Source organism: Arvicanthis niloticus, chromosome 2, assembly GCF_011762505.2.
Source record: "Arvicanthis niloticus isolate mArvNil1 chromosome 2, mArvNil1.pat.X, whole genome shotgun sequence".
Taxonomy (NCBI): domain Eukaryota; kingdom Metazoa; phylum Chordata; class Mammalia; order Rodentia; family Muridae; genus Arvicanthis; species Arvicanthis niloticus.
Window position 1 is genome coordinate 63,626,950 of NC_047659.1, and position 72,089 is coordinate 63,699,038.

Here is a 72,089-nt window from a genome sequence, read left to right on the forward strand (position 1 = left end):
CAGCTCCAACACTTGGAATAGCAGGACATCAAACTTGTCTGAGTAGCAGAGTAAAGCTGGTCCTGATGGCTGGGAGTATATGAGCTGGCCCCAAGGGCATAAGAGCAGGAAAACTTGCTCCGCCCCTTTCTGGTCAGATCATTGGATGAATCAAGTCCTGTGGCAGGACTTGATAGCCTGTGTTGATGGTGTCAGTAAAAGAGAACTGGTGGCCTAGCAGCTCAGTTATTTCTCAGGCCCAGATCCAGGGCTTTGAGTTGGATCACCCCAACATCTACCCTATTGTTGAACTGCTGGAATTTATGAAGGAGCCAGTATTATAGATCCAAATCTATAGGATATCGATGACACAGGATAAAAGCAGGATATCCATTATGAGTCTCAGTGAGGTTCCAGTACTGGTAGTGTGGCAGAAGGCAGAGGCCCAAATCAAACCAACAATTTATTGCAATTAACATTTGTAAGCAAAGTCGTGTTGTCCAAAGGGTATACTGTGGAATACACTATGACACACTATGACTCTCACAACAAGATTTTTTTGTGTGTCAGTTTCTAAGATTCATTCCTAGGGATAGAATAAGTACTGGTACATTTTAGTTCAGTTCAAAGATCAGTATCTCTGTCTTTTACATGACTTCAGAATGAGAAAACTTCCTTGGGGACACAACCTAAACAAACCTCCAGCTTGTTATCTATAAAGAAATGAGAGTCATACATGGTCCTCGAGGGCTTATGAGATACATACTTCATTCCAAAATATACAAAACCAGATATTCAGACTTTTGATAAATTAGTTTCAACTGCAGTGAATAGAATTAATTGGTGAGTTGTGTATAAATAAATACACCAAAATATTTGTTCCTAAAATAAAATATTCAAAAACAATAAATAATTAATTCCTGGGAGGGCAAAAGTGAAAGAGACTCATCTATTAATAGTATCCTCAGTAGCCTTTCTACACACAATATTTTCAGTAGAAGCTATTTGTTCATTTTTATTTCACTGACCAACTTAAATTGTTAAAAATATTTGTGCCCCTTTCTCTGTAATTGTTGTCATAAGAAAAGAAAATCAAAAGATACTTAATATTTCCCCAAGACTTTCAGTTTCAAATTCCATATAACATTTTTCTTCCTTTTCTTCTTTTCTTTTCAGTTTCTTCAAGAATTAAGAAGACATCAGATCTTCGAAATTACCTGTTAAATGTATTTGAAACATGTATGTCATTTGACAGTCTCTGCCTCCTGAAGTATCATTAGGCATTACAGATTTGGGACACATGCATTACATGAGATGCTGTCTAATTAGCTGTGTGTAATGATTACTATCTGTTTCTGAACACACCGGACATTCTCAACTACAGCAGCATCCAAGGTAGGTTACCCAGAATTCTGATTTGTAAGCTAGTTTATCATATTTTCATTCTCTCCCTGCAAGGACTTTATAATTAAAGAAATTAAATCTCCTAACTATATATATGTATAAAAAGATATAATTTGTGGAATCTAGGTTTTACACATAGGATGCAAAGAGAATTATGTAGCTAGAACAGTTACAGCATGTTCTTCCTATGTGATCTGTGCATGCATGTGATCTGTGCGTGATAGTCCATGTAATTTATTAGCTTATACAAAGTCATACCGATTCTTTAAAAAATAAACTAGTAATTTTCAGGATTTCTAAAGGGGAAATTCCACCCTATATCAATAGAGGTATACACAGAATACAACTGAGAAGCTTAACATACTCATTGAAAGTAGATTGGTGACAGAGGTATGGCCTTCACTGCCATGAGGACAGATCAGAATGGGAGGAAAAACTATTTGAACCCTTTTGTCAAAAAACCCTTCAATTCTGAAGTTAGTATCAAAGATTAATGCTTTAAAAATTCTATTTATAAGAGGAATGTCTATAATTTCAACACTGAAAGGAAATAAATACTAAAATTCAACGTCAAGAACACTTTTAATTTTGTTTAAAACATTTTCGTATATTGAGAAGTGTTTCTCTTAGAGCAGATGAAGCCCCGGCTATACAATAGAATTTCTGCATTTCTTAAACTAAAAGTTAATTTTTTTAAGAATCAAGACATCTAACTATGATAACTATGAAGTACTTGTATATATTTATACCATGTCATCCTAAGAACGGTGAGATGCTGAGGCAGAAAATATCAGGGTTACAGTTTAGCAGACCTGGGCTGTTCAAAATCAGCCTCTGCCATTGTCTGAAGAGTTCAGATTACTTGAAATTAACTTGCCTAGTACATAGCTCCTCAACTTTAACATATGTATAAATTGATAAAATACAAGGTACCCAAGGATTTCTAATGTAGAGCAGTTCTAGAGCCTTGCAGACTAGAGACCTGAACTCATTACCATCTGGCTTCCTTTTGGAGCTTAGCAGAGGACTATGGAGTTTCCTGTGACTACAGCTGGGGACTTTAAGCTACTAGCTCACTTCTCTGCAATGCTGACCTTCAAAGAGAACTAATATGTGTTGGAGACACAAGTGCTGAGTAATTGCTAAACAGTCAAAGACAGATATCCTGGATTTGAATATAGGGTCCTCCACATTTTATCATATGGACCTTTAGGTGAGTCTCCTTTTCTTAAAAATGCACATTCAGTAGTGTTAAACATTTTGACACTGTTGTGAGGAATACACGAAATACTACACACAAATCACTTAGTACAGTGCCAAATGTACTGCCAGTAATCAGTGTAAGGATGTCCCACAGGAAGCATGCACATGGCAAGTAAAGCCTCAGCATGTTGCACAAGACATATGGAAAAACAGAGCACAGTAAAAGTTTCGTGTCCAAATATCTGAGCATGGGAGTTTAAGTAAGTGACCAGGTTTTCTCAGTGTTGAATGAAGTTATCCATTTAGATCCTTGCCTCTTCATTTACAGTCTTTTATGGAAGATCAATCTCTCCTTGCACCTGTGCAAATACCAAAGGGTATGCTATTAATCTTTGAACCAGGACAGTGAATGAAACTCATTTATTCCTTTACTCTTCCATCAAGCACTAAAGACATTAGTTTTGACATATGGCTCAGTTGTTCAGTTTGTCTTTGTCTACTTGATGTAAGGAAAAATGAGGAATCTTAGTGTTTTAAAAAAAGAATTAAAATGTATGCAAATTACTTCAAAAATCTACAGGAAATGGGAATGTTAACTGAATGATGGAAATCAAGGTTTTGATTTTATGTGTAGTTTTAATCATAAAATATGACTTTGTCATCGAGATTTAAGTGACTATAAAAATACATTAGTGCAGTTTTTGTTATCCCAAGCATTAACTCCTCTAGAGAAGATCTGGTAATTAGAAATGTGCTCCATTATATTCTCAGGGGTTCCTGGTCTTAAGAGGATTCTCTTATACTTTTGGCTATTTAGAAGTCCATAATCATTGGCTCAGTGCTGTGATGTTATTTTGTCAATGATACATTCATGGAATCACATAGAATATGGTCTCCTTTCCAAAGTCTTAATAATATATCACATTCACATGAAATAGGGACAAATTGTTTTACTCTTGTTTTAGGAACACAGGAAAAAAAATGTATTAAATCTGAAGTTCAGGAAAATGTAAGGTTTAATAATGACAAAGAAGTTTTAAATACTGTTCTAAAGTCTGAGTGATACATGCATCTTCATTAAGTAAATAAGAGAGATTTTATATCAAGTGTCTACAGGTTGTTTACTGAAAGTAGAATTAATGGTCACCTATGTAAATTGTTGACTGATGATATTAGCTAAAATGAGAAAATAAATTTGGTTGATATAGTAAAATTCACACCCAGGGCATATATCAAAAGCTTGCAACCTAACATCTATATGTTTGAGGAAATATAACATTTTTCTTTTGGGGTCTGGGTTACTTTTTGTTGAGGATTTTTTATTGTTTTCAGTTTTGTTCTTTGTTTTGGAGATTGATAAGGAGGGGAGTGAAAGACAGAACATAATTGGGTAGATAGGAAGAGGAGAAGGATCTTGGAAGATTTGGAGGAAGAGAAAAAAAACATGATAATAATATATGATATAAAATATTTTAATAAAAATGATGACATCCAGGATAATGCTAGATACTCTCGGGAACAGTCATAACAATCTCTCTGTGCTAATCTTCAACATCATTCGTGAGTTGGTAATTATGATTTTATAGGCACATCATTATATTATTTAATCATATTAAGATATTTCCTGGGCTGACTTAATATCCCAATGTGAAATTTCCACTATTTCATAACTCATATTTTATGCAACTTGAATGTTCATGTATTTAGGTATAGAACTCCAAGAAAAATATAGAGATTAGGTTTTTCTCAATCTTAGAATTAGTATTGGAATCTGAAGAAATTTAGGAAATGATTTATATAAAAGTAAAAATGCCCACAGTATATAAATATTATGGGATAGAAATATTATGAGATAAATAACCTAAATATGTTCATTTGTTTTCTAATTTTTCTCAATGTAGGTCATGATGTGATGTTTCAACATATACACACGGTATGTAGTCATCAAATAAGTGTAATTATTTGCCTCTCCTTATCACCTATACTGTGAAGCAAAGATCACTACTGTCTCTATACCTAACAGTATTTAGGAATAATTCTACCTTTATAGTGACTTTAATTTTAATACTCACTTATGGGAGAAAGCATAATATTTTTGTGCCACCCATTATAGTAAAGATGTAAAGAAAAGGAAACTCATAAGATATAACATCTGTAAAATCCAATATATATACAATTTAATTGTAAATTTTTCAATTTTAATTTAATTCTTGAAATAAACATGTAAAACACAAAGTCTTTGAATTACTTTTTCACTATAGTGATAAATTATCATTACTACTTTTACCTCTCTCATATTTACATTATTATGAATAGGGTAAAGGAATTGTTTTATGGTTCTAATGTATCTTATTTTATATGTAATTTTAGGTGTTTCTACTTTCTAAAATTACTTCTCTTAATGATGACACTGCTCCATCAGTCTGGAGTAAACTGAAAATTGCAATTGCTCCTTTGCCCTGAGGAAATGAAAGAAGATTCCTTTCTTCTTGATGTCTTGTGTCTTATAAGAATTATTTAAAGTTAAAAACTGAAAGACTAGAAAAGTTAAATAAGTTTGAGATTTCCAGAAAATTTTAAAAAATGGTGTCTTATCTTTGAAACAATAATGTAAGAAAGTTGCATAATTTCAGAAATATTTAATTATTTTATAATTCCATTTTTTCCTAAAGGTAAAATAATTCTTTCTGGATTTAAAAACAAATAAACTACACTGCACACATGGAACATAAAAGGAATGTGACTGAATTCATCTTGATAGGTCTTACACAAAATCCCCAAATGCAGAAAGTAGTGTTCATGACATTTTTGGTTCTGTACATGATAACAATTTCAGGCAACCTGCTCACTGTGGTCACTGTCATCAGCAGCCAGGCTCTGAGTTCCCCAATGTATTTCTTCCTGTGCCACCTCTCCTTGATAGATACTATTTACACTTCTTCTTCAGCTCCAAAGCTGATTGTGGACTCCATTCAAGAGAACAAAGTCATCTCCTTCAATGGATGCATGGCTCAAGTCTATGCAGAGCACATTTTTGGAGCTACTGAGATCATCCTCTTGACAGTGATGGCCTATGACCGCTATGTGGCCATCTGCAAACCTCTGCACTATATGACCATCATGAACCACAAGCTGTGTATTCTCCTGGTGGGGGTGGCCTGGACTGGAGGATTTCTCCATGCAACCATTCAGATCCTCTTTACAGTGTGGCTCCCCTTCTGTGGCCCCAACATCATAGACCATTTTATGTGTGACTTGTACCCATTGTTGGAACTCGTCTGCATGGACACACACACCCTTGGTCTCTTTGTTGCTGCCAACAGTGGGTTCATCTGCCTATTTAACTTCCTGCTCTTGATGGGATCCTATGTGATCATCTTGCGCTCTCTAAAGAACTATAGCTTAGAGGGCAGGCGCAAAGCCCTCTCCACCTGTGTGTCTCACATCACAGTAGTTGTCTTATCCTTTATTCCTTGCATATTTGTATATCTACGCCCAGTGACTACTCTGCCAATTGATAAAGCTGTTGCTGTCTTTTATACTATGGTGGCCCCTCTACTAAATCCCTTAATCTATACTCTCAGGAATTCTGAGGTAAAAAATGCAATCAGAAAGCTCTGGAGGAAAAAAAAATGTAAATTCAACTAATAATTAAACAAGGGTCTTTGAACATTACATACATAGGTAATACATTAAATCTCTTTCGACTTTTTATCTACAGATGGGAATGTCAATTATAATGTATGGTTGTATATGATTTGGAGATACTACAGCAGAGGTAAAATGGGGATTGTAGTCATTTTCTCTTTTTCTCATACTTTTCTCATCCTAAACAAATGCCTGTTTCTTTTTCAAATTTATTTGTTTATTTTATGATTATGTCTGTGTTATGTCATTTATGAATGCATGTGTGAGCACAAAGTAGGAGCAGTCATGCATGGGAAACAGAGTCTTTAGATGCAGCTAGAACTGATGTTACATGAAGTTTTGAACCACACATGAATTATCAGCAGCAAATCCTTATCTTCTAATCTTTTACAAAAGGATCAACTACTCTTAATTGCTGAAGTATTTCTTTATCCAAAATCCATTGTTTTTTTTAGCAAATATATATAAACTGTAAAAAAACCTCAATGTTTTAAAAATTCTAGAATATTAGGTTGATATTTAAATAATCTTATGTAATATTCAGATGTTGCTTATTATACATAACTGAAAATGATATGTTTAGCTATATTCTTTTTTTGTACTGTAGACTTCATATAAATTCTTTGTGGATTTCATTATTTATTAAACATCAGTTGTATATCAAAAAAATTATGACTGGCATTGTTTCCATACTTGGCCATTTAGGAGCCAATTAGAATAAACCACCTCAATTCTTTGATTTGAAAGTGAAGTTTACACACAGTGAATTATTTCATTAGGGAATGAATGATAGGAGAGTAAAATATGCCCTAAATATATAAGATGGATATCTAAGTAAGGTACCTATTTTAAGAAAAAGTTCTTCCCTGAACTATTGCATTCCAATATATGGAAAATATATAGTTGTTGTCAATCAAGTGGTAAAGATACTTAATATATATTCTTTGTCCAGGCCTAGTTTATAGTTCTTGGTCAGAAGCTTGTAAATAAGAAATTATTCTGTTAGTGCAAGATGTGTGCCTTCCACTAGGATATTGGTGAACTAAGATTGGTGAAAATAAGGTATGTCCTAGATTGACAGACAGTCTAGGATACAAGGGTACCAATAATGAGAGAACACGCCCAGCCCAGTGCAGGTAGATAGGGGACATGACATTGGAATGAATGGAAAGACAAGAGGTAAGTTTTGTCTGAGTGAAAGAGGCAAGTACAGATAAATATGATCAAAATGCATTCTATGTATGTTAGAAATTCTCAAAGAATTAAAAAAAAACATGAGTTTATGGACAGCGCAAATTAGATCAGGTGCACGACAAAAATAAATCCTATTTATTAAAGCATAAGAAGTTAAATATTCAGGAATTCATTTAATTAAAGAGAGAAAAGCTAGTAATATATGAATACTGGAGTCTATCAAGTATTTATAGATATCTTGAAGGCAATATGCACATATGAAAAGATATCCCATGTCTATGATTAGAAGTTAACAATATTAAAATATCCATAATATGCAAAGTTAAGTCTCATTCTAGATGAATGTGAGTTACTAAGAAATTTGATGCCACGGGGATCACAGGGTGCCCTAAGTCCAGTGTGTAGATAGGTGTATGATTTCTCAGTTGACTCACATTATGGAATATAGGGTTTATACAAGTGTTAGCCTTTTCTGGAAAGTCATTATTGCCTGATATCTAGAAAAATTATACCATAAAATTTATTGCAGTGATTTTATTTAGCGATTTCTTATTTTAATTTTATTTTTAAACAGCTAAATGGCAATTGTTCTATAAATTTACGGTGTAACAATTTGATGTATATATCTGCCAGGAGCCAAACTCAGGAAAGTACCTGCTGTCCTAGAAAGTCTAGTCAGTACAAGGTTAAGAAAGGACGTTCACAGGTCTCAGGTCCCAAGAACTTAAAGAACGTCTGGCATTTCCTTGGAGCTGGTTACAACAGTAGGATGGTCTAGGGCAATAAGGTTATGACAGTGGGATGGTCTAGAACAATAAGGATATGACAGTGGGGTGGTCTTAGACAATGAGGATTCCATAGTAGGATAGCCCTAAGCAATGACCCTCGCCCAAACTTCCCAGTTTGCTGTGTCTTTATAACCTACCACCAAAATTAAAGTTTCAGAGCTTGATCAGAACCCCAGACTTGTTCTCATTCTTTGTGTCTCTTGTCCTTTCATTCTTTCGCCCCCTTCCCTAAGGTCTCGTCAAATCCCCGCGGGCCGGGGCATATATCCATTGTATTAAGATGATAACAGGCAAATGAACACATATATCACTGGTCCTGATGTACACTAGATTCCCCAGACCTTGTTCACTCTCACACACCTGTGGGTATCTTACTAGGTCAGATCTGGTCCCCACACTGGCTCTACAGCTTTTGCTTCAGGCTGATGCTCAGCTATGGGTCTGCTGTGTGCCTTTGTATTTTTCTTTTTTTGTCTTTTTCTTGATGTACAGGTTTTTGTATCAGCACAGTACCAGATATTAGTATTAGATATTCCCTCTTTGTCAGTTGTCTTGTGCTGAGCACACAGGAATTAGTACTTTAAAAGTTTTGCATGAATCTGCAGTTAAGTCACCTATTATCTGGATTTTATTTATTAGGAAACTTTATTATTATTTCAACTTTGTTAACTTAATATATATATGAAAAATGTATATATCTAATTTTAATTTTATTTTTAAACAGATAAATGGCGTTTGGTCTATAAATTCAAAGTGTATATGTACATTGTATGTATATATAATATATATTAGCATTTTAAAAAGATTTTTAGGTTTGTTTTTGATTTTGTGTTTGTTTGTTTGTTTTGTGGGGGTGGTTTTTTTTAAAAAAAATTAAAATATATCATTTTATTATCCTGAGAATAAGTTCTTTTTTATTTCAATAATTTTTTTACTAGGTAAAATATAAAATAAAACAAAACCATCACATTGAATTTGGAGAAGACAAACCAACAGATGTAAAGAGAAGGCACAAGAATCAGAGACCCAGCCATTTACATATTCAGGAGTTCCACTAAAGTATTAAAGTGAAAGCTATAATGTATTTGCAGAGGACTTGGTACAGACCTGTGTAGGTCCTGTGCTTGCTGCTTCAGTCTCTGTGAGTTCATATGTACTTTGCTCAGTTGATTTAGAAAGCCTTATTCTTCTGGTGTCCTCCATCCACTCTGGCTACCACACTCTTTCACCTCCCCTCCTGTTTGAACTGCCATGATCAGAGGTGCAGGGATTGTTTAATACATGGAAATCAATAAATGTAATCTACTATATAGAGAATCTGAAAGAAAATAAGCACATGATTACAGAACAATAAGACAATGAAGGATATCAAGAAGATACACATTGAAAAGGAAGAAGTCAATGTATCTTTATTCATAGAAGATATGATACATAAGTGATCCTAAAATTCCACCAGGGAACTTGTATAGCTGATAAATATTTTTAGCAAAGTAGTTGGTACAAAACACACACACACAAACATACACAATCAGTAGCCATGCTAAATACAAATGACAGACTAATAAAGAAACCAGGGAAACAGCACTTTTCACCATAGCTTAAAGTAATGTAAAATATCTTAAGGTAACTCTAAGTAAGCTGATGAAAGACTTTTATAACATAAGTGTCAAGTCTTTGAAAAGAGAAATTGAAGAAGATATTAGAAGATAGAAGGATCTCCTTTGCTCATGGATCACTAGAATTAACATAGTAAAAATGGTCATCCTACCAAAAGCAATCTACAGATTCAAGGTAATCTCCATCAAAATTCAACACAATTCTTTGCAGACAATTGTCTTGAAAGAACAATTCTCAAATCTTAGTGTTTTTAATATGGGTAGAAATTAATTCATTTGTCATAGATTTTTTTCCAAGCTATTGTTGTATGTTTTTATATTAAAGTCCTTGAAGGGTGTTTCTATTTCTTTGGCATTAGTTTTCTTTCTCCTTTTACTTCTCTGATTTTATTCATTTGGATATCGTTGTCTTTTCCTTGTCTCCCTAAATTTTGAATATAATAAAGGGTTTATAATTTTTATTGTTCATTTTATTGATATGTGCCCAGATACCAATTGCTTTAACGCTAGTCTTTTGTTTGTTTGTTTGTTTGTTTGGTTTTTGTACTTGCTTTCTTGGTTCTCTGGACTGTATTTTTATATTATTCATGTAAAATATCTCTTGCTTGGGGACATAGATGTCTGTTGACATAAACTTCTCCCCCAGTGTTCTTATTTGTGTATTCTGTAATTTTGCCATGTTGTGTTTCAATTTTATTGAGGCAGGGTTTACATAGTGTTTCAATTTTATTGAGGCAAGTCTACATAGCCCTGGTCGATTTGGAATTCACTAGGCAGACCAGGCCTCAAACCCATAGAGATCCACCTGCTCCTGCATCCCAGCATCTAGGATTAAAGGTGTGCCACACCGGGTCTGGCTTCTCTAATTCAATTTTTGTATTTACATTTTTAATCGCCACATTGATTTCTTCATTTATTGATTTACTATTCCATAGAATATCACTTCCTTTTCATATATTCTTCCAATAATCATAGTTCATTTGTAGTTTACTTGTCTGTTTTATTTTCTGTGGTCAGAAAACATATGTGGGTTGATTTTGACCTAGTTAATATCTGGAGATGTGATTCATAGGCTCACATCACTTTTTCCTTAAGAATATTCTATGTGATGATAAGAATGTTTATTCTGAAGCTATAGGAAGAAATACTTAGCAAATTGTGCTATAACTATTAGATCTTTACTGTGCTTAATTTTAGTATTTGTTTGTTTTTTATCTCTATGACCTGTAGTGAAAGTAGGATATGAAGCTTTAGCTATTATTTTGGAGTCATTCACTTTTCACTTTGACAAATATAGATAAAAATTTTTTTTACATATTTGGTGGTCTGGTATTAAGTGCATATATTTTTACAAGTACTACAGCCTTTTGTGGGAGTGATAGTTTTATCAGTATTTAATGACCCTCTGTGTTTCTTTTTATTAGTTTGATTTCAATTATGTTTTATCTGAAATAAATACAAGTAAATCTATTGTTTTTTATTTCCATTAATGTGTATGTATTTTCTTGTTTTACTAATCTCTCTTTTAAATATACATACCTTTTAGCCTGTAAACAATAGAATAGGATGAAGGTGTATTAAAACAATGAGAGACTGGCACTCGTCAGACCACCTCTATTAATTCCATGGGTTACTGGCAAGCAGCAGTTCTCTGGTCCTACTTCTCTTGGGATTACATTTGAGACTTTAAAAGACTAATGTCATTAATAGTCCTACTTACAGCTGGCAACACTTTGTCCCACTGAAAGCCTGAGTGATTATTAGAAGTTGATAAACTATTTTCTCAAAGCATCGTTAAGTTTCACAGCAAACATAATATACTTAGAATTGTTTTCTCATTTAAGAGAAAGGATTGGTTTTAATGTAATATGAATATATAGAGTTTAATCTCAAACAAGTATTATGTTTAATAATGAAAAATTAAAACTTCTCTTTATTTATTTGCCCAGGTCTATTTTTTAGATAATAATTGAATTACATCATTTTCCCCTTCCCTTTCCTCCCTCCAAACTCTCCAATATACACCTCCTTGTTCTCTTTCAAATTTGTGCCATCTCTTTAAATTAATTGGTGATAGGTGTGTGTGTGTGTGTGTGTGTGTGTGTGTGTGTGTGTGTGTGTGCGCGTGCGTGCGTGCACGCGTGTGGAGTGCAAACCTGTGTATTGTTCATTTCATATATTTTTGTATGCATGTTTTCAGGATAGACCAATTGGTGTGCTCTTCCCTGGGAAAGACTATTTCTCTCCCTTCTAGCACTCCTTAATTGCCTATAGTTCTTCGTGTAAGGTTGAGGCCTTGTATATTTTCCTAGTTTGCTATGAGACTGTGTTTCCTAGTAAAGTCCAAGGCTACCCCTGTCATGTCAAATAACTCAAGCCTCCAAGGTCATTTTAAGAGTAGAATGCTCTTATTAATGTGAGTCTTCATGTAATAACAGAATTAGAATTCTGTTGTTATGAGTCTCCTATATCATAAATAAATTAAAGACACATATCCATTTGCACTGAATGAGGAGAAGCACTAGAATAATGAATTTCTCCAAGTCCATAGTCTGACTAGCATCTCTATCTGTGTGTTTTGGCTCACTACAAACCAGCTTCATGGCCTGATATTTCATGCTAGAAGAACATGCTAGAAATTTTGGAGACAACTATCAATTAAATGTAAAAAACACAATGAAGCCCTGTATATTCCAATATAGGTGGCCTGTGATCTATTAAAACCATATTGCTCAAAATTTTGGAGTGAATATGACTACATATACCAGTCTTATCTGAGAAACTGTCTCTAACCAATTTCTTCATCAACAAATAGTTTAGACTACAAAGTATTCTGTAGGGGCTACCACTTGAGATTTACAGAGGCTCCAAAAGAGATAGTAGTACCAAATCTCAATAGCTCCTGCAAAAGCCTTTTGTAGGTAAAGTTAAAGTTCTGAATGACAAAAGCACAATGAAGGGACTAAGGAAATACCAGCATCACAAAATGATAAAATTTAACCTCACAAATAGACAAAAGTCAGTGTCTCCTAATATGGTACCTGAGAAACATCCATCATTAGATATTCTCGCTATAGGCAAAATTGAACTTAACGTACAGAACAGGAGACAAACATGATATGGAATACAGATACAAAGCATGTTCTACAAAATAACTGGTCCATAGTCTACACAAATATCCATCTGATAAAATGCAAAGAGAGATTCAGAAATGGCTTTATGTAATGGAACGCATGCCATGCTGTGCTCACCATTAGAGGCAATGTGACAACTTGAGTTCCCTTTAGCTACAAGGAAAACTTTATTAGAACAATTGGTGAGAGGGCAATAAGCTGTGTGGCTTCTTTTAATGTTATTTCTACTTTTAACTATTATGTTTATTGTTTGTGCATGTATTCTATGTACAAGTACACAAAAAATAGATACCATAAAGCAAATACACAAAATGTGATCCTTTGGAGAGCCAGAGTAAGGTTATCTAAGAAGAATTCTTGCATTGTATCAGATTCTGAATAATACTTAAAATATTTATATATAAATACTATCAAATTTTATCACATTTATGAATTTGTTTACTTATTTATTAGTTTATGTATTGATTTATGTGTACGTTCATGTGCTTAGGTGCCATGGTAAATATGTGGAGGACAGAAGTCAGCCTGTGACAGTCAGGTCTCTCTTTTCCATTATGTGAATCTCGGGTATTTAATTCAGGTCCATTGGTCTTGATGGCAGGTGCCTTTATTTTCTGAACCATCTTTCTGGCACTTAAAATTATCTCTTTAAATAAATTGTGCATTTAAAACATAGGCATATAAGCATGAGGAAAAAACTTGTATTTTTCACAAACACAATAAATAATTGTAATTAAATTTTTAAAGAAATAGCATTGATGTGACCTAAATATCTTACCATTTTATCAATTTTCTTATTAAAGTTCTCTTCATAGAAAATGAAAACCCAGCATGCTAAACTGCATTGTGTCATTAGTGTATATTATAAATAAAGGCAATTTTCTCAATTTAGGTAAGTAGGTCAGAAGTCCTTGCCAACTCCCCCTTGTAACCTTGCCTACCATATGTGAAAAGAGACTGGACTTTGACAACTTAGCTTTTGGCATGTTTTTTTTCTCAAGATAAACAACTTGGAGGAGGGTTCTGAACCTTTGTGAAGGGTGTTTGTACATGTAAATAAAGAGTGAGTTCAAAAATATCATATACCTAATGCAGTTAATGTTTAGAACAAGTAACCTAACACAAATAATATGTTTAGCATTATTTCTGGAAAATTACATGCATTTTATAAATTTTAGACATGGCTGATACATATATAGATCTTTAAAGAAAATATCAAAATTCTACTCAAAATGTGTCAGAAAATATGTTGCTTTAAAATTAAGAAAAAAGTAATCATTCAAGGGAATGGATCTGTTAGCTTAGTAGTGATACTTTTTTTTTTGTACTGAACGTGAACTGCTCACTCCTGTAACAGTTCACCCTTAGGTGTACCATGGCATCTAAGCACATGCACATAAATGCAAACCAATAGATAAACAAACAAATAAATAAGCAAATATATACATGCATGTGATAAAAGTTTAAAAGGATTTTATGTGGGTTTAAATGTTTTGGCCACACATACTACTACTCTTTTGGTGGCTAAAACGCTGACTAGTTCACTTAGACTGCTTTTGTTGTCTGTTTTCTCTTTAGAACATAAGATCCCTGTTAGATACATAATAGTGACAGATATAGTAAATCATTTGAAAAACTGTTTTATAGAAGCAATTAATTTTGTTGTTATCTGAACATTTAAGATCTTCCCTGTTACAAAATTTCAAGTATGCAGTACATACATAATCAACTATATATGCCACGGTATATATTAGACTCTGGGAATTATTAGTCTTTCATAATAAATCTTCATATTCCCAACATTTTCTGTTTACTCAGCTCATAGCGTTCATCATTCTGCCTCTGCTCCTGTAAACATGACTGTTTTGTATTCCACATATAAACTCCTTTGTGTGTTATTTGTCTTCCTATTTCTGGCTTATATTACTTAGCTAGTGTCATCCAGGCTCATCCTTTTCATGAATGATGAGAGCTCTCACTTAAGGACTCTTAGCATCTGAGATTGGTGGCATCCAGGTGAAGAATAGGTACACAGATTCTATGTTTATGGATTCTATCTACTAGTTTTTCGGTTGGTTTTATTTTACAAAATTATGACACTCAAAATTGTTCGTATGATGCAAATGAAATATTGGCAAGAGTCTAATAGTATTTAAATATTTACTGCTATAAAAATAAACCAACATAAAAATAAAACAAGATATGGAGATGTAACTATACATACAGATAAAGTCAGTGCAATCCATAAAGGTTTCATTCACTAATCCATTACTTCTCATTCATCGGTGTCTTACTATGTATTCATTATGCCTTTCCAGGTGTAGTAATAAACAAGATTTACAGAAGTTATACTATGGCATTGAATTTTATTAATAGTTCAACTACTTAGTTCCTTTGTATTTTTAGGAAGTATTTTTAAAAATAAGGGAAGGTAACATCACAACTTAGAAGATATGAATCATAAGGAGACAACAACACAATCAGATGACTTCATTCATTGTAGAAGACTCATTGATTATTTGTGTCCTGAAATAATTTTTTTTCTCCACAGCTTCTTCATAGCATTTGTCATCTCTGAGTTTCTCAGAGTATATATCAAGGGGTTCATCATAGGGGTAATGACTGTGTAAAACACACTCAACATTTTATCAATGGGGAAAGTTTTAGCAGGTCGTGCATACATGAAAATACAGGGAACAAAGAATGAAACAACTACAGTGATGTGGGAGCCACAGGTAGAGAGAGCTTTCCACCTCCCTTCCTGAGTAAGGTTCTTTAGAGAGTACAGGATGATGCCATAAGAGATGAGTAAGAGTAGAAACACAACCGTGCAGATCAGCCCTCCATTGGCCATCACTAAGAGGCCAATGACATAGGTGTCAATACAAACAAGTTTCAGTAAGGGGTACATGTCACACATAAAATGATCAATGATATTAGGACCACAGAATGGAAGTCCATAAATAGTACTGAGCTGAATTACTGAGTGCAAAAATCCTCCAATCCAAGATAATATCAACAGCACAACACAAACCCATTGCTTCATGATAGTTGAATAATGCAAGGGTTTACAGATGGCCACATAACGATCATAGGCCATCACCAGCAGAAGAAAAACCTCTGATCCACCAAAAAAGTGTTCTGTGAAGAGCTGAGTCATACAAAATTTAAAGGATATTGTATTTTGACCAAAGAACAAATCTGAAATCAATTTGGGAGAAATGGCTGATGAATAAATGATATCCACAAATGACAAGCTAGCAAGAAAGAAATACATTGGTGATCCCAGGCTGTTACTGATAGTTACAGTGATAACAATAAGCAGATTTCCCACCATGGTCAAAATGTAGGAGAGCAAGAAAAGAACAAAAAGTCCTTTCTGCACCTTTGGATTCTCTGAAAGGCCTAAGAGGACAAAGTAGGTTACATTGTTCCTGGGTTCCATTTACTCTTTCATTGGTTCTGATTTTAGATGTAAAAAGACATTACCTACAAAACAAAGAAAATATCCTTAGAGTATTATGATATTAATGTTTCCATATGCATCTGTATAAATTTGGAGAGAGAGGGAGAGGGAGAGGGAGGGGGAGGGAGAGGGGGAGGGGGAGAGGGAGAGGGGAGAGGGGAGAGGGGAGAGGGGAGAGGGGAGAGGGGAGAGGGGAGAGGGGAGAGGGGAGAGGGGAGAGGGGAGAGGGGAGAGGGGAGAGGGGAGAGGGGAGAGGGGAGAGGGGAGAGGGGAGAGGGGAGAGGGGAGAGGGGAGAGGGGAGAGGGGAGGGGAGGGAGAGGGGAGAGGGAAGAGAGGGAAACTTGTGTTAAGATCCATGTTAAAAATATGTAAGTTTCCAAGTCATTTAAGGTTCCATGCCCTGAGTAATTTGATGCATAATGGTGGGTTCAGCTATTAAAGACCAGCTACATAAGCATCATTGCAAACATTTATTTATGCTCTGCTATTGATTCACACAGTATTGGGATTTCTAAATCCACCAAGATCTGAGAAAATTTCTCAGAGAAAGCAAGTTTACACAAGTTTAAAAGAAAAGTAGAAATGAACAGAGAACATGAGTAGGAGATTCCATGAGTAGGTTCACCTTATGTGAAGTCACAAAATAAGAGTTATCACACTTAGGGTGATTTACATATTCAAAGTATAATGAACTACAAATAAAATCACTGAATTTGTTACTCATTTTGCTTTAAGACAATAAATGTATTCCTTCCAACTTTCAATAATATGTTCATTTTTATGTGAGACCTCAGCCACAATTTCCTTAACATCCATGGTTCTGAGACATGTTGTTCAGGGTGTGTGTGTGTGTGTGTGTGTGTGTGTGTGTGTGTGTGTGTTGCATTGTGCAGATTTCCTTTTTCATTTCTAAACTCTTAGCCACAATCACCTTTCCATGTCCCTATTTCTACAAGCAAGCAGTCTCTTTCTTCAAGAGAGTTCTAGGGATTTTTGTTTGTTCTATTTTTGTTTGATTTTGTTTTGTTTTGTTTTGTTTTGTTTTGTTTTAATCATGAGTCCTAACACTCTTCTGTCATCTACCCATGACCCAAACTTAAAGCTACTTCTGCAGCTTTAGATATTTATTGCAGCAAAACTTTTTTCTCCAACACTAAACATGATTCATTTTATTTTGTACTTCATTTTAAATACAAATTTTATAATGCAACATGCTTCCATTGATGCAAAACTTAAAAACAGCTAAATTAAGATTGCATAGATTAGATTGCATAGATATAGATAAAACATCTGATAAGATTAGATGTTAGTAAGTTGTTAAAAGTTGTATAAAGAACCTAGAATAATAGTTTCAGTTAAATAATATGGAATTAGGTGGTAGATAGATGGCTCAGCAGTTGAGACCATTCACTATTCTTCCCATGGACTCAAGTTATCTCACTTCAAACACAGGCATGCAAATGCATAATGTTCTAAGAAGATGACATTATAATTAGGAAGAGAAATTTGAGGGATTATTGGGGAAATCTATTCTGATAATTTTGTGGTGTTTAGAAATATTTGCTTTGTAGCACTTCATTAAACTTTTCATTCTTTCTCTGTTATTATTAAACTTTATAACTACATTGTACTATAGACAAATGGAAACAGAATACAATAAAATATCAACACCTTTACATGGACTAATGACTGTTTTTCTTTTTCCTATATTTTCTAGAAGTTTTTCATTACCCAGTGTCATTATTATATTGCCATATTTGCTAACACTCAGTAATATGTTATCAGCATTTAGCTTGCTGCATGTTACTTTGAGAAGCTAGTTATTATGAATCCTATTTGAAGAGCATCGAGATGTTTGAGCAGGAACCAGGATTATCTATTTCTGTTGTTCATTGCACATGTATTAAATCACTGAAACTAGGTGATGAAATAAATTTATTTCTGAAACATGGTGGACTTTTGATACTTAAATTGATTATTTTGGGTTGTGAATAAAAAAAAAAACTTTTGTGATTCAAGTATCTTTTCTCTTTTAAGTAGTTGTCATCAAGTCCAAATGATGTATTCAAAATGCTAAGCATTTAAATTAAGCAGAATGTGCAGCAATTAATTTTTGTGTGTAATTTTATGTTCGGTGGAAAATACAGGAAATAAAGAACAACACTCTTTAGTACCCAAATCATCATTCTTTGGCAAGAGTTTCTGTTAAAAAGAAAATAAAATTTAAAGGAAAAACAAACTAAGATTTATTAAGTTCTGCATGCCAGAAATTCAAAATCAAGTAGAGATAGTGATAGAACCTTCAGCAGACCGTTAGGAAACCATCTGATGCGGTCCTTTCCCTGGTATATCCAACAACAATTTTGCATTTTTAGAGTACTTTCCCTGTATCAAAATTTCTTACTTATTTTTGGCAAGTCTCATGTAGCCTGGGTTGATCTCAAACTTGCTCTGTGTCTGAGAATGGACTTGACCTCCAGATCTTCCTACATCTACCTCTCAAGTTCTAGAATTCTTAGAGTGTGCAATCATGCTTATCCAAATTTTCCTTTATAATAAAGACATCAAATCATAAAGAAGTATTACCTTCCATAAAAATTTAAGCTTGATTATCTATATCAACACTATATCACAAAATAAAGTCACATTCTGAACTTCTATAGGTTTCAAGGTCAGCATTTTAGGTGGAAAAATATTTGACTTGACTGGACCAACCTTGTCAATCAAAGAAGCTCTGCTTAGGAGATAATCACCAGGAATGAAATAGAGTTTTTGATTATTATAAGAACCTTGCATTACTGTCTTCTAAGAGGCTTAATCCAGCAGCTGATGATAACAGACGCAGAGATCCACAGCCAAACATCAGGAGGAGCTCAGGAAGTCTTGTGAAACAGTGGGAAATAGAAATAAGCAAGCAAGCATAAAGGTCCAAGGATACCATAAGAAGACTTACAGAGTTAACTAGCCGAGCCCCTGGAGCTCACAGAGATGGGATCACCAACCAAAGAGCACGCATGGGCTAGACCTAGGCCCCTTACACATTTGTAGCAGATGTACAGCTTGATTTTCATGTGGGTCCCCAACAACTGAAACAGGCATCTCTCTCTGACTCTATTCCCTGCCATTGGATCCCCTTCCCCTAGCTGGACTGCCTAGATGGACCTCAATAGAAGAAGATGTGCTTAGTCCTGCTGAAACTTGATGTCCCACAGTGGGGTGCTACACCATGGGGCAGGAGGTGGGGGGGGTGGGGGGTAATGGTGGGAGGGGATTTGTAAGAGTGGGATTGAGATGAGGGGAGGGAGAGAAGACTGTGATGAAAAGAAGAAAAAGGAAAAAAACCTTCAAAGTATAAATATGTGGAATGGATAATAACAAAACTGTGATGTTTTGTGTGATACAATGTGTGACCCAAACTAATGCAATCTCAGATGTCTAACAAGGTCACTGAGAAGTCCATTTAGCATCTTAGGTATCCCTCCTTTTCCCAACCTATAAATGTGTAAAGTATTCCAAAGCAGTATTTATCACTCTTCTCTCTCTTGATGTCTGTATTTCTAATTATATATCTATTAAGTATTTGAAAATGGAAATTCGAAATTGTTGAGATGAATCCATTCACTCCAGGTTTTCTCTACTGAAATAATACCATTCCCTTTGGTATACATCAATACAAATTCTATAACTATCATCCATTCCTTTGTTACTTCCTTATTACTTATTCATCAGTTTAAGAAATACCATTGATTCTCCTTGATAATTTACTCTTTTCTATAGAATAATTTTAGAGACTGGAAGCATGTCACACAATCTAAAATGATGATAAATACTGTAAATCTGTAATGCACAACAAATGGCTATAAGTACACTTATTACATGATGATGATCAAGATAGACTTTCAGACATCACAAAGAGTCAATGTCTTACATAGGCTCAAGGTTTATACCAGGGGCTCATATCTAAGGGCAGGAGCTTTTGTGTTGGCTGAGGAGTCACCTTCAGCATGGGTCTTCCACTTTACGAGTTGGAACTATAACTTTAAGGACAAAAAATAAGTCCTAATAATTTCCTTTGGTTTTCTAAAACTATATTCATTACTTGTCACATGTAATCTGCCAGTAACAGTGTAGGTGCAGAAGTTTCCTTGGCATTTTAACTGTAATAAACTTGATTGATATAATTGTTTAATTAAGAATGTATTTAGTTATAAAGTCTGATTTGCACTACTAATGGCTAAAGTCTTACCTTTTGAGAGCTTCTTTGCAGTTTGAAGGACTTTTCAGTTATTCATACTGTAATATCTTCTTCAATGTACATAGAAGCCCAAAAAGCAAATTAGTTCTTGAAGATATTTTTGAAACAATGTGGACTTCTAAATATTTCAAAAATCCATTGTCTTCATTGTAGAAGTACTTCAAAGAAGTTACATAATATAAATAAATTAATATTTTTATATTAGAACAACAACAGACATTTAATTAAACCTTGTATTCACATAATAAAACAGCAGCTAATCTTTATAACAAGGAGTATTTTTCTCTCTTAACTTATTTCTAGTAATTTCCATAAAGAATTCCCTTCCAGAGGTTTAACCTAACTCCTCTTCTGTGTTAATATAAACAAATAAATACACTTGAAACTTGCAGAAATCATTCTTGTGACTTCTTTAAAGCATGAGTTAGGCCAGAGAAATCTTTTCTTAGAAATTCTGTCAGTTACAAAGAGGGCTGCACATTCTGTCTGGCAGAAGCAAAGATCGCTGGATGGTTTTATACCTTACAACTATACTCATTGACTGTAGCATCTGGAGTATGTCCAAGACTGACTCTTAATGAAATTCTCTGTGATTTCAAGTATTATGTCAGAAAAAAGTTAGATAAACCATAAAAAGTCATTTTAAACTGCAATTCACAAGTGAGATGAGAATCGTCTTTTTAGGCAGATCCAACCTTGTAAAAGGGTTAATATACACCTCAGTAGAGCACTAGGCAAGCCAATACAAAACCTTGGATTAAATTTCTAGCATTTAAGGAATAAATAAAGGAAGAAAAATGGTAGGAAGTGATGAACTCGAAGAGAAGAAGAGGAAGGAAATGGAAGGAAAATGTAAAAGGAGAAAAGAAGAGAAAAATAAGAGAAATGTTTCAGATCTCTTGGAGTATCTGTTGTTTGCTGTTTATACTTTTAATTGGTTTATAAACTAGCAAATCTCCTGACGATGTTTCCATATAAGTTTTGGTCACTGCTGGCTTTCCTCTGACTCTTTTCTCTTTATCTCCCTAATCCACAATCCTGAGATCTGCTTAAACCATTTTGCCCCCTTTGACTTTCATATCACATGAATTCCCTCACTTTCCCTAATCACCCCTCCATTGAAGACTGCTTCCCCACCCTGGCCCCTTTCTAGTTTCCTGGAATCTGCTCCTGTTCACTCCCATGTATACACAAATATAAAGATCAGAAGCTAAGCCATGCATATGAGAGAGAACACCTGATGCTTGTCTTTCAGAGCTTAAGTCACATCATTTTGTTTTCCAGTTCAGTTCATCTTCCTAAAAGTTGCATAGTTTCATTTTTCATTTTTCTTTGTGTTTAAATAAAATGTCACTGTATGTACCATGTTTTCACTATCCATTCACCCATTGATGAACATCTGATCTCCTTTCATTTCCTTGCTAGCTTTATAAAGGTAAAACTTTAAAGGACTTAAATATCAAGAGATATAATCAGTTAAAGACAGTTCTCATCCCATAAGTTGTAATCCCTTTGAGAGGTCGAATGACCCTACACAAGGGTCACCTAAAAACATCAGAATTATCAAATATTTACATGATGATTCATAATAGTAGCAAAATTACAGCTAAGAAGTAGCAATATTTATAGTTGGGAGTCACCACAACATGAGCAACTATATTAAAAGATCAGAATATTAGAAAAGTTGTGAATCACTGGCTCAGGAGAAACTGAATTGGTGTGGCACAGAAAACATTCATTTAGTGAAACTACTTCGTATGATAATATCTATAGTAGTGGATATGCATCATGATACATTTTTCCAAGGCCACAAAAGTATACCACCACAAATGAGTATCAGTTTAAGCTATGAATCATGAATGAAAATAATGCTATTATGAACTAATCAGTTGTTTTAAAGCCTAACCATTGTGATATGGGATACTGACATTGGGTAGTATGCTTTAAATGTCCCCTAAATTTCATGTATTAGAAACTGTGACACATTTGAGAGGTGAGAGAGTTACAAGTCAATGAATGAGTAAATGCTCTAAAACCTAGAATTGCATTGTGAATGGATTCCTAATAAAAGCAAGAAAGAATATGTAGCACAAGTCATTATGATAGCACTATAATGTGGATGAACCCCTTACATCATGCCAGATACACAGTGTATGAATCTTATATTGTTATTGTTTGGGGTTTTTTGTTGTTTTGTTTTGTTTTTGCCTTTATTAAAAATGTAAGGGACTTGGGAGGTGATTGTCTGTGTTTGAGTTTTATTTGTTTCTGTAGAACTGAGTGGTCCTCAAATCAGAAAAGCAACACCCATTCAGATTCATATCTGTGAGCACCCATTCATGGTCTCAGCACTAGCAACATATCCTCCAGAAAGCCTACTCTACTATACATGCCTCAGCAAGTTATGCCTGGAAGTTCACTCCATTCTATGAGTCTAACCCTCATAGTAGCTTTGTTGGCAAATGTTTTATACATGATAAACCACTCCTGTGTAAAATGCTACAGATGATCCTGTGTTATTAAATAAGAATCCTGGCTGGAGAACAAAACTTATCTTAATGTCTCCATTTCAATTTATTAGCAAGAATCAAAAGTGGACAATGTTGTAATCCATAAAGAGACCTCTTTTTTAAAATGAATTTATTCTCGAGTGTCAAATGGACACAATGGTCATTTGTTTAGTAAATATTTGTGCTATACCAAGTCTAGATGTTAGAAAAGTGGTAGTGTATGAAACAGACAGTGCCTCTACTTTTACAGAATTTATAAACCAATTAAAATACTCAGGTAGCTAAATGTTATTGAGAAAACATTAAAGTTGTGTATAGTGACTTAAATGATGAAGAATGGCTTTACATGAGCACTGAAGGAAATTGAAGGAAGTGGGACCCTAACTACAGAATAAATGGAGCTCAGAATACAGCCTTTTGTTCCACATTTTATAAAGAATTAAGAGTTTTTAATTGCCATCAGTTTTGCTATGAAAAAGTGTAGCCCAATAAATTATTTAATAATGTAATATTTTAATCACCAAATATATTATTTCTCAAAATGTATACATAGACATAGAGCATTTGCTTTGATACATCCAGAAAAGTATACCACAAATGAAGGCATGTCTGTCAACAACAGCCCTTCAGCCTTAAACTACTGGTGCTGTGTCCTTGGAATATATTCTTCAATAAGAACCCTAGTCAACTTTGATAGTACACTGAAGCTGCACAGCAAATGAGCAAAGAATAAATCTAAGGGGGTTATTTTTATAATCATATTTAAAGCATATCATTTTTTAGAGAGCTTGACATCCTGACAACACACTTTAGTATATGCTATCTACTATGCTCGAAATCTTAAGAGTGATGATTTTTCCCCTAAACCATTTGAAAGATAGTTGATTTATGTTACGTGATTCATTATTTCTCAATTTAAATCAACTTTGACACAGAGTTTCTTCATAGCATTTTTTACCTCTGTATTTCTGAGGGTATAAATTAGGGGGTTCAGCATAGGAGTAATCATGGTATAAAATACAGCCACTGCTTTATCAATAGAGAAGGTCATTACTGGGCGCAGATACACAAATATGCAAGGCACAAAGAATAAGATGACCACAGTAATGTGAGAAACACAGGTGGAGAGGGCTTTGCGCCTTCCCTCCTTGCTGTGAGACTTCAGAGCATTGAGGATAACTATATAAGAGATCATCAGAAGTAGAAAGTTTAACAGGCAGATAAAGCCACTGTTGGCAGCAACAAAGAGACCCAGGTTGTGTGTGTCCATACAGACAAGTTTCAGCAAAGGGGTCAGGTCACACATAAAGTGGTCTATGACATTGGGACCACAGAAAGGTAGCCAGACTGTAAAAAGGATCTGAATAGTTGCATGAATAAAGCCTCCAGCCCAGGCCACCCCCACCAAGAGGCCACACACAAATCTGTTCATGATGATCGTGTAGCGCAGGGGTTTACAGATGGCCACATAGCGGTCGTAGGCCATCACTGTGAGAAGAATAATCTCAGCAGCCCCAAAAAAATGCTCAGCAAAGACTTGAGTCATGCATCCACTGAAAGAAATGGTTTTCCTCACAGACAGAGAGTCTGCCAGCATCTTAGGAGTCATGGATGAAGAGCAGCAGCCATCTATCAGAGACAGGAAAGAGAGGAAGAAATACATCGGAGATCCCAGGGACCTGCTGCTGCTGAAGATGGTGACCATGATAAGCAGGTTGCCAACCAAGGTGAGCAGATAGACAATGAAAAATATGACAAATGCAAGTATTTGAAGCTCCATGTTCTGAGTCAAGCCCACAAGGATGAATTCAGTGATATTATTCATCTTCTCTATTGATTCAGCTCATCTGACAGATGAATGTCCTAAAAATAAATGATATACTTAAAGTCTGGCTGCCTCCATTCTTGTGCCTTTACACAAAAACAGAAGCATGCTCTAGTAGGAGGCCCCATATTCACTCATATTTGCAAACAACTGATGGAATTTAGTGGGTAATTTTTAAAAAGCACATGTAGTTGGAAGTGGGACCTATTGAGAAGGATATGGGAGAAACTGAGATACACATGGTCAGATTTCATTGTATACATGTATAAAATTCTCGAGAAAAAAATAAAACAAGTACAATGTCATAACAATTATTTCATTCTTATACACATGTAACAGTGAAAATATGCTTATTTTACTTATAATTTCCTCATATGTTTTCAATTATTTAAGTTTATAGAAAGTGTTATTCATGAAAATTTAAAAACCAACCCATGGTGTGGCCATATATGTAGCACATAAAAGCTATATAAAAATCCATGCATTTTACCTGAAAGTATGTCAACATATGAGAGAAAAATCCACTTTTTCTAGCTTTATGCCCCATAAAAGACTCAAGGACATTCAGAGATTCTTTCATGAGACATCCTTTTTCTTGCTTTATTTGTGTAGAAGCTTCTTGGTATCTTCAGTATATAAGCTCAGAGATCATGATAAATATCCATTACTGAAATTGTCTCATGTTATCTATCAATATTCAGCAATAAGGTCCTTGAAGAAAAAATTCTTGCTTACTGCATTCTACATTCTAGTCACATTTATTTTTAGTATAGTCCTAATAGTGTCCAAAACATAAATACCCAAAGCATTTAATCAAAAAGCAAGAAAAAAAGGCAAGAAAGAAAGTGTAAGGGAGGAAAGGAAAAGTAAATTTTAAAATGTATTTAAAAAAAAAGAATGATTAGTGAACTTAAAGCTCCCTGAATCTATTATTTTAAATACATAAAATTTTATATTTTAGTTTTAAATCTATCAACATAAGGACAAATATACCTAATTTAGAATTATTGTAAAAATTAAAATTGTGTTTGATTTACTATTATTTTGTTGTATAATGGAAATATTAATAGCACTTGCTCTTTAAAAAAGTCTTTGTGTCTAAAGGATAAATATGAAAATATAGTCTAATCAAGGGATGTGACCAAGACAGAAAAGAATGAAAGTAAAAAATAAAGTCCATCACACTAAAAGTAGGAAAAGTATCCCTTCCAATAAAAATAAAGAGCATCCTTTACAATAAAAATAACTTTGACTTATTTTTCTTCTTATATTGAAGTTATGCATTTCTGAACTCATTTGTTAAAGCCACATGCCAATTCTTCCACCTGGCTACTGTGTTAAAGGTGAAGGTTAAGCCAAGTTTACTATTCAGATAAGTGTTTAGCTTGTGTTTGTATCTACAGAGCTGGCCTAGAAGCTGTAAAACACTTGCAAGCAGTGCAAGTAATGTGCATGGAACAGGGACAGAGAAAGAATAAATGAAGCAAAGAAAACAAAGAGTAAAAATAGAAGAAGAGAGAAAAGAGGGAAAGTAAAATAGAGAAAAGAGAACACATGAAGAAGAAAATTAGGAGAGAATAAAGAGTTAATCTGAGAAAGATTCTTCTATACTTTGTGTGTGTGTGTGTGTGTGTGTGTATGTGTGTGTGTGTATGTATGTGTGTGTATGTGTGTGTATGTATATGTGTGTGTATATGTGTGTGTGTGTGTGTATGTGTGTGTGTGTGTATGTGTGTGTGTGTGTGTGTGTGTGTGTGTGTGTGTGTGTGTGTGTAGGGAGATCAGAGGACAGCTTTGTGGAGTAAATTCACATCTACCTTCCACCTTTACATGGGTTCCAGGGATCAAACTCAGGTTGCCAGATTTGCATCTTACCAAACTAAATTTCATTCTTAAGTAGATAATATCTCAAACAACTTTTGTACTTTAAACCCAAAGTTTTATCAAATTTGATAGTTATGGATTTTAGGATTAACACCAGAAAGAAACATCAGCAATTAAGTACCATAGGTCATTCTAACAGACTAGAAAGGAAAGCGTTCAGTTTGCACAATTCCATACAGAGTTAAAAACAACCTTACCATCAGTTATAGATGCAATAATACGTAAAATAAAACTTTAGCATTCTATTTTGTTCACTATTCTATAAGAATTTGCCTCACTGAAACATATGTGCAGACAAAGTAATTGTCATGTTGATTTACTACTTTAGAAAACACTGTTTCTGTTAAAAAAAAATACCATGAAATAAAATTTGAAAATAAGATGGGAATGTATGCTTATCTTACTTACCAACATTTATGCTCTCTGCAGGTATGAGACTTCTCAGTCCATGATGAAAAGTACAAGATAATAGATTCTGTGGCTCTGTGTTTAAATACATTTTATTCATATTTTTGAGATTATAATTTAATTATATTTTCTCTTTCCTTTTTTTCCCCTACAGGCCTTCCCTTAAACCCCACTCCACTCTCCTTTAAATTCATGGCCACTGATTTTGAAAAGACAGGGATGGTTCCAGCCGCAATGATCTACCTGGTCCTCTGTGAGACTCAGAGAAGTCATAAAATTTACCTAAACCATATCCATTCTTTTGCCCAATAGTCTTGACTTGGACATTAGGGATTATGTCATCATTTTTAAAGCTAGTGAAGTAAGACTGATTCCCATGTATCAGCAGCTGGTATAACATTTCATGGGTGAGAAGCGTCTTCAGTCAATGTTTCCATGAATCCACTTAGACTCTTAGAGCATCAGTGGGAAGCTTAGAGCAGCATAGTTAGTCTGTAAGTCAGATTTTTTTGCTCTCAGAATTCCAGTTGTAACTGTATAGTGTGATTGAGAGGACAGGTACTACCTTTGGTATGGAAGTCCTATCAACATGCACTCATAATTGCTTAAATTTTTAGAATATAAATACATGAATTTTATACTAGCAGTAACTCCACCCTACGCCATTTTCACAGGGGAAGAGCAATTAATTGCAAGTGTTAGTGCCAAAATGTCAACCACTTATCCCATCCTCTTATTGTCCCTTTGAAGGTGAATAAGACTGGTTGGGAGTTCATCTATAGCATGGAGTTGATAATCAACCCTCAGTCAGAACCTGGATCATTTACCCCTCCAGATGGTCTTCAGTAAATGTTATTTAAATAGCTAAATGTGACTGCGGTGTGAGTAACCAGCTGCTTTTGGTCAGAGCCCAGGCTGACTTCTCACAGGAGAAGGGGGATTAATGATTGTTATTGTGACTGATTGATATTGTCAGCCTGACTGGCAATACAGGTCTGGAGAAGGGAGGTAATAGTACCATGTGAGGAACTCATAAGGGATAAATAAAATGACACAGAAGCAAACTGTCTAAATACCTATATTCATACTCATAGACAAAGTGGTTCCTGGTTTTTTAATTAATTTATTAATTATTAATTAATTTATTTGTGGGTTCACTTTACATCCTGATCCCAGCCCCACCTCCCTCCTCTCTTTCCAGTCCCACCTTTACAAATCCCTCCCTCTTATTATCTTCTCCCCTTCTCCTCAGAGAAAGAAAAACTCCCACTAAATACCACCCTGCCCTGACACATCTAGCCCCAACAGGACTAAGCACATCCTTTCTCACTCAAGTTTAACCAGGCAGTCCAGCTAGGGGAAGGAAATCCAATGGCAGGCAGCAGAATCAGAGACAGACCCTGCTCCAATTGTTAGGGGACCCACATGAAGACCAAGCTACACATCTACTACAAATGTGTAGCAGGGGGCTTAGGTCTAGCCCCTGCATGCCCTTTAGTTGGTTGTTCAGTCTCTGTGAACCCCCATGGGCCCAGATTAATTGACACTATAGGTCTTTTGTGGTGTCCTTGACCCCTCTAGCCTGTTCAGTCCTATCCCCCACTTTTCTACAAGACTCCCTATACTCTGCCCAATTTTTGGCTATAGGTTTCTGCATCTGTTTCTATTAGCTGCTAGAAGTCTATCAGGAAACAGTTATGCTAGGCTCCTGTCTACATATTATAAATGTTTTTAAGTAACTACAAAAAAATGTTTTCAGTTACCTTTTCAAAAATCCTTAGTGTTGTTTATTCCTCCCCTACCTGTCGTTATGTATTGCCCTCCTTTCTGTTTTCCAGTTAAACCCATACCTTATTTTCTCCTTCATATTATTTCCCTCTCTAAAGTCCCTTCTCTCCCTCTCCTGCATGTTCCCTTTTTACTTCCCTGGTTTCTGTGGTTACTTCAGATTACATAACCATATCTGAGAGACTGTGTGACATTTGCTTTCTGAGTCAGGGTTACCTCACTTGGTATATTTTTCAGTTCCATACATTTTCTTACAAATGTCATTATGACATTTTCTTTAAAGATGAAGAGAATTATTACTAATCCAATAGTTGAAGAAAATTTAAGTTCTTTTCATTTCCTAGCTATGTAAGTAAAATGGAAATGAACATGCCTGAGGAGGTATCTGTAAGATAAGCTATTGAGTCCTTTGAATATATGCCAAGGAATGGTGTAGCTGGGTCACATAATAGATCTACTTTTAGCTTTTTGAGTATATCCCAAGCTGATTTCCAAAGTTACAATCCCACCAACATTTAATGAGAGTTCTATTTTCTCACATTCTTGCCAGCATTTTTTCATACACATTTTACTGAAACTAAAGTTATTTTCATATCCTATAATCTGATTACACTTTCCCATCCCTAGTCTTCTCTCAGATCTTTCCCACTCCCTCATCCTTCTAATAACATGGTTTTTGTCTATCTTGGAAAAACAAACAGGTAAATTTAAAAGGACAAACAAAGAAAGATTTTTTTAAAAGAAAGAAATAATAAACAAAAACAATTAATAAAAGAAAAGATAAAGAACACAATATATAAATACACAGACACTCAAACACTCCCCCACACACACACTCCATAAAGACACAAAATTGAGAAGTATAATATAAAAATAAAAGAGAAGCAAAGTTAAATAAAATGTCTCCCAAAGCAAAATGAAAAAAAAATCTCTAAGAATATCATCTGGTTTATGTTTTATGTACCCAGTGGAAATTTAAAAAATAACAACTATCATTTCTTTTTTGAAAAGTTGTTAACTGGAGATAGCATTTTGTTTGGGAATGGGAGCTCCAACTTCAGCATCTGCATGTTGGTATTCTTTCTTGTTTATACTTGTACTATCCCTGAGTGTGCTGTCATGACCTCTGTGACTTCATATGTGATCAGTCCTATTGTCTCTGAAAGACACTGTTTCCTTAATATCATCTATTCCCTATGACTCTAACAGTCGTTGACACTCCTCCTCCACATTTTTGGGGGGCTGAAGGAAAGAGCTTGATGAAGATGCTAAATTTAGTACTGGGTGTTCTGAAGCCTCTCATTCTCTATCAATTGTCCCATTGTGGCTCTCTGTGTTTGTTGCCATCTATTACAGAAGGAATCTTCTCTTATGAAGAGTAAGACACAGATCTATGAGTATGACAGAATGCTATATGCCTTTAACTGAACAATAGTAGTTGGTTTTCCCCTAGGCTGATAGGGATATTCAGACTTTCGTTTACTAAACTATGGCTGCTGGGAGCAACGTTATCTACTTGTTAAACTCTTTAAAAAAATATGTTACTTGTATGTGTGTTTTCACTTCTGACTATTTAATATTGGATAATCCATTGGAGTGTTCTTCCCTAGAGAAGACGATTACTCTTGCTTTTAGCTTTCCTTAGTTGTCTGCGGTTCTTTGTATAGGGTTGATTCCTTTGGGAAGAACTATTGGAATTATACTGGACTTCTCAATAGAGACCCTAAAAGTTGGAAGGGCCTGGACAGTTATTCTGCAACCTCCAAAAAATCAGTTACCAACTTAGACTACTATACCCAGCAAAATTCTCAATTACCGTAGAGGGAGAAAAGAAGATATTTCAAGATAAATCCACATTCAAACAATATCTATCAATAAATCTGGCCCTGCAGAAAACACTAGAAGGAAAACTCCAACCTTAAGAAGGATAACTATATCAAAGAAAACACAGGAAATAAGTAATTCCATACCAAAAACAAGGAAATCACACACACATACACACACACCACCACCACCACCACCAATATTAAAATAAAAGGCTATAATAATCACTGGTCATCAATATCTCTCACCACCAATGCACTCAATTCCCCAATAAAAAGACACAGGCTAATGAAGTAGATTCGAAATCATCCCCCACAACTCCCTGCATACAAGAAACACACCAAAGCATCAAAGACAGACACTACCTCAGTGTAAAGGGCTGGAAAAAGTTTTCCAAGAAAATTTATCTAAGAAGTAAGCTGGACTAGCCATTCTAATATCTAATAAAATTTATTTTCAACCAAAATTAATCAAAGGAGACTGGGAAGCACATTTCATACTTATCAAAGGAAAAACCTACCAAGATAATATCTCAATTCTGAACATCTTTGCCCCAACACAAGGGCACACACATTTATTTCAAAAAAAATATATGCTAAAGCTTAAATTGCACATCAAACCCCACATTAATAGTGGGAGACTTCAACACCTGACTCTCACCAATTGACAGACATCCAGACAAAAACTAAACAGAGAAATAATTAAACTAACATACATTATTAATCAAATGGATTTAACAAACATCTATAAAATATTTCACCAAAGCACAAAAGAATAGACCTTTTTCTCACCTCCTCATGTATCCTTCTCCAAAACTGAATATGTAATCGGTCTCAAAGCAAGCCTCAACAGATACTAGAAAATTGAAATGACACCTTGTATCTTATCAGACCACCATGAATTAAAGCTGCACTTCAACAAAAACAGAAACACATGCATGGAAATGGAGCAACTCTCTGCTCATTGATGTTTGGGTCAGGGAAGAAATAAGAAAAAAATTAAAGACTTTCTAGAATTCAATGGAAATGAAGGCACAAGATATCCAAATTTTTGGGACACAATGAAAGCAGTGCTAAGAGGAAAGTCTATAGCACTAAGTGCCTCCATAAATAAACTAGAAAGTTCTCATGTCTGCAATTTAAAAGTAAACCTGAAAACTCTAGGAAAACAAAAAACAAAATAAAATAACCAAACACCAGAAGCAAGCGCATCAAAGAGGAGTAGACAGAAGGAAATAATCAAAATCAAGACTGAAATCAGTTAGTAACAAAGAACACAATACAAAGAATCAATAAAACCAAGAACTGGTTCTTTGAGAAAATCAACAAGATAAACAAACCCTTAGCCAAAATAATCAAGAGACAGTATCCAAATAAACAAAGTAAGTAATGAAAAGGGAGACATAAAAACTGACACAGAGGAAATTTAAAGAATCATAGGGTCTTTGTTCAAAAGTCTATACTCCACAAAATTAGAAAATATTAACCAAATGGACAATATTCTACATAGGTACCACTTACCAAAGTTAAGGAAAACTTACCAAGATCAGGTAAACTATCTAAACAGCACCATAATTCCTAAAGAAATAGAAGGAGCCATTGAAAGTCCCCCAACCGAAGAAAACCCAGGGCTAGAGGATTTTGGTACAGAATTCTACCAGAATTTCAAAGAAAATCTAATACCAATACTCCTCAAACTATTCCACAAAATAGAATAGAAGAAACACTGACAAACTTATTCTATGAGTCCACAGTCATCCTGATACCTAAACCAAACAAGACTCAACAAAGAAAGAGAATTTCAGACCATTTTCTCTTATGAACTTTTATGCAAAAAAAAAAAAAAAAAAAAAAAAAAAAAAAAAAAAAAAACAAAAACAAAAACAAAAAAAAAAACCCTCAATAAAATACTCACAAACCGAATCCAGGAATATATCAAAGACATCATCCATCAATATCAAGGAGGTATCATCTCTGATACGCACAGATGGTTGAATATATGAAAATCCATCAATGTAACCCACTATATAAACAAACTGAAAGAAAAAAACTCACATGTCTATCTCATGAGATCTTGAAAAAGCCTTTGATAAAATTCAACACCCCATTATGTTAAAGGTATTAGAGAAATCATGAATACGGGGCACATACCTAAACATAATTAAAGCAATATACAGCAAGCAATGGCCAACATCAAAATAAATGGAGAGAAATTTAAAGCATTTCCACTAAAATCAGGAATAAGACAAGGCTATCAGGTTTGAGTCTATGGTATCCGGAGTGATTCTTTCTTAGTTGATTAGGTGACTTGGTCTATTTCATGACCAAATTTACAGTGTTAGAAACACATATTTAAATCTATCTTGTCTGAATGTATTATGTTATTCAAAGAAAGCTATCCAGACAGGCAGACACTTGTAATCTGAGTTCTACAGAACCTGAGGATTGAGGTGTGAGTGTAAGAGCGGCCTGATTCACATACAAAGACACTAGCTCAAAGGGACAACAAAGATCATTCACAAGGAAAATGTAGGTTGTAACTACCTCTAAATATGTTTGGGGTCAACAGTTAACTCTATAGCAAGTCAGTTTCTTGGCAGAGATTAGCTCTCATGGAGTTAGCATTCCCTGACCCTTCACTAGCTGCTTGCTTCCTCTCAAATGTACCCATTCTTCTTTAAATGTATTTATTTTCCTTGTTAGTGACTCAAAACTCATTGCCAACAAAAAATTTTGTCAGATTTCTTTTGCTTTCAAAGGTTATACAATCCTGTGAATATGAGGAATAAGCATTCCAAGATAGAATAAAACATGTTAAAGTCAGCTTCAATGTATTAAGTTTCAAAAAATTGATGGGGCAAAACACTGCAACCATCATCGCTCATCTTTCTCTAAACTACCTTTCTGCCTGAATGACTAGGTAAAATTATATCAACACTGAATCTAAGATCTCGCCTGATATAAAACACCCAAATAGCAAAGAACAGGAGCATAGAAAAGTCAGGGATTGCAATCTCCAGAGATCAGTCCCGCATGTGCATCTCCTTGGAGTGGCAGGTGCTGAAGTCTTCCCTATAACGAAGCCCATGGACACCTTGATTGATTCCTGAAAGTCTAGAACAAATGGGTTGTAAACATAAAGAAGTATAAGTGGTTCTTATGTCTATATGATTTTTAGAACAGGAATCCCCAAACTCAGTCCTTACCAGAGTTTTCATCTGTGGATTCAGGAAACATTTGGTACATTTTATATAAATGCAAGAAGTTATGGATATACCAAACTCTCAGCTCCCAGAGGTCTAGAATAGCTTCCTCAGCCAAGATGTCATATAAATCATGTGCCCCTGACATCTGTGACCAAAAGTTTAAGAAAAAGCCAGCTAGGCTCAGCTATTAGCATCTGTATGGTTGCTTATGGAAAGTGGTTTAAAGTCTGAGACTTAAATCACAGAATAGTCTACTCAGGAGGAAATGGGTGAAGGAAACAATTTCGGCATATGAAACATTAATAATACTTTTTAAAGGTATTTTTTATCTTATTTTACTTATTCACTTTACATCCGGCTCACTGTCCTTAAAATCCTTCCTCCCATCCCCTCTCCCCTTCTCCTATGAGCAGGAAGAAGAAGGGAACAAGGTGTGTGGGGGTGGAGGTAGTCTTTGTCCAGGAGAGCAAAGGAATTCTTCTGGATAGAGAGGAGACAGAAGCAGTCCTGGGTATTCCCTACCCTAGCATAGGAAGACTCTATGAGGCTAGGCTCACCCTCTCCCTCTGAGCCCAGACAAGGCAGCCCAGCTAGAAGAACATATCCCAAGTACAAGCAACAGTTTTGAGGATAGTTCCCTTCCCTTCCCCACTCCAGTTGTTCAGATGGCTCAGCTATTAAAGGTAAGGCTCGCAACCAAAAGTAATACTTTTTTAACAGAGTTATGGAGATACCTAAGCAAAGTGAGATGTAAAAGCATCTAACTCGGAGCAAAGCTGACCTGCTACTATTGTTACTCTTTTAAGAATAGACATGCACAGGCTAAAGAGACTGTTCTTCAATACTATAGTCATGATGCTTCTGAATTTCAAGAGCTTTAATAAATTCTTGTTGTGTAATAAGACTTTTCCTAGGGAAACAAAGTACACACATCTACCCACCCTAGGTAGGGAACCCACAACAGACCAAAGTGTGGATGGCACAAAAGTCCAACATGATGAACCAATGAGTATTTCTGAGGTAATTCACAGGAATAAATATGGAGGGTTACTTACAGAAGCAGAAATGATTCAAAGACAGTGACATCACCTATAAGAGATCAGCATCACCTCAAGACCAAGTTCTCAGCACAAAGGACAAGTGCTTAGCACAAGTGATCCAGAGGAACAGAAAGCAGCAAATACGAAACAAAAACAGGAGATAAAGGATAAGGGAGACGAGGAAGGGAGCGAGGGAGAGGTGGAAAAGGTATTAGTCCAGTTGGACAAAGGACTGCTTCTAAATAAAAAGGAGATAGACCTGCCCCATAGGTAAATGACAGTTTAGAAATGTGAAGGGGGAAACCTTGTGTTAGGATGAGATGTTTAGGTTTAATTGGTCATGTTAATTAGATGAAACAAAGGGGGCTTTTGATTGCTTGTTGAGGTTTGGTCTACTGCTATGTATTGTAATGCAAACTTTATCCTATCTGGTTCTATGAGTGACTTCTCAAGTTTACAAGCTTTTGATATGCAAACTTTGCTCCTTGATTTAAAACCATTGTTTAAATAAAATTGGCTATAGCCAATTACTGGAGGGATTAGAGGTAGGTGGGTTAGGAGTTACCTGGTTGGAGGAGGAGAGACCAGAAGTAAGAGAAAGAAGGAAGAGGAAGCTGCCATGAGGGAAGAGAGGAGCCATGCACAAGCACAAGGCAAGTATCTGGGGTGCACTGCTGGGGAGGTAGCCAGGCCTGCAGTTAGAAGAGTAGATTAGAGGTGACCCCAGTAATTATAAAAGCCAAATAAAATAATCATAATCTGAGTCTTATTTATTTGTAAGCTAGTTATGGATAAGCTTAAATTGTTCATACTGGGAAGGCCAGACTGATTCCATAACAGGCTTCAAATTGGCAGTTCAGAAGATGAGGCCTCCCCCATGGGGCTGCAAAACTCCTCGGCTCCTTCAGTCCCTTCTCCAACTCCTCATTCAGGGACCCCATGCTCAATCCAGTGGTTGGCTGCCAGCATACACCTCTGTATTTGTCAGGCTCTGGCAGAGCCTCTCTCTCAGGAGACAACCATATCAGGTTCCTGTCAGCAAGCACTTCTTGGCATCCACCGTAGTGTCTGAGTTTGGTGTCTGTATGTGGGATGGATCCCCAGGTGGGGCAGTCTCAGGATGGTCTCTGCTCCACACTTTATCTCCATATTTCCTCCTGTATTTTGTTCCGCCTTCTAAGAAGCACTGAAGCATCCATACTTTGGTCTTCCTTCATTGTGGGCTTCATATAATCTGTGAATTGAATCTTGGGTATTCTGAACTTTTGGGCTAATATCTACTTATCAATGAATGTATACCATATGCATTCTTTGGGACTGAGTTACCTCACTCAGGATGATATTTTCAAGTTCCATCCATTTGTCTAAGAATTTCATGAAGACAATTTTTAATAGCTGAGTAGTATTCTATTGTGTAAATGTACCACATTTTCTGTATCCATTCCTTTGTTGAGGGACATCTGAGTTGTTTCCAGCTTCTGGCTATTATGAATATGGCTTCTATGAACATAGTGGAGCATGTGTCCTTATTACATGTTGGAGCATCTTCTAGGTATATGTCCAGGAGTGGTATAGCTGGGTACTCAGGTACTACTATGTCCAATTTTCTGAGAAACCTCCAGACTGATTTTCACAGTGGTTGTACCAGCTTGCAATCCTACCATGGAGGACAGCAAAAGTATCTACTGGCCAGACCCTCTAGAGCTCCCGGGACTAGATCACCAACCATAGAGTACACATGGAGGGACCCATGGCCCCGCCACATATGTGACAGAGGATGGTCTTGTTGGATGTCAGTGAGAGGAGTGGCACTTGTGAGCCTGAGGGTGTTCCATGCCCCAGTATAGAGGATTGCCAGGGTAGGAAGACAGGAGTAGGTGATTGAGTGGGTGGGGGAGCACCCTCATAGAGGCAGGGGGAGAAGGGATGGTATAGGGGGTTCCGAAAGGGGAGACCTGGAAAGAGGAAAATAATTGAAATGTAAATAAAATATCCGATAAAAGAAGAAGAGGAAGAAGAGAAGAGGAAGAGGAAGAGGAAGAAAAAGGAGGAGGAGCAGCAGGAGGAGGAGGAGAAGGAAGAAGGAAGAAGGAAGGAAGAAGGAAGAAGGAAGAAGGAAGAAGGAAGAAGGAAGAAGGAAGAAGGAAGAAGGAAGAAGGAAGAAGGAAGAAGGAAGAAGGAAGAAGGAAGAAAGAAGAAGAAGAAGAAGAAGAAGAAGAAGAAGAAGAAGAAGAAGAAGAAGAAGAAGAAGAAGAAGAAGAAGAAGAAGAAGAAGAAGAAGAAGAAGAAGAAGAAGAAGAATCCTAAATCTCTGCTTCCAAGGCTCGGTAATTCCTGGCAAGTCCTGGCCTCAGAAGCTGCCCTCCCACCTAGCCTGAGGCAAGGACAATGGGTCAGCAGCAGTTTCCAGACTTCCTCAGCCAACAGTTTTCAGATCTCCCCAGCAAGTTTCCAACCCCCACACCCCTGTAATGGAATGTCCATAGAAGATGGATCTAACAGATTAATATAGAGGTCATATATCCTGGAATTCCCTTATGTGCTTTAAATCAGGCCTGCACGCTCACTTGGGTGTCTTTGTCTTGGTAATGGGGAGACTCCAGCTTGCTGCAGAATAAAACACTCTTTGTATTTACATACTATTTGAATCCAGAGTATCATTCTTCAGTAAATTGCTAGACTTTAATACTTTGATAGCTGATCCTTGGTAGTCAGTCTCAGAAGGAGAAAGTAGCTAAATAAGGAAGACTTGCAGGTTAACTTCATGAATGTAGTCTAATGGGTTTTGCTAAGGCAGAGAGATTGGGGAGAAGGTCACAGCCTGCTGGTACAATGTTTGCCATTCTTAAGTTGGCTAGAGTCCCTTCATCACTCTGGCATGGGTGACAGGTCACAAATTTGGGAACCTGGAGCAGACAGAACAGTTGGCAGACAGCTCAACAGCTCAACAGGTTGGAGAGTATCCTTTCCAGTTGGTCTAAACCTCTTCCAAGTAGATTTATGTTTGGTCTTCCAGGAAGGTCTGGGCTCGAGGTCTTTGCAACATAGCATGTCTGAGAATCTTCTTTGCAGCTTGGCTTATCTGAAAGTTACTTTTATCTGTCTTTATGTTTATTTCTGGAAAATAAGGGCTTAGGGAATCTGGTCAGTTTCAGGGACTTCCGGAAAGCATTTTTTGATATTTTGAGTTTTTTTATCTTCTGTGTTAAAGAACTTCCATGCCTGTTAAAGTGTTTCATTCTTGGAGGAAACTGCTGTACCACATTCTTCTACTGCACTGGCTTTCAACATCTGTAATGCTGCTAACCTTTAATACTCCATAAAATTAATTTTGTTGCTACTTCAGAACTATAATTTTGCTACCCCTATGAATCATAATGTAAGTATCTGTGTTTTACGATGGTCTTGATGATTCCTGTGAAAGAGTTGTTCAACACCCCCCAAAATGGTGGTGAGCCACAGCTTGAAAACCACTGCTCTCCTGTAAACTGTGATCTAGGTTCCTCCACCTCAGTTTGCTTTGCCAGGAGATAATGTTAGTGAGTGAGGACTCAAGGTGACTGTTTGATGTATTTGTTAATTTTATCTTGCTACAATAAAAAAGATAAATTTAAAAATAAACATATATAAACCACTATAACAAAAATAGACTTTTGGAGTAAGGGAAGAATTTTATTTCCATTTACAGTTTCAGAAAAATAAGAGTCTTATCATGGCATGGGGAAAATATACAATAAGTCCACAGCCAATATTATACTAAAGGATTGGGGAGGGGTATACAAAACATGTCAACTAGTTCAGAAGCAAATCAAAGATGTCCACTCTTACTGCTGTTCTTGTTCAATATAGTACTTAAAGTCTAAGCTAGAGCAGTAAAAGAAGAGGCAGAGAAAAAAAAGACAGAAGTAGAAAAAGAATTACAGTATGGTCAAATTATACTTATTGAAGATGACATGATTTTATTTGTAAAAGACCTCCAAGACTCCAACAAGACCCCATCAGGAACTTGTGCAGCTAATAAAAACCTATTCAGCAAAGTAGCAGGATACAAAATTAGCTGAAGAAAACCACCAGCCTTGTGATTTTTCCAAAGACAAACATCCCAAGAAAGAAATCAGGGAAGCAATCCCATTCACAATAGCCTAAGAGAGAGGAGGTCAGAAGCTTGAAATAGATATACCAAAGGAAGTGAAAGACTTGTCTGATGAAAGCTGAGACAGTTGAGAAAGAAACTGAAGAAGACAGAAGAAAATGGAAAGGCCTCCCATGCTCATTGACTGTCCAGATCTCTACTGGGAAAATAGCCATCCTAACAAAAAGAATCTAGAGTTTTAGCACAAGTCCAATGTTCTTTTCTTTTTTACTAATTAGTACATTTATCAACTCTCATCAAAGAAGCTATTTTTGTCTGCACATGATCATTAAGATAAAAAAGATTCACAATGGTTCACCATGTAGACAATGCAGGGCTGTAGAATGAACAGCTCTAAATCAAACAACTATACCATACATACTACCCACAAGGTACAGGACCGCAGCTGAAGAAGGTATGGAAAGATTGCATGAACTAGAAATAGTGACTATTAATAATAAAATAGAGCTTTCAGGACATGAAAGTGTAATGATAGCAGCTGTGACTGCAAGAACATGACCAGCATAAGTCAGCCAAAATGGATGGATGAGGTGGGGCAGGCTGGGTCTTATGAGGAGCTGTGGGAAAAAAAATATGGCTGGGGAACCCAGGGTTCCTCCCACCATGCTGTGGGCAGTCAGCTGGGAAAGCCCTGGGTTCCTCCAGCTGGAAGTTAGGCTGGGCTGCTCATTAACTAAAGGCCTCTCCACAGTTCCTCACAGCGTGGCCCCAACACACGAGGAAGTCCTTGGGTTTCCAAAACTGGTTTATTGACATGGAGGATGAGGGATGGATCTGGATCCACACCTCACAAAACCCAGGGCGGACCTGAGTTAAATAGGGAGGGTAAGAGGGGGGAGGGGTTGGGGAGGAATGTTTAATCGGCTCCACCCTCTGGCCTTCAGGTACCTCATTAGTATGTAAATCTCTCTAGGGCCTGTTCATCATGCCCTCCACCTGTGTACATGACTGAAGGGCACAGGTTGAATGGAGATTAGACCTCATGACAGGAGCCTGGGTTCTGGAGGCATGGCCGAACCCACAACCCAAGAACCAGGACACCCTTCCATGGCCTGACAAGGAGCTTTTGGTATGTGGTCCCTGAGAGGTGACAGCACTCCAGTGGATGCCCACACATTCATGCCCATGCACTTAGCAGGCTTACATAAAGAACATACAAAGTTGGGAGAGAAAGTAATGTGGCAAATAAGCAATGAATTGAGTGGGAAGAAATGTGGATGGACTTGAACAAAACATATGCAGGATGCAGGTGTGAAGTTTTCAAATAATAAAAAATAATTATCTTGAGAGAGGGGAATCTAAACCTTACTAAGCAGTGGTCTTCAGTCACCAACCTATTTCCAAGGAATGGTGAAGAGTCAAATGACCTTTCTATTTGGAGAACAGTTTTGTATTTTTACTTACTGCATAGTCTGTAGGTTGCTAATATTTCTGACAAAGTTTCATTGTGTAATAGAGAATACATCTGTCACTGAGAAATGGCATTCTATATTTTTAGCAAAGATGTTGAAATGTTGATTTATAATACCTTTAGATTCAGGTCAAGTAGAAAAGACATGGATTTCCTCTTAGAAAAATAGTGCTGAACCACATGTCACCATTAAATCACATAAACCTTTAAAATAGTTGAAAAAAGAGGTAATGCAAGAAAAGACTGCCTGACACTGAGCAGGATTCTTACCTGTGACCTCAGTACCCAGAGAGGGGTAATATCAGCCTGTATGGCAGAGAAAATTCCTCCAAAAACAAAAGTATAATTGAATATTATACAATTATAAAATAATTTGTGGAAAAAAATGTGGTCTCTATTCACATACTTCCTTGATGGAATTCTATTCCAATGAGCTCAATCCCTTATGAATATTTTGTACTTGATGCCTAGGCAGCAAGATTTATGGGCACTGAAAAAGAGTTAAGACCTCTCAACCTCTGCTATACATATCATGTTAATAGCTTTAGCCCATTTAATTTTGGGGAAATTAAATAGGCTAAAAGTAAAGCAGTGAATATAAATGAATGTAGTGCATGAATGCAGCAGGTACATGAAATTTTGAAAAATAAAATGTCTCTGCGGAATGTAATTTGGAAAGTGAAGCGCTTTAAACCTTTAGCATCCTAGAAGTGTCCACTGGTTAAGGATGTTGTCTTTCAACAAATAACAGAGATATATTAGTTAGACATACCCCATTTAAGACTGAGTATTCCAAAGTTTCTCACTCTCTGTGTAATATCTGGATATGTTCCTATTTGCTACAGGAAGAAGCTTCTCTGATGATAGCTGAACAAGGAGCTGATCTATGAATATACCAGAATATCATTAGGAGTCATTTTATCACTACATCTTTTAGACGAGTGTTATTTGGCTTTACCCTATGTCAAGCAGAGTCAGTTATGGCTTTCATCTTGTGGAGTGGGCCTTATGTCAAATAAGTTATTGGTTGTTTACTTCCACAAGCTTTGTGCCACCACTGACCTAGGATATCTGGCAGGCAGGACTGAAGTGGGAACCTAAGGATTCTTTGGAAAGTCAGTTGTGTTGGAAGGTGTTCTGCTGGAGCAAACTCATGAAGGGGTGTTTTCCTGAAGTAGACACAGGTGAAAGGCTAAGGCAGACTCATGAAGGAGTGTTTTCCTGAAGCAGACACAGCAGAGGGATGTTTTGCTAAAGCAAGTACATAAAAAGGCACATGGTGAAGGATTCTTTGTTAACAACACACATGTATTGGTCTGCCTTTCGTTGCATAGTTGAGCTCCATTTGTTAGGACTCCACAGAGAGAAATGCACCAAAAAAACTCCTGGTGGTATGCTATAGTTTTTTTTTTCCACTTCCCAGACTCAGGCTGATTGACAGAGTGATGTCAGCTGAGACAGACCCACATGCTGAGGCAAAACAGGTGACTAGTGATGTTTGGAGGGAGTATAAACAGAACTAGACTGACAGAGAGTGACTGAGGAGGAACTAGGCTTGTTTATAGTGCTAGCTGTGCATTGCTGGTTGGTCTTATGTCTTTGCTGATTTATGCTTCACTGACAGAGACATAGCCAAGAACTTCTCCTGGCATTCCTGCTGATTTGTGCCAAATCTGAGGCCTGACTGTCTCTGCCAGGTAGTGCTACTGCTACTGATTTGTGTTTGCTATCCCAACTTTACTGAACTGGACTGCTGGTATATCCGTGAAGTGTTCTCAAGTAGATTGAGCTGCCACTGCTAACCTGTGAACTGAACTGCTGATTTCCAGACAGGTCCACTTTCCCTGTGTCCTTTCATTTCCACTACCTCTTGTGGTTGGTTGGTAGGCTACAAAGGAGGTTAAAGCATTTAAGAACCAGCATTAAAAATAGATATTAAACAAATTTAAAATTACACAGAACATCATTGTAGATCAAAAGGTTTGTAGATGGCTTGGTGTTTTCATTTCTTTTTTATAGTGTGGAGAATAAATTACTTTACCAAGGAATCTGGATCATCAAGTGCAGGCTCTATGTCGGCATTGCCTCAATATTTTCATATTCAGTGAGTGGTGTGTGTGTGTGTGTGTGTGTGTGTGTGTGTGTGTGTTGTATTCAACAAAGGGGCCTTGTGTGGAAAGAAACCTACAGTTTTGGCCACAGCCTAAGTTGTTAGGTGATTTCTGTGAGGTTGCAGAGTCAGAAAGAAAGTAAGGAGATGGGGGACACCAAGAAAACAAAGCCCTCTAAATCAACATGAGCAAACTAAAATGAACTCTCGGAGACTGAAACAATATGCACAGGGCATGAGGAGATCTGCACCAGTTATGTATGAATATTTGTATGTATATACATATATATCCTGATTTTATATATATATCATGGGGTCTAGTCTAGTGTTTTTATGAGATTTCTGAGTGTACAAGCAAGTCAGTATCTGTAATTTTTGTGATTTCTCATGAGTTCTTTTCCTTCTATTTGTTTCATACAATTCTGGTTTTGTTATATCTTATTATATTTTTTATTTTATCCCATTTCATTTTATAATTCTGTCTTGTAAGCCTGTTTTATAATGAGAGACAGGAAGGGAATGGATCCAGATGGAGGAAGACTTAAAGAGGAACTTGGAGGAATACAGGGAGAGAACATCATAATCAAGGTATGTTATGTGAGAACAACAAAGATTGTTATAAAGGGGAAAATAACAAACAAACAAAAGAATTCAATGACTTAGTATCTGCATCAAAAATTAAAAATTGCCATAGAAGAGAGGAAAAAAACCACTAAGCATTCCAAGCTCTCTCTCTCTACCCACATTGTCCAGTAATGTGTCTCTCTGTTAATCTATTACAGGAAAACTTCTCTGATGAGTGATAGGATGATCTATGGGTATAGTAGAGTGTCGTTGGGAGTCATTTTCTGGCTACTTTCCTTTGGTGAAATAATAGTATTTGATTTTCCCCTATGACCATGTGGCATCTAGTCTCAGATTCTTAGCCACATGAGCAGCATCTGGCATAGGTTTCATCTAACAGAGTGGGCCCAAAGTCCAAACAAAGTGATTAGTTACTCCCACAACAATTGTGCCACTATTGTGCCAGTGTAACATGCAGGCTATTGTTTTTAAAGTCAAAATCCCAAACATTCAATTTACCAAATGAAGACTCAGGAGCCAGATGCTATAGTGAAAGCCTGCTTGCTCAGAGAGGCGGGGAATGCATCCAGCTGACCTTCCTATTACACCAGTGTCTTAGAAGGAATAAGCTTTCTCCTTCTCCTCAGTGTCTTAAATACCCTTCAACTCAATGACTCTCCTTACTCTTTCCTAGGTTTTCTTATGTTTGTTCCTTGTCAACTGGTTCCTTGCTTTACCTCTTGACCTATCATTGACTTTATTTAGATCTTGGTTTCAGAAGACTTTTGGGCTAACGTGTGTGCAAGGGCTGAGCCACACCACAGCTATTTGTTTATAATAAACAAAAAGCTCGAGGTTAAAGATGTGTGCTAGGGCTGAGAAACACTACAACAAAGGTTTTCCAGTTCACAGTCTTGGCGTTCAGTATGTAATCAAGTATCCTGCAGCAGCAGGCAGGACACCTATGTACATAAAAGTATTTGTAGCAAGGTTGGTGTTTCTTTCCCCTCTGGTAGCATGTAGAGTACCTTCCAGGAACATGAGCAGTATTCAGTAGGGGGTAAAGCCTCTAATTAGGCACTAGCTCAACTTTCCAAAAACTCAGTTAGATATAATGCATTCCATCACTAGAGAATTCATTTGGTGGCATGAGATGCCTGATACAGGATTTCTCTCTCCTCATTTGGTGATTTCTTTTAGATTTCTATCATTTATGTATAGATTTTTTTAAAGTTTTATTGTAATAGGTTTCCATATATCTCTTCAAGTGGTTGGTCCTTCATGTTGACTTTCCCTTCCTTACCCCTATTTCCTCCCCCCTTTAATCTGCCAGTTCCGGTCTCCCCAGTGGTTCTCTCTAACTATTCTATTTCCCCTTCTTGAGAAATTCCTTCCTCCCTGCTAATCCCTTACTCTATGCCTAACCTCATGTTTTCTTGATCTTGGCTATCAAGATGAGGGTTAGGTTAAATCTCAAGGTGTTTTTCATTTTTAATCTCCCTGATTGCGAAGTATGTTGAGCATTTTAAAGGTATTTTTTCATCATTTTTTCCTTATTTGAAAACTCTCATTTCAAATCTATAGCCTATTTTCAATTCAGTTGTTAGTTTTCTTGGTTCTTTGTTTTGTTTTTTGTTTTGTTTTGTTTTGTTTTTTACTTTCTGCTATCTTTGTATATTCTGAATATTAACCCCCCGGCAGTTGTATAGCTGTCAAAGATTCTTTCCCTATTTGATGACTTTCCTCTTTACTTGGCTTATATTTTTCTTTTGGACATTTCTTGAATTTTATTTTCTTACTTTCTCTTATTGGAAAATATTTCTTTAGGTTTTTTTCTTTTATTTTTATCTTTTCTAACTCTTGTTCTTTTCTAGAAGCTCCATAATTTTTCTCCACTTGAAATCATCTTCTTTTTATTTACTTAGACTTGCTTTTCTATTTTTTATGACTTTTTGCTTATTCATTCATTTGCTATTTTGACATTTACCCAAAATAATTGATAACTTCTTAACACAAAGATGTTAATGTAAGCTCTGAAACTTTGAAACTATGAGGAGAAAATACTTTATGATATAGACATAGGAAAGACTTTCTTAAAAAGATTCTAATAGCACATAAAATAATCCCAAAAATTTACTAATGTGATTTCGAAGTACAAAAAAAATAGATATCTGAAAAGCAACAGAAACTATTAGCATGTTGAAGAGACAGCCTACAGCAAACTATACATCAGAGGATTAATATCTAGAATATATAAAAATGCAAAAACAAATTACAAAAGTTAATAAATCAATAAATATACTAATAAGCTGAATAACAGTTCTCAAAGAATTATAAATACCAATAATATTTAGAAAAGGTGTTCATCATGCTTAACTATAAGGAAAATGGTTGTTTCGGCACTATTTATAATAGATGAGATATGAAATTAGTGTAATTGTCCATCAAAATACAAAAGAATACAGAATGATTGAGAGAAGAAGATCCCATATACAAAATGTAATACCATTCCATCTTTTAAATGAAAAAAAATTGCCATTTGGAGCAATGCTTGTGGACCTGGAAGGCATTACGTTAAGAAAAAGAAACCAGATGAAATCCAAATATATATAATCTCACCTATATTCTGGAACAGAAAATAGCCAATGCCATAGATACCAAAAATAAAAAGGTGATTGCCAAGGACTTTGACGAGGGAGGAAATCTGGAAACTTGAAATTTGCCATGAGAGTTTTCTTACTATAAACAAAGCAGTTAACCAGGATGCTAAATTATTTGCTAAGCTTACTTGTTGTTGTTATGTTATATTGTATACATATAAAAATTCATTAATTAATCTTAAATTTATTTTTATAAAAGATACCAAGAGGTAGTTGGGAAGGAAACCAGTATTTAGGGAGATTTAGTTTAAAGGCTCCTATTAATGTCCTCATTGCTCTAGCAAGACAAGGTAAATTTTCTGAGAAACTTTAATGTTTATAAGAAAATTGAAGCTGCTTCAGTGGCATGGCTCAACAACAAAATTAAGCCACAGTTTAATATCTTGAAGTTATGCCACCGTGATATTGATGTAACACTTGGATTTCTTAACCTGAGATAATAGAGATAAAGGAATGTTACAAGCTTTCATTCTAATTCAGAAAATGCAACTCCCACTCAACAATGTTTTTTATTCCAATAATATCTCCCCAGAATATCTGTTTCCAAGACAAATCCTTTCCATCAAAAGAGATAATTAATCCCAGGAGAAAAAAAAACAACAGCTACAAGATAATGCCTCTGCATCTGTGTAGTGTCCTCTTTAAATATGTGTATAGTCCATGATAAAAACAGATTTGCTGTTAATATCTCAAGATCAGGATTCATCATGAGTAACATGGTTTGTCTAAATTTATTTCTTCCATTCTTTCTGCCTTCTGCCCTGCAAGAACAACAGTTTTGCATAAAATATTTCTCCATATAAATCTATTAAAACTTCAAATCTCAAGTTTTCTGCAACATAGGCTTTGAGACTTTATTATAAAAGAGAAGATTTGGGTTTACAGACTCAACTTTTGATTTCATATGAACTTATCTAAGTGATTCTTTTTCTAAGTGTGGCTTATGTTTCACATTGAAATTCATTATTTGAATAGAAGGTCAGTTTGAAGATGATATTGTGTCTAAGCATTTCCAGACATCATTGGAACCAACTAAGATTACTAAGGTAAGATTTATATTGATATTGATAATTATAGAAGATTATTACTTTCTGTGTATAATAATTGTTTTCAATGCCTTTAAAATATATTTAGTTTTATCCTCACCTTAAGTCTATAACACTTAAGTATTAAGAAGTTTCACTCACATGATTTTACAATTGAAATTTAACATTTTAAAGGATTTATAGGACATAACATTCTGAAGCAAAACATCATGCATTTGCCATGGACTACCTCCTGCAAAAAAAATACAAACAAATTATGAAATTTTCGATATATTCCAAATGCACAAAAGATTTAAATACAAATTCAGGTGACATAAATTATGAAAGGTTTATTCCATGCTTATAGAAAACCCTTCCTGGGAAGACTGTGATGGATAACATGAGTTTTTGGTACCATAGAGAGTAACACTGATAATTCTCCCTGAGCTTACTGGCAATTAAGTATTTCTTTATACTATTGATCTATTTTTTTATACTGCCTGTATAAGACTATGGTATGATTTCCTTTATGTTCTTTACAATAATTCTCATAACAATCTGTAAAATGTCTTATAATATTTCACTTTATAAAAGAGTAAATAAAACTACAACATGCCAAGAAATGCACCTAAGATAAAAAGAAATCACATATGGAAAAACCAGGATTCTAAACTGGAGTTTTATCTCCTTATAAAATCGATATCCGTGTCATGAAGTACAGTCCTAGAGCCTTCACTTTGTACTTGTATTAAAGGAGAGGTGAGTGACCATGAAAGAGGCTAAAATGTTCCACATAAGTTTAATTTTAGGATAGTCTCAAAATAATTGTGTTATCTTGGCCATAATAAAAAGATTAAATAGAACTATTAAAACTCACTTATTATAAGGATATAGAATGTAAGTCAAGACTTTAAAGTAAAATAATAAATACATAAAACTAACCTGAAATGCAAACTTGACTGTTCTTTATTATTTCCTTGAATGTTGGATTCTATTGCTAATTTATTTGGTTCTATTTTCCTAGTATTTTAAATAATGTAAAAATAGCTATTGTAACCATCTCTTTAAAATATAATGAATTTAATTGGAAAATATCTACAAATTCAGAAGGCACTTAGACCGGTGATTAAGCAATGTTGTTCTTGTGCCAAGTCACATTTAATCTTCATTATTCTGGAGTCATTTGAAAAACAGATAAAACAATGTCAACCATACAATTTGTTATAAACATTAAGAAAGTAATATGTGCACAGGAAACTGTCATGCCCCATAAAAATTCAATCACATGAAAGCATACAGTACTACTGTGACATCATTCGATTTAATAAGCATTTTGACTTTATTTTTTATTGGATATTCTACTTATTTACATTTTAGATGTTATCCCCTTTCCCTCTTACCTTCCACAGGAACTCCCTATCCAGTCCCCTCTCCCACTGCTTCAAAGAGGGTGTGTCCCACCCATCTACCCACTACCCCCTTCCCTGCCCTTGAATTCCGCCACACTGGGGCATTTAGCCTTCATGGGACGAAGGACCTCCTCTCCGGAGCACCAATGCCTGACAAGGCCATCCTCCACTGCATATACAGCTGGATCCATGGGTCCCTCCATGCGTGTTTCCCAGCCTGATGGTTTAGACCCTGGGAGCTCTGGTGGGCCTGCAAACCCCTTCAGCTCCTTCATTCTTCTCTCTACCGCCTCTCTACCCCTGGGGACCTCACGATCAGTTAGTTCAGATTTTTATTAGAACACAAAGTATCAGACTTCCCTCTATCATTTTTCAAGCAAAAAAAAAAAAAAAAAAGTGCTCTTTCTTGATCTTTTCCTCTCTTCTCCCATACTCCTCTACCCCTGCTTTTCACCTTCCACCACAGCCCTTACATCTTCTACACTGTCATCAGTTACACCCTACTCTAAATAGGGCTTGAACTCCTATTTCTGGCTTTCATTCTAGTACTCAACCTCAGACTCCCTCATCCACCTCACATATACAACTTTACTACATTAGTATCTAATAGTTTCCCTTCTTCAATGTCCTTTTTATCATCCCACTTATAGTCATACACCTGCCAAGTTTCCTTATTTCACATGGACATAGGAAAAAATGCTATAGTTTTTCATTCATTTTCTTTGCACACACAATCTACCTCTTCCTTAAAGCTTAGCTACCACTAGCACAGAATCTACTAAAGTAATATATTCAGCTGTCTCCTGCCCTACATACTTATAAAAGTTCCTCATATTGATTCTCTTAAGAGAGTTGTCACCTAAGAAGCAATTTGAAGAATTCAAAAACTTTTAGAACTCAAATGAAAGCCTTATTAAAGTTCATAGATAAATAGTATATAAAGATTTGAAACCTATTAAGTTGGGGAATTTTAATAGATTCATGTTTGCATTGATATTTTTTCAGGTGATATAACCAGCCATCATATGAAGTAAATGGAGAACCAAAACAATGTGACAGAATTTATCCTTCTGGGACTCACAGAGAACCCAAAGATGCAGAAAATTGTATTCATTGTGTTTTTTCTTATCTACATCATTTCTATAACAGGAAATGTTCTCATTATAGTCACCATAACTTCTACGTCATTATTAGAGTCCCCCATGTACTTTTTCCTGGCTTACCTGTCCTTTATTGATGCCTGTTATTCCTCTGTTAGCACCCCTAAACTTATAGCAGATTCACTTTGTGAAAAGAAGACCATCCTATTTAATGGATGCATGACTCAGATCTTTGGGGAGCATTTGTTTGGAGGTGCTGAAATCATCCTGCTGACAGTAATGGCCTATGATCGCTATGTGGCCATCTGCAAACCCCTTCATTATGCAACCATCATGAGTCGAAGACTATGTAGCCTGCTAGTGGGAGTGTCATGGTTGGGAGGATTTCTTCATGCCACCATACAGATCCTGTTCATTTTCCAATTGCCTTTCTGTGGCCCTAACATCATAGATCACTTTATGTGTGATCTTAATCCTTTGCTCAACCTTGTCTGCACCGATACTCACACTCTTGGACTCTTTGTTGCGGCCAACAGTGGCTTCATTTGTCTGCTAAACTTCCTTCTTCTATTGGTCTCCTATGTTGCCATCCTGCGCTCCCTAAAGAACCATAGTGCAGAGGGAAGGCACAAAGCCCTCTCTACCTGTATTTCACACGTAACAGTGGTTGTCTTGTTCTTTGTACCCTGCATATTTGTATACATGAGACCTGTAGCTACCTTACCCATTGATAAAGCAGTTGCTATGTTCTACACTATGATAACTCCCATGTTAAACCCCTTAATCTACACTTTAAGAAATGCTCAGATGAAAGATGCCATTAAGAAATTGAGTAGCACTAAAATTCTTTCAAGTGATAAATAAACTTAGCTGGAACACAGCATAAATTAAACTGAATCAGAAAATAAAACAGGTACTTTCTATAATTTTAACAAAACATATTTATTAGATAAGAAGAAAACTAGTTTTTTATTGGGTTTTTTTTTTTTTTTTTTTTTTTGATTATGTTATTTACATTTCAAATGTTATCCCCCTTTCTGGTTTCCCTTCCACAAACCCCCTATCCCATCCCCCTCTCACTGCTTCTGTAAGAATCAACTAAGCAGGGCTCACTGCCTCCTCCAGCCTTGATATGAGACTCTAGGCCTAGTCTGTAACTTCTTAGGTCATGTTTGTTGGATATCCCTGGGAGGCCTGCTCATTTATTTGAAGGGAAATGAAGGAGGAGTGGATCTGGGAGAGAGGGGAAGTCAGAAGAAGGACTGGCAGGAGTGGGGGGAGGGGAACTTCCTGTGGTTGGGATGTGATGTATGAGAAAAAAAATAAGAGAACTAGTAATAAAAAGAATAAAAAAAAACTAGTTAATGCAAATTATTTACAAATTCTTCACTAAAAAGAGTGAAAATTGGTTCAAGAAAAGTCAGCATTTATTCCTTGCATATTTGGGAAATTCTATAAAATTAGACTATTTCAGTCACTCATCCTCATATATATATTCATATGGTTACCATATAAAAACCACATGTTACATTGTGGAGGATTTTTAATCTAGCAACATGACTCCTATGTTAAGGGATCATATCCAAAGACCTTCCAGATCTGTATGACCTGGCTGGAATATCATGCCTTTAATCCCAAGAGATCCAGGCAAGCAGACCTCTGAGTTCAAAGACAGCCTGGTATAGACCATGTTTCAGGTAAAGACAAGCTTAGGTCCAAGTATAGTAGCACATGCCTTTAATCCCAGCACTCATGGTACAGAGGCATGAGAATCTCTGTGTTCTAGTCACTCAGTTTGGTTGAGTCAGTGAGTTGAAAGGCAGTACAGTGGAGTGGAATTCAGAGGCAGTTTTTACAAGCACAGTTTTATAGAGACAGGTTGCAGAGAGAACAAGCTAGATCCAAGTGAAGACATAATGAAGCAGAGAATGAGAAGGAGCCAAAATATTAGAACCGGTTGCTAGAGTTATATTAATAACAAGCTGTACAATTCACTTAGAAGTTAAGAGAAGGCAGTTTGAATCATTCAGATGAGAGAGGAGTTTGAGTCAGAAAAGAGCTGAATTGAACCAGCCAGCCAGAATTCAGAAAGAGTTAGAAAGGGTGAGCTAATTTAGCAGTGAGTCCTGAAGATGACAATTATGTTGGATGGATAAAAGATATTTTTATAGTACCTTCTTTACAGAAAATAAATATTCTGTAATTGATTATAATTAATCAGTATACTTTATTTTTTCAGGATCTATCATTCTTCAGGCTTTGCTAGAGCCATGAAATCAATAGGAGATGGTAAATGGCTAGATACAGGCATACATGTATAGACACAGAGATGCACAGTCTGTATCATGTCCCTTTAAATGTAGTTTTCATGGCTGACAGTTTGGTATTAGATAACCAATTAGTGTGTTCTTCCAGGGAGAAGACCGTTTTTCCTACTCTGCATTCTTTATTTGTCCATAGTTCTTTGTGCAGGTCTGAGGTTTTGTGGCTTTTCCCCCATCTGCATTGGCGTGTCTATTGATGTCATCCTTTCTCAGCCCACATTTGGGCAACCATGTTGGTGAGACATTATGGGTGTAGCTTCTGATATTCATAAAAGGCCCAGTATCTCAGCAAACTCTCTAATCCTGGCCCTTACAATCTTTCTGCCCTCTCTACTACAATGTTCCCTGAGCCTTAGATATCGGACTCCACAACTCTGCATTTTGATTGGTTGTATTGAAAGCTATTTTTAAAGCTAGGAAAGAAAATTCAGTTACCAATTGCACTGGCTCGTTTTATGTAAATTTAACATAAGATGGGGTCATCAGGGAATCAGGTAGCTGAACTGAGAAAATGCCTCCAAAAGAGTAGGCTGTAGGCAAACCTGTAGGGCATTTTCTTAATTAGTGATTGATAGAAAAGGTTCTATCCATTTATGGGGGATGCCATTCTTGGACTGGTGGTCCTGGGTTCTATAAGAAAACAGACTTAGTAAGACATGCAGAGCAAGCCAGTAAACAGCGCTCCTCTGTGCTCTCTGCATCAGATTCTGCATCCAGGTTTCTGCCCTGCTTAAGTTTCTGTCCTGACTTCTGTTGATGATAAACTGTGATATAGAAGCATAAACCAACTAAATCTTTACTCCCAAGTTGCTTTAGTTATTGTGTTTCATCATAGCAACAGTAACCCTAACTATGTCACCAAAATGTCAGCAATTCAGTTAAAAGTCCCTGGGTGATAAACTCCCTAAAGCTAATTCTTTTGAATGTGTTTCTTCTGTCTGACTGTCTGTCTGTCTTTTAGTATTTTACATACTCTTTCATTCTTCAAAATTTCATACATTTATATAATATACATTGATCATATCCACCTACCACTCTCTCCCTCAAACTACCCCTAGTACTCCCACGTCATCTCCTTCCCAACTTGATGCCCCTTTTCCCATTTATTTATTTATTTATTTATTCATTCATTTATTCATTCATTCATTCATTCATTCATTCATTTACTTTATATCCTGATTGCTGCCCTCCCTCCCAGTCCCCACAACACATAATCTTCTCTCCACCTTCTCCCCACCTCACTTCTCAAGCCTCTGCAGAGCTAGGTCCATCCTCTCATACTGAGGCCAGACAAGACAGCCCAGTTAGGGGAATGGGATCCACAGAGAGGCAACAGCTTTAGGGACAAGGCCTCACTTCAGTTGTTGGGGGACCCACATGAAAACTGAGCTGTACGTCTGCTACATATATGTGGTGAGGGGGTTGTGGGGTAGGTCCAGCCTGCGTATGCTCTTTAGTTGGTGGTTAATCACTGAGAGCCCCCAAAGGTCCAGATTAGTTGATTCTGTTGGTCTTTATGTGGAGTTACTATCCTCTCCAGGTCCCTCGAGCTTTCCCCCAACTCTTTTGTAAGACTCCTGGAGTTATGTCCGATGTTTGGCTATGGGCCTCTGCATCTGTTTCAGTTAGCTGCTAGGTAGAGCTTCTCTGAGGATAGTTATGCTAGGCTCCTGTCTGCAAGCATAACAGAGTATCATTAATAATATCATGAGTTGATGCTTACCTATGGGATGAGTCCCAAGTTATGCTAGTTATTGGTTGGCCATATCCTCAGTCTCTGCTACATCCTTGTCCCTGCATTTCTTGTAGAAAGGACAAATTTTGGTTCAAAAGTTTTATGATGAATGGGTTAGTGTTCATATCCCTCCATTGGGGATCCTGCCTGGTTACAGAAGTTGGCCACTTCCCATTCTATATTCCCAGTGCTAGGAGTCTCAGCTAAAGTCACCTCCCACCATAGACTTCTGAGAGCCTCCAACATCCCAGGTCTTTGGCATGTCCTGAAAATGCCCCCATGCCCCACCCCATTCATTCTCCTGGCCCTCTAGTCCTCTTTCCTGTCTCTCATCACATTTGATCCTTAACTCCCTAATACCCTCCTGAATACCTCAGGCACTAAGACCAACAATTAATAAATGGGACCTCATAAAACTGAAAAGCTTTTATAAGGCAAAGGACACTGTCAACAGGAAAAAAGGACAGCCTTAAAAACAAGGGCATCAAGAATTTTGCAGGCAAATAAATGGAACTCCTGAATATACTCCTGAGTGAGGTAACCCAGACCCCAAAGGATATGCATGATATGTACTCACTTATAAGTGGGTATTAGCCAAAATGTACAAGATGTCCATGCTACATTCCACAGACCCAAAGAACCTAAACAAGAAGGACGTCCCAAGTGAGAAAGCTTGAATCTCACTTAGAAGGGGGAATAAAATAGTCACAGGAGGTGACAGAGAGAACTTGGTAGGAGATGCCATCTTTTTCAAACCATCTGTTTTAGTACAAAGAGAGGAATCAGCACAACAAAGGAGTCTTTGCTTCAAGGAGAAAATCAGAATTCCTGGAGCTAAGAAAAAGATGTCACCCACCTAAGAAGCAAAAGGAAAAGCCAGAGAAAATCACAAAGCAATTCAATGTCAGCATAGGGTCCCGATTGAAATGGGAACAGTAAATTGAATAATACAAACAACTTTGAATGCAGCAGCAAACCAATGGTTTTAACTGCAGGAAAAAGCCTCAGTCTCTACAAACTTTAAATTTGTTAACAAGTAATTCCTCCTACACAACAAGCTAGATTTAGAGAAGTCATTCATAATGTCACTCAGCAAACTTTCAGAAGGCAGCAACTGAGAAGAGTTCTATTTTCACAGAATTTCGTTTATCACCTTGCTTCTTCTTTGACTATTGTGTTTATTGTCTTGCTTGTTCCTTGACTATTTGCATCTGTTGTATTGCTAGTTCCTCAACCTAGAACTGACCTTAATACTTGCATGTAATTAAAATGGTATAAAAGCAAAAGGAGGAGGGGGGATGGGATAGGAGATTTCCAGAGGGCAAATGGGGAAAGGGGATGGCATCTGAAATGTAAATAAATAAAATATCCAATTTGCAAAGAAAGAAAGAAAGAAAGAAAGAAAGAAAGAAAGAAAGAAAGAAAGAAAATGCACAGAGAAGGAGGTGATAGAACATGTTGAGTTCTATCACCTCCAGTAGATAGGCATGGTCCCTGGTCAAGGGATGAGGCTACCCACCCACCTCAAAGTTTTTAACCCAGAAATGTTCCTGTCCAAAGGAAGAACAGGGACAAAAATGGAACAGAGACTGAAGGAAGGGCCAACTGGGGAACAGCCCCACCTGTGGATACATTTTGTCTGCAGACAACAAACCCAACACTGTTGCTGTGGTCAAGAGGCGATTGCGGATAGTAACCAAGTGAGGCAGTTCCTGGGGAGGTCGGGCCAGCAACTGACCAATGAAGATGCGGATGCTTGGAGCCAACCATCAGACTGAGCTCAGGGATGGAACCTGGTGGGGGAGCTGGCAGAAGGACTGGAGGAGCGGAGGAAGATTGCAACACCATTGGAAGAACAACATAGGCTGGCCTGACCACCCAATGCTACCAGACTCTAGACCACCAACCAAGAGAGCACCTGGAGGGATCAAAGGCTCCAGATACATACTTAGCAGTGGATGGCCTTACCTGACAGCAATGGAAGGGGAGGCCCTTGGACCAGGGGGGGTTTGATGCTCCAGTATAGGGGGATGCTGGAGCGGTGGGGTGGAAGAGTGTGGGTGGATGGGAGAGTACCTTCATACAGGCAAATGGGAGGGGAAGGATAGAAGTGGGATGGGCGATTGGTGGAGGGATAACCAGGAAGTAGGATATCATGGGATGGGTGTTTGTGGAGGGGTAGCCAAGAAATGGGATATCATTTGAGATGTAAATGAATGGAATGATTAATAATAAATAAATAAATAAGTTCGAGAGCGAGGAAGAAGAAGAGGAAGAGGAGGAGGAAAGAAGAAGCAGAAGGCAGAAGCAGAAGCAGAAGCAGAAGCAAGCAAAGAACTTGAGCCAATCTCAGGATCAGAAAACCCAGAACAAGAACCACTGTGCATACCTAGAATCCCAGATACTCCTGAGGCTGAGGAAGGGAGAGGATAAATTGAAGATTGACTTGTCTTAAAGCAAAGAAGGCTAAGGATATTAGATCAGTGACAAAGATCATTGTCTGTCATGTTTTAGACTTTGGGTTCAATCCCTAGTGACAGAAAACATACATACAATCATAGCTTGACATCCCCATGGCCATGCCACCACATTAACTGGGTGAAGGTAGCCTCATGCGACAGTTGTGGTTTTGAGACATATTAGAAGTAATTTTCCCCCATGGTCTTGGACAGGTGGTAAAATATCATTGAACACTCTTAAAAATGAATAAAAATATTAATTATAATTCCTTATTATATCCATTGCATCTGATTGCATTTTTCTATGAATTAACAAATAGGTTTGGGGGTAGTATGGGGGGATTTTATTCTCTAATTTACAGATGCAAAATTGTTTCCTGGAGCCATACTTGATTTAAGAAAAACAGCTAGTCATGCAGCCAATTACCTTGTACTACCACTGACTGTTATAAGATTTCATTGATCCCTTTCAGAAACTATATAATAATCACAGATTTTTTTTTTTCCAAAGCACAACTCAGGATCCTGAAAAAGTGACTGTTTCCGCATCCTTTCTATTGCTGTGAGGAGAAAATATGGCCAAGGCAACTTATCCTTCAATATTCTGAAGACAAAACACCCCCCACTCCCCAATACTCTAAAGCCAGAACCTTGTGCTTATGCTGCCAAGTTCAATATCCTGCTTGGGGTGGAACCTGGCCCCCTTCTTGAATTATATTTACTGGTGCCTGCAAAAACCGTGAGTAACATCTCTCTCTGTCCAACCTACCCCCTCTTTCTCTCTCTCCCTGATTCTTAGCTATAGTCTAACTACTGCCTAGTGCAAAAGGACTAGGTCTCTCTCCCCATGTGTTCTCCAGCTCAAGGGCAAGATGGCAGCGGCTTCCTAGTCCCCCACTCTTCCCATCCCCCCAGCTCCACAGAGGGGGCTCCTTCACAGCTAACAGCTGTCCTTCAAGCCACAGCACCTGCTGTAACCCTCTTTCTAAGGCTCTTTCCCTTGGTTGAGAAACTCCTTCTCACAGCTGAGACTGTCCTCTCTCTCTCTCTCTCTCTCTCTCTCTCTCTCTCTCTCTCTCTCTCTCTCTCTCTCTCTCTCTCTCTCAAGATCTCCAGCTCCAAACTCTAGTCCCTAGTGCCCTGCCAGGTAGCATCTTTCCCTGATACCCTGTCATATGCAACAGGCTACAGCTATTTGGCTTAGCCTGCTTGCCTGAAGCAACAGGGCGGGACCCTGCTTGCTACCCAACCCTATGTTCCTTAGCCAGCTTATGCTTCCCCTCACCCTCAGTCATTTGCAGCTAGCTAAAGCTACTTAGCTCAGCCAGCTTGCCTGAAGCAGCAGATCTAAAATCCTGCCTGCACCCATTGCCCTCGTGCCACCTGCCAATTTCTCTCAAAAGCTGCCTGGCTCCAATCCAACTTCCACGTGTCTTTCCCATAGACACAGACTCTCACTCTTTCTGACTCTTAGCTCTCCTATCAAGCCCCAATTCTTCTTGCCTTAAACTTTTCTTCAAAGTTAGCCTTTTTCTCCTTCTCTACATTTAAGTTTTTTAAGAAAAACAAAGGGGGAATACAGAACCTCTCTGCCAGAGCACCCAGACGCCACATGGCAGAGCAAGGCCCCTTCCCCCACTGCTTCTAAGCCCACCATTACTGCTCCTTCTCCCCAACAGGAGGACCTGCAACAACAAACGTTCCTGTTTTTCAACCAAAAATTTTAAACATTTCTTTTTCTCCCTAACAGGAACACCTAAAACAACAATGCTTGTGTTTCTCAACCAAAAATTTATTTATTTATTTATTTAGTTAGTTAGTTAGTTAGTTAGTTAGTTAGTTTTAATGCTGCCTTTTCTCTCTAACACTCATGATATATGTCCAACATGTTTTTTCAACCTTTATAATTTCTTCAAGGTTCAAAAGCCATCTAATTTCCTTCCACAGTTTAAGTCAACGTGCTGATCACCATTTCTTGAGTCTTAATTAACAACTAATTTCTTTACAGACAAACTGTTGCTGCCAATTCTAGATACATAATTAACATTATGTTTTCTCCCTCAGCTATCCAAAAACAGACTCAAAGATACCTTCCAGAACTAAAATTTCTTCACACACCTTTGCTTTTCTAGGATCTTAATGACAGTCCATAATGTGCTTGTTCCCAAGCAATTTAATGCTCAATTTTCCATCTTTACAGACATCTACCTGCCAGAGATGCTGCTTCCCTGCTGTGATTATCTTACAGGTATACCCACAGATCCAACAGAGTCCACACCATCCTCCTGAACCTGCCTGAGATGCCAAGCTGCTTTCTCCCAGCCACCTCATCTGACTGAAGACCCCAGAGCATGCTGAGATCCAGAGACCCACACCAGACTCCAGAAATACATGCCAAAACCCAGAGATGCTCACTACAGAAGACAGACCCAGACCTTCCAGCTACAGATGAACTCTTTTGCCAGTCACATAGCTAAAGTTACATGTTAGTGAGGAAAACATAATGTCTAGTTAGATTAATCAGATGTCATTACCCTCAAACTGTACAACTTATATTTAATTGATTCAATGATTCCTTGCCTTCCCAACCATACACTCAATTCCCATTACCCTTGGCTTAATTATGCTACACCCTCCGGGCTACATAGTGTTTTCTTTTGACTCCCTCATCCAAAATTTTCACTAAAAGAGAGTAAGATGTTGGGCCATGAAGAGATGGTTTGGACATAGCCTGGTCAAATGAACTTTTGAACCCCAGAGACCCCCTGGGACTGAAGTCGTTCAGCTCTGTTCCTGCCCCCCCCCCATAAAGCGCTGGGTTTGAGGTAGCCAGGGACCCAACAGGACTTTGCCTGTCAGGGATGGCAATTATCTCCCCATGCTCCCAGATTCCAGACTACTCCGTGCAATCCACATCTCTCATTAACCTGCACCTTGCAGACTACAGATGACACAACGTTGCCCCTCCTTTTATGAAAGAAAAGAGAGTGGGATGTCGCCTTGGCCATTTAACCTGCACCATCAATCATGTAGGATGCAGGTAGAGGGTATGATTGACGAGTCTCCACCTCCAGAGATTAAAATATTAATGAGTTATCTAAAGGCAGGGGGCGTAGTTAATTAAGTTATTCCCTCCCCTATTCCCCCTCCCTATAAAAGTCAGGCTCCCCTGGCTTTTGCAGGGAGCACGCACCATCTACACCCACTCACCATGCCATGAACAATAAAAGCTTTGGAAAACCAGACTCCACGTGTCACCTGGGCCTGCCGCTGCCAGTTTCCCAGCCTTTGGAACCCTGAACCTTGCCGATGCAGCCACTGACCCGCCTGCAATGGCTGTGTGAATGTGGGATCCTCCACTGGCAATGTGGAAAGCCTGCCCTGGACCCCACTGCCAGACCACCGCTGGACTCCCGACATGAGGTTTTCTGTTTTTTTGTTTTTTCCCACAAACCTAGAACTTTTCCATACATTGATTAGAGAGGAAAAAAAAAACAAAAACCAAGAAAAAAATAAATTGTAAGTTGATTGGCTGCTGAGACAGCAAGGATTTTTTAAAGAGACCTGTAACTCATCACACCAAGAGGGGCAATGTCTGGCAAGAGATTAAATAGCTGTGTCTCCTTTGTGCAGGTCACCAACTTGTTAACTCGACATACTATAAAGGAGTAGCTAGGAAGGGGACCAAACTGTGGAGATTCAAGGGTATGTGCAATGTACAACATCATACACACACACACACACACACACACACACACGGCAGCACAGTTGCTGCAGCTAAAGGTTAAAACCAGTTCTAAGAGGTGATCTCAGGGTTATTCATACAATCAAGAAGGAGAGAAAGAGGCCACGGTGTTGTAGGTTCCCACATGATACTTTGGGGGAAAAGCCTTTTTTTTCCCTCCTCAACATTTAACTAAAAACATTTTTAAAATCTACAGCTTGCTGCTGACCCAGCATCTTCTCTGGTTTCCATGTGAGGTATTGTGATTACAGTAAGTTTACAGTAGCAGGTATACAGTAGAGTACAGTACATGAAAGGATCTACACTCTACTGCACAGGCCTCTCCAGTGAACAATGTCTGCTCACAACTGTGAACTTCTTGGCACCTGTATTTCTGGGTCTGGGTTACCTTACTCGGGATATTTTCTAGTTCCATCCATTTGCCTGCTAATTTCATGATGTCATTGTTTTTAATAGCTGTGGTACATTATGTAAATATACCGCATTTTCTCTATCTATTCTTTGGTTGAGGAACATCTAGGTTGTTTCTAGTTTCTGGCTATTACAAATAAAGCTGCTATGAACATAGTTGGGCAAGTGTCCTTGTGGTATAGTGGAGCATCTTTTGGGTATATGCCCAGAAGTGTTATAGCAAGGCCTTGAGGTGGAACTATTCCTGATTTTCTGAGAAAATGCCAAATTGATTTCCAAAGTGGTTGTAGAAGTTTGCTTTATTTCTACATTACTCCACCAGTAATGGAGGAATGTTTCCCTTGTTCCACATTCTTGCCAACATGTGATGTCAGTTGAGTATTTGCTCTTAGCCATTCTGATGTGTGTAAGATGGAATTTCAGAGTCATTTTGATTTGCATTTCCCTAATGACTAAGGGTGGTGAACATTTCATTAAATGTTTCTAAGCCATTAGAGATTCCTCTGTTGAGAATTCTCTCTTTAGCTCTGTACCCCATTTTTTAATTGGGTTATTTGGTTTGTTGTGTCTAATTTTTTGGGTTTGCTATATATTTTAGATATTAGTCCTCTGTCAAATTTAGAATTAGTGAAGATCTTTTCCCGTTCTGTAGGCTGCCATTTTGTCCTACTTATGTTACCCTTGTAGGCTTAGATTTTTTAAAACCTACTTTAATAAGGGCTTTCACACACACACCCCTTCTAGCCCAGTGTCTAAAGGTAGGGGAGAAGAGATGATAAATAGGACAGGGGTAGTGAACCTGTTTAGAAGTAGTTCTTTGGGGGTGATTCCAGTCTCTATTTGCCAAGAAGCCAGCACTCCAGTTCAAACATGTCACCACATGTGTCTTCTCACAGGTCTTGCCTCAGCAAAATATCACATCACTCTGCTTTAGCAAAGTATCAAGTGAGTCTGCATCAAATGACACAACCAGAAATATCCACTTATGTGTCCTTTGCCTTACAGAAGCTTTTCAGTTTCACTGGGTTCCATTTATTTATTGTTCATTTTAGTGCCTGAGCTGTTGGTGTTCTGTTCAGGAAGTTGTCTCCTGTGCCAACATGTTCAAGGCTCTTCCTGACTTCCTCTTCTATCAGATTTAGTGTATCCACCAGTTTTATGTTGTAATATCTTAACTATGATATGCCATGGGAATTTTCTTATCTGGTCCTGTTTATTTGATGTTCTATGTGTTTCACATATCTGCATGGATATGTTTTTCCTTGCTTTGTGGAAGTTTTCGTCTTTGATCTTGTGGGAGATCTAGTCAAAGCCATTGTCTTGGGATTTTTCTCCTTATGTTGACAATACAACTGTTTGGGGTGTTGTTATTGTTGTTGTTCTTTGGTTGATTGTTTGTTTGTTTTGTATGATCCAAAATTTACAGAAAAGGTATGTTCCTCCCTAGCATGCTTTTAACTTTTTCATATCTTTGCTTATTTGGTCTAGAATCTGTACTTAGTCTTCAAGTCATGATATTCTATCTACTGCTTGATTTTTTTTTCTACTCATAGTATATTTTTTAAAGTTTTCTAGTTGAGTTATTGAGGTTTTCTCCTCCATCTTCATTTTGGCTTGAGTCCCCTTTATTGTTTCCATGTCCTTATTGAATTCTGTCCTCAAGTTCAAGATTTTTGTCATTCCCATTTGCCTTATACTTGTGTTTCCTTGGGTATCACTCAGATGTTTATTCTCTTTAAACTTTCTTTCTTGATTTTGTTGACCTGTTCACTTTTGTCTTCCTTAAACATCTTGAATTCTTTGATGAAGTTTACTATTATTTTTTTATACTCTGTTCATCTGGGAAATTCTTTGTTGGGAAGCATTTTGATAAAACTGGTGGATTTTGAAGAGAAGATACTGTTTTGATCATTCATACGGTTGGCATTTCAGAGATAAGATCTGGACATATGAGCTTCTTTTCTTACTTCTAAGTCTGATGTGGACAGAATAGGTTAGGGCAGAGAGAGAGTGCATGGGCAGGATGGATACACAGTTTGGAAATGTGTTGGGTTTGGAATAAAGTCAAGTAGACAGAGAGGATTATACTGGTGTACAGGTGTGCTTCCTGTTCCAAGTCTGGAATGTGAGAATAGACCTTTCTGGGTGAATAGGTGGGATGAGATGTAGAAGGGGCTTATAGGTTGGGTGATATGTAAGGAATAGCTCAGCAGATGCCTAGATATCCGCTTTGGCACCAGAAGAGGAGGCCAAAGTAGGTTGAGACACTGAATGTAAGACAAGGGCTATTTTGGGCTGTTTAGAGAGAAATTCAAGATGGGAAGGTCAGAGAGATTTACCAGGATAGACCATTTATATAGAAGGTAGTTGGAGTTCTGTCTGTGTGGAATATAGATAGATAGATAGATAGATAGATAGATAGATAGATAGATAGATAGATAGATAGTGTTCAGGAGGGTACCAGAAGCCTACAAGCTGGTTGTGGCACAAGTATGGATGGCAAGACTAGGACTGGGAACTTGATTTGTGACCCACGCTATATCTAGAGGGATGAGGAGAATGTGAGGATGAGGAGATAAGGAATATTTGCTGGGCTAGACCCTACAAATTTGGTTTGGTTATATAAATTTATTATAATCTACCTTTGATGAAAAAATGTATCTGGTTCGTTTTATGGTTGAGTCTTTATAGAATATTAAAATATCATCTATAAATAAGCATAATTTTTCTATTTCTTTTCTGGTTGATACATTTTATTTCTTCCTGTCTCCTAATATATTCTTAGTTCTTTGAGAACTTACAATGTGTTTGGTCATTATTACCTCCTTCCCAAATCCTTTCAGATTCACACCCCCCTTCCTTATTCCTCCTTTCTTAACCCATCTTGGATGTGTGACCTTCCACTAGGGCATGGTCTAAACTTTTGGAGAAAACTTAATCTCCCTATCTCAGTAGCTAACAGTAGTTTTTTTTTTTTTTTTTTTTTTTTTTTTTTTTTTTTGGCTAGGGCTGGAATTTTATGCCTAGTTTTTCCTCCATGTGTTGATGTGATCTATTTGGGCTTGCCTAAATAATACATCATATAAATAGACTAAAAGACATGGTTCACATGATCATCTTATTACGTGCATAAAAGGCCTTTGACATAATTCAGCATCCATTCATGATAAAAGTCCTGGAGAAGCTAGGAATATGGTAGACCTATTTCAACATAATAAAGTCAATATATAAAAAGCACATAATCAGCTTGATCCTAAACAGAAAATGACACAAAACACTTCTATTAAAATCAAGAGTAAGATAAAGGTGTCCACTTTATCTCATCTACTCAACATATTAATAGATATCTTAGCTAGAGCAATAAGAAAAGTGAAGGAAATATAAATAGGTAATTAGGAAGTCAAAGTATATTTATTTATAGATGATGTATTTCTGTACAAAAAGACTCCACCAGGAAACTCTTATAGCTGATTAATCAAAGTACCAAGATATAAAAATCACACAGAAAAATCAGTATATTTCCTATATACAAATGATAAACATGCTAAAAAATATTAAAAGAAATATACAATTTACAATTGCCTCAAAAAGATAAAACAGTTTAAAGTAAATTAACTAAGGAAAGACTCCTTTGACAAAAACTTTAAAGCATGTTAGAAAGAAATTGAAGATGATACTAGAAGATGAGGAAACCAAAAGATTGATAGGATTAGTTTTGCAAAACTGGCTATCCTAACAAAAGCAACCTCCAGATATAACACAATCCCCCTCCCAAAAAAATTCAGTACAGAAATTCCATAAAAACAAACACAAAACCAGAAGCCAAAATATATATGCAAAGGACCTATAAGGTATCAAAACATTGCTCTGACAAAACATTGAGACAAAAAAGCAAAGCAAAGCAACCCTGAGGATTCCACTGAGCTTGTTTTCTGTTAGTCAATTATACTATATGAAAAAAAAATGGGCCAGCCTTGTCTACAGAGTGAGTTCCAGGACAGCCAGGACTACACAGAGAAACCCTGTCTCGAAAAACCAAAAAAAAAGAAAATGTTTTTCAATACTAGAAAAAATAAATTTAAAAATTCCAACATAGTTTTTCATAGAAATTGACATTACAGTCTTCAGTTTAATATGAAAATACAAATGATCCAGGATAACTAAGATAATCCTGAAAAAAAAAAAAAAGTTGCTGGAGGTATAATCATCACAGATTCTAAGTTATATTACAAAACCACAGTAATAAAAATTGCATGATACTGTCATAAAAGCAGATTCATTGACTAATGAAGTAAAATTAAGTACCTGTATATAAACCCATACTCCTATAGCCACTTGATTTTTTTATGAAGATACAAACAATATATATATATTGTAAAGATGGCAGCATCTTGAATAAGTGGTGCTAGTCAAACTGGATAGCTATATAAACAAGAATAAAATTAGATCCTAAGCTCTCACCCTGAACAAATCTCAACGTCAAATATATTAAGGACCTTTACATAAGATCTTATATTGTGACTTTTACAGAGGAGAAAGTAGGGAATGGGCTTGAACTTATAGACATAAGAAAGGTCTTTCTGAACAGGACTCTAGTAGCATAGGCATGAAGACCAATAATTGACAGATAGGACCACATGAAACTAAAAAGCTTCTTTACAGCAAAGAACATGATCACTTGAATAGAGGAAAACTGCAAAATGAAAAAAAGTCTTTATCAACTGTACATGTAACAGAGAGTTAATATATAGAATATATTGTTAGAGATGAGAGAAAGGGAGGGCAGATTTGAAAACATGATTATTCAATGTCCATCAGAAAACAATTATGCCCTCACTGTTCTAGATATCAAGTAAGCAGCAGTTGAGTGTTCAGAAAAGACTTGATACTGAAAATAAAACAACTCTCTCAATGTAAGTCCACAGAGAAAATACATCACAAATCCACATAAAATATTTATGGCACTATGTTATTCTCATGGTATCCACTTTCTTAATAACCCAGGTTCACTGAAAGACTTAGATTCTAAGTATAGGGAATTAAATTCCCCATTCAAGAATAGTCTCCTCCCAAACACGTCTCTTCAGAATACATAATTTTAGAAAAACAATACATATATAAACTCTTTCCATCAAAGGAAATAATTAATTCCTGAGAGAGAAAGAACAATGTCCCTGAACCTTTCAGAAACCTTTGTGACTATCTGTGAAAAGTAAGGTGGAAATGTTTTGTTGCCATTTGAGAAGATTGGTCGTCGTGCATGGTGAGGTGGCTCATATAAAAGCAAACACTTCCTGCAGACTGTGGTTTCCTACTTAATAGGACCAGAACAACATACAAGAATCAGTTCTTTATAGTGTTAAAAGTAAATCTGTTCTGATTCAGAATCTATATTTTTGTGAAATGTTTTAAAGATTAGGCTAGATGGAGACATTTTTACTTTTAAGAATATTTTACTTTGTGTTGTATGGCTTTACATTTTATAACTGATCTACAAAAAATAGCATGTTAATGTGTATAATTTCTTAATAACTGTTTATTTAATATTGAATTGTCAGAATAGTACTTTTCTCAACTGTGTTACATCTCTAATAATAAAACTTACTGATTCCAAAAGGAATTGATTTCAGATGGTTTTTGTTCCCAGTGTCCCTAAGCAGAATTAGGATCAACCTCTAACTACTAAAATGACTAAGGTAAGTGTTTCAATTGTGTTGGTCTTCTCTTTCCACTTTGTATATGGTAAATACTATATCTCAATGCCTTAGCTATATTAATAGCACCTTCTATTTTCAGCCAATTATTCAAACATAGTTCATTAAACATGATCGATCTAGTTTGGCAAATGAAAAATTGAGGTTTAGCAAGACTAAGTAATTTGTAGAATGTAGCTTGTTTTTGCTATAAAATACTTCCTTATTAATAAAGACTAACCATAGAAAGTAAGAAAATATTTAAATATACTTCCTACTCATGAAAGGTATAAATATGAATATTTATATGCATACCACGTTTTAAGAATGAACACAGACAGCCCTCCCAGGGATTGCCACTGTAGATGAGTTTCTGTGTCTTCTGTGAAAGTAGCATTAGAGATGGTTCTTCTTCAGTCTATCACAGCTATCACAGGTTGTCTCTTTAGCTCCTATCAATGATTCTTTCCATCTATTACAAATATACATTTATTAAAAATAAATAAAAATTCCATATGTGTCCAGAACACTGTGGTGTGTGTTTTCATATACATTCCATTAATTCCTCTAACAATTGGTAAAATCATGAGATTAGTTTTACATGGTAAATTAGGAAGCAGGATGCACGATGCCAAGAAATATAACTTAGTAGGAATCAAGACTATAAGCAAATATACTTATAATTCTGTATCTAATATACTTAAGTACTGTGAAAAATTATTAAATATTTTACCAAAGAATAGGGAGACAAGACTTTAAGAGGGCATATTTTACAAACATTCATGGTTATAAAACTTCTCCATGAAACTTCTGGCTGTGTCTAAGGGAGATACTTGCTCAGATTATTTGTTTATTAGAAGATAGAACCTGATTTTAGGATTTAGAGGAAAAATTCTTAACAAGTATAATCTGACCTAATTAGGCTATGACTTTTATTAGCTGTTGCTTTTAGACATGATACTTAATTTCTTTATATGTTTATTACCTCATACATAAAATCAAATACAAAATTATAATAGTATTTATTTGATTTAAGTAGCAAATATTTGTGAAGTATTTAAAACATTCCTATTCAAAAAGATTGAATTCAGATAACTAATTTTTATAGCTTTTCATTTTTAAAATTTATATATTATGATTATTTTTGTGTTGGTGCTGTAATTAGTCTCTGAAATCATTGCCTCATCAGTAAACTGGATAAAATGCAATCAAGCATTTGGATTGTTATCAGAGATGAATGAAACCTTAAAGGCAAAACCTCTACTACTATGCCTTGTACAGAGTATTTACTGAAAGGTAGGTATTTTTAACAATTCTTAAGTTCATTGGACTAGACAATAGACAAAATTGTTTCCCATTGTCATCACCAATGCCTACTTACCCCTATGTCAAATGTTTGTTGGTTTTTTTTGTTTGTTTGTTTGTTTTTTCGAGACAGGGTTTCTCTGTGTAGCCCTGGCTGTCCTGGAACTCACCCTGTAGACCAGGCTGGCCTTGAACTCAGAAATCCGCCTGCCTCTGCTTCCCAAGTGCTGGGATTAAACGAGTGCGCCACCACCACCCGGCTCGCCACCACTGCCCGGCTCCCTATGTCAAATGTTATGAATACCCTACCTCCTGGTATTCTCTTCTCTGGGTTCCACATCATACAAGAGAAGACTATTTAAACATTCTCATTCGCATCTTCATCCACCTACTTCTATTCTCGACTACCTGACCCTGTTTTCTTGTACTCTAGAATAAATATTGAAAGATGTTTTTAAAAACCAAAGTTAGGTATTCAGAGAATAGGGGATTTGGAAAGAGTTCAGAAGTGGTGAATATGATACAAATGTACTATATAAAATAGTCAAAGAACCAATACAATATTATTTTTAAAAGAAGGGGACAAAGAACAGATTCCATAGCTTTGCCTTTGTGGACCTTAAATTCCTCTTCAGTATCCCTTTGCAAATTTAACTGGTTCTATGTGCCCAATCAACTATTTCAAATTAGATGCTTAGCCATCCCAAATGACTTTCTGCCTTGGACTCTGACAGACGGTCTAAAACACAAGTTGAGTTATCTTCAAGATCTAGGAACATTTACTTCCCTCTCAGGAAAAATCCTTTAATAAAATCTCATACCTCATATAGAATTGAAACACTTGTTTTTTCTTTACTTGACCAAGTGTACAATATTTTTTTCAGATAACATAGTTGAGTAACATGCAAACTACATGGAAATTAGGAACAACGTGACAGAATTTGTTCTCCTGGGGCTCACCAGAAACCCAAGCATGCAGAAAATTGTATTTGTTGTATTTGTTGTCATCTACATCATCTCCGTGGTAGGCAATGTGCTCATTGTGGTCACTATCACTGCCAGTCCATCGTTGGGCTCACCTATGTACTTTTTCTTAGCTTATCTCTCTTTCATTGATGCTTGTTATTCCTCTGTCAACACTCCTAAATTGATCATAGACTCACTCCATGAAAAAAAGACCATCCTATTCAATGAATGCATGACCCAAGTCTTTGGGGAACATTTCTTTGGAGGTGCTGAGGGCATCCTGCTTACTGTGATGGCCTATGACCGCTATGTGGCAATCTGCAAGCCCTTACACTACACAACCATCATGAGCAGAAGGGTATGTGGCCTGCTTGTAGGAGTGGTATGGGTGGGAGGTTTTCTTCATGCAACCATACAGATTCTGTTTATATTTAGACTACCTTTCTGTGGCCCAAATGTAATAGATCACTTTATGTGTGATCTGAACCCTTTGCTTAATCTTGCCTGCACTGATACTCACATTCTGGGGCTGTTTGTTGCTGCCAATAGTGGTTTTATTTGTCTGTTAAACTTCCTCCTTCTATTGATCTCCTATGTGGTCATCCTCCGTTCATTAAGAAATCACAGTGCAGAGGGGAGGCGCAAAGCTCTCTCCACCTGTGTCTCCCACATAACAGTGGTTGTATTGTTTTTTGTGCCCTGCATTTTTGTGTACATGAGACCTTCAGCCACTTTGTCTATTGATAAGGCAGTTGCTGTGTTCTACACTATGATAACTCCCTTGTTAAATCCTTTAATCTACACTTTGAGAAATGCTCAGATGAAAGATGCAATTAAGAAAATGTGTAGATAGAAAGATGATATTTCCATCAACAAATAAATGTAACTTAAGTTCAACATTTTAGACAAGTATCAAAAAATGAGTCATCAAAATGACACTGTATTTGAAGCCAGCAAGAATTTTACCCAGGACTTGTACCAGATTAAAATTCTACCAGATTAAACATTAGCTTCACACTAATTTTTAATGTACCAGATTCTACCAGATTAAAAATTAGCTTCACAAACTTCAGTCAATATGTGTTGATGGGCTTTTCTTCACCAAAGAATAATAAAATGTAGTAGTGTTGAAGAATAATCTCTACATTTGTATTGTCTCCATTTTACAGGTGAGATGCAAGACCATAATCATGACCCATTAAACAAACCATGATTGATTTTTCAGGATATTGAAATTTTTGATGATATTATATCACATAATGATGATAAGCAAGTCAGAGAAATAAACTATTTATCATTTTTAGTAAGAAATTTGGGAATATATATATATCTGAAAATAATCATTTATTACTCTTTCTGCCTTTTTATAAATCATATAATCATATTTGATGGCTGTTAATTATCTTGAGCATTGCAATATCTAGTACAGGGCTATAACACCAATGTTCAATTTAATTTATAATAACTAGGTATAAAATTTATCACCACATCTTTTTAAAATTTCATGTAAACTTCAAAAACATTTTCTATTGTTTCTATCACCTATATTACATTGATCCTCCATCCAAAAGGATGGTGGTTTAACAACAAAAGAACATTGACTATCTGGCAGAAATTTCTCTTTATTAGTTATGCAATTATATTCTATAAAGTGCTTGCTAGGTAGAACCAGCAACTTCTAGAAAATAGCACAATATTTAATATATATAATAAATAAGTAATAATTGAATGAAAATATTATGGAAGACAAATGAATTCTACAACATTTAGAGGTGAAATATTGTAAGCTAAGGAATTCTTTCTTACCCTTTGATGATTAAAAGCATAGGGAAAATTCTATTTAGACTACTTAGGGAATGACAAGTTTGTTAGAGTAAAAACAAGGAAAAACTAAAATAGATTCTCCGCATATGCAAAAATTATTTACCTTGAAATTCTCTTGGTTCTCAGTAAAATATCATTAACCTATGATTGTGAGATATTTGGGCTACAACTTTGTACTAGTCATTCTGATTTTTGGCAAAGTCTATTGTGAAAAATTTGTTTAAAATGGTGCTTTATTTACATATGAAGCTATATCAGAATAAAAAAAAAATTCTTCACCATCTTTGTTCCTCATTCATTTAGCAACAATTTTTGAACATAAGTGATGTATCAAGCATGGAGACATTTGCAAAGCATGTGTTTCAACACTAGTAATAGCCTAATTATGAATTCCTTATAAATAGCAAATTGGAGTTGTTTGCGTTTTTGTTATGGTTTGGTTTAGGGTTTGGTTTTTGGTGTTTTGCTTTTTGGGTTTTTGTTTTGTTGTTGTTGTTGTTGTTGTTGTTGTTGTTGTTGTTGTTTTAACTTCTTTTTTATTTAGCTTTTGACCACTTGACTATAGTATGCCTTGATATCATTGTTGGAAGTCATGCTATTAAGTGTACCTTTGACACCTTTGAGCTTTCTGGATCTTGATTTCTATCTTCCTGTAAAGTTTCCTTTAAAAAACAAAAGCAATTCTGGAAATGGACCACATAGGCTATATATAACAATCCAAAAGCTAACATTATATTCAACAGTAAAATGTTGTTTTTTTTCCTTTAAGTCAGGAGTAAAATGAGGATATCACTTTCTCCATTTCTGTTCAACATTAATAATGAAAGGAATCTGGCGAAAAAGGAAATAAAACTAATCTAAATTTTAAAGAGAAAAATTAAATTGCCTGTTGCTGATGATCCTGCAAATTGAAACCCTAAAGATCATACAAAAAAGCAAAAGAATTTATAGCTAATAAATTAAATGTGATTTCAGGTTACAAAATCATCAGACCAAGAATTTCTACACTAAATATAAGTATTGCAAAAAACTAACTTCATTTATAATGACATAAAAAATTAAATATTTAGGAGTAAAATTAATTGGAAAAATGAAATATGTGTATACCAAGGGTTATAAAACACTGATGAGTTTCAATGGTGACAACATGCAATAATGCAAAGATATTCAACGCTCATGTAAAAGAATTAATATGATGAAAATATTCACATTTTGCAAAGCAATCCTGAGATTTAATGCAATTAATATTGACATGTTAATATGATTTTCATATAAACAGAAACATCTAAAATATTCATAGAACTATAAAAGACCACAGACAGCCAAAGCATTCTTAAGCAAAAATAATGTCTGGAAGCACCTCATTTCTGAATTTCAGCATATCTTATAAAGCTGTAGTAATCGAAAATGACATGATAACAGCATTAAAATACACATATAAAATATGTATGATAGGAATGAAATTCCAGAGACTTAAGTGTATCATTTATTGATACCTTACATATGAAAAATAACAGTTTCTTCAATAAATGATGGAGGATAAATATCACATGAAGAAGAATGAAAATGAGCACTTTGTTTCCTACCACAATAAAAATCAACTCAAAATGGGGGAACTTAAATGTAAGGTCTCTGAGTTATAGACCTGCACTGAGCAACGTCTTGGTCTAAGCAGTGATTTGTGTATCAAATACAAAATCAGAGACATCAACACAACAACAGAATAAATAAGAAAATAATATATTATTAAATTAACAACAAAAGGCTTCTTCATAAGTGACAGGAAGAAAAATCAATGGAGTAAACAAGGCAATGTATATAATAAGGGAAACAGTCACATACAGTATATATGACAAGAACCAATATCTAGTATACATGAAACAGTCAAACAGCCCACTATTTTGAAATGGGCAAAGGAACTGTACTTATATATTTCAAAATGACCAATGAGTCTATGTGGGGTATTGTCAACATCTCCCATAGTCAAAGGAATGGACTAACATAATCCAAAAGGGCCATCACC

At 36.4% G+C, this 72,089-nt stretch overlaps 5 protein-coding genes across 14 annotated transcripts; 3 read left to right on the forward strand and 2 right to left on the reverse strand.

Annotated features, from left to right (window-relative positions):
• Positions 1-988: 988 nt before the first annotated feature.
• Positions 989-6,709, forward strand: LOC117703184 (olfactory receptor 4C12-like). 2 transcript variants are annotated; one of them, XM_076929153.1, is made up of 4 exons: positions 989-1,374; positions 2,404-2,596; positions 4,488-4,519; positions 4,957-6,709. In XM_076929153.1, the coding sequence occupies exon 4, from the start codon at positions 5,308-5,310 to the stop codon at positions 6,232-6,234; it is 927 nt and encodes a 308-aa protein (XP_076785268.1). In that variant the 5' UTR covers positions 989-1,374; positions 2,404-2,596; positions 4,488-4,519; positions 4,957-5,307; the 3' UTR covers positions 6,235-6,709. The 2 variants fall into 2 exon arrangements, with proteins under 2 accessions (XP_076785268.1, XP_034350560.1); XM_034494669.2 differs by having other exon boundaries at positions 5,259-6,709.
• Positions 6,710-15,112: 8,403 nt separating this feature from the next.
• Positions 15,113-22,083, reverse strand: Or4a47 (olfactory receptor family 4 subfamily A member 47). Of its 3 annotated transcripts, XM_076929154.1 has the most exons (4): positions 21,926-22,083; positions 20,680-20,846; positions 19,149-19,315; positions 15,113-16,455 (listed from the first exon to the last, which is right to left on the reverse strand). In XM_076929154.1, the coding sequence occupies exon 4, from the start codon at positions 16,409-16,411 to the stop codon at positions 15,482-15,484; it is 930 nt and encodes a 309-aa protein (XP_076785269.1). In that variant the 5' UTR covers positions 16,412-16,455; positions 19,149-19,315; positions 20,680-20,846; positions 21,926-22,083; the 3' UTR covers positions 15,113-15,481. The 3 variants fall into 3 exon arrangements, with proteins under 3 accessions (XP_076785269.1, XP_076785270.1, XP_034351351.1); XM_076929155.1 differs by lacking the exon at positions 19,149-19,315; XM_034495460.3 differs by lacking the exon at positions 21,926-22,083 and having other exon boundaries at positions 20,680-21,166.
• Positions 22,084-23,365: 1,282 nt separating this feature from the next.
• On the reverse strand, positions 23,366-27,898 carry LOC117703718 (olfactory receptor 4C46-like). Its single transcript, XM_034495517.2, has 2 exons — positions 27,316-27,898; positions 23,366-25,061 (listed from the first exon to the last, which is right to left on the reverse strand). Exon 2 carries the CDS (start codon positions 25,021-25,023, stop codon positions 24,109-24,111), a length of 915 nt encoding a protein of 304 aa, XP_034351408.1. The 5' UTR covers positions 25,024-25,061; positions 27,316-27,898; the 3' UTR covers positions 23,366-24,108.
• An 18,826-nt stretch (positions 27,899-46,724) lies between these two features.
• LOC117703505 (olfactory receptor 4C46-like) lies at positions 46,725-50,514 on the forward strand. Of its 2 annotated transcripts, XM_076929156.1 has the most exons (3): positions 46,725-47,116; positions 47,690-47,854; positions 49,510-50,514. In XM_076929156.1, exon 3 carries the CDS (start codon positions 49,539-49,541, stop codon positions 50,466-50,468), a length of 930 nt encoding a protein of 309 aa, XP_076785271.1. In that variant the 5' UTR covers positions 46,725-47,116; positions 47,690-47,854; positions 49,510-49,538; the 3' UTR covers positions 50,469-50,514. The 2 variants fall into 2 exon arrangements, with proteins under 2 accessions (XP_076785271.1, XP_034351084.1); XM_034495193.2 differs by lacking the exon at positions 47,690-47,854.
• Positions 50,515-65,408: 14,894 nt separating this feature from the next.
• Positions 65,409-70,347, forward strand: LOC117703425 (olfactory receptor 4C46). 6 transcript variants are annotated; one of them, XM_076929160.1, is made up of 4 exons: positions 65,409-65,541; positions 65,926-65,974; positions 67,137-67,267; positions 68,161-70,347. In XM_076929160.1, the coding sequence occupies exon 4, from the start codon at positions 68,190-68,192 to the stop codon at positions 69,093-69,095; it is 906 nt and encodes a 301-aa protein (XP_076785275.1). In that variant the 5' UTR covers positions 65,409-65,541; positions 65,926-65,974; positions 67,137-67,267; positions 68,161-68,189; the 3' UTR covers positions 69,096-70,347. The 6 variants fall into 6 exon arrangements, with proteins under 6 accessions (XP_076785275.1, XP_076785273.1, XP_076785277.1 ...); XM_076929158.1 differs by having other exon boundaries at positions 67,161-67,267; XM_076929162.1 differs by having other exon boundaries at positions 65,438-65,490; positions 67,161-67,267.
• Positions 70,348-72,089: the final 1,742 nt, after the last annotated feature.

What these genes read in the sequence shown, in the direction of transcription:
- LOC117703184 (XM_076929153.1), top strand. Translation starts at nt 5,308, where the DNA reads ATGGAACATAAAAGGAATGTGACTGAATTCATCTTGATAGGTCTTACA.
- Or4a47 (XM_076929155.1), bottom strand. Translation starts at nt 16,411, where the DNA reads ATGGAACCCAGGAACAATGTAACCTACTTTGTCCTCTTAGGCCTTTCA.
- LOC117703718 (XM_034495517.2), bottom strand. Translation starts at nt 25,023, where the DNA reads ATGAATAATATCACTGAATTCATCCTTGTGGGCTTGACTCAGAACATG.
- LOC117703505 (XM_076929156.1), top strand. Translation starts at nt 49,539, where the DNA reads ATGGAGAACCAAAACAATGTGACAGAATTTATCCTTCTGGGACTCACA.
- LOC117703425 (XM_076929160.1), top strand. Translation starts at nt 68,190, where the DNA reads ATGGAAATTAGGAACAACGTGACAGAATTTGTTCTCCTGGGGCTCACC.